This window comes from Lactuca serriola, chromosome 5 (genome assembly GCF_051521515.1).
Source record: "Lactuca serriola cultivar US96UC23 chromosome 5, Lser_US96UC23_V15, whole genome shotgun sequence".
Classification (NCBI taxonomy): domain Eukaryota; kingdom Viridiplantae; phylum Streptophyta; class Magnoliopsida; order Asterales; family Asteraceae; genus Lactuca; species Lactuca serriola.
Window position 1 is genome coordinate 127,182,958 of NC_136412.1, and position 72,089 is coordinate 127,255,046.

The 72,089-nt window shown below is 37.9% G+C and overlaps 4 protein-coding genes across 9 annotated transcripts; 1 reads left to right on the forward strand and 3 right to left on the reverse strand.

Moving 5' to 3' along the window:
- Positions 1-12,656: 12,656 nt before the first annotated feature.
- LOC145052953 (ATP-dependent caseinolytic (Clp) protease/crotonase family protein) lies at positions 12,657-15,971 on the forward strand. The gene is made up of 14 exons (XM_079000892.1): positions 12,657-12,979; positions 13,078-13,158; positions 13,428-13,496; positions 13,576-13,639; positions 13,771-13,850; positions 13,925-14,008; positions 14,085-14,169; positions 14,275-14,360; positions 14,448-14,569; positions 14,863-14,923; positions 15,048-15,140; positions 15,228-15,329; positions 15,420-15,461; positions 15,543-15,971. The coding sequence occupies exons 1-14, from the start codon at positions 12,857-12,859 to the stop codon at positions 15,660-15,662; spliced, it is 1,212 nt and encodes a 403-aa protein (XP_078857018.1). The 5' UTR covers positions 12,657-12,856; the 3' UTR covers positions 15,663-15,971.
- A 1,081-nt stretch (positions 15,972-17,052) lies between these two features.
- LOC145052954 (mediator of RNA polymerase II transcription subunit 15a-like) lies at positions 17,053-22,743 on the reverse strand. Of its 2 annotated transcripts, XM_079000894.1 has the most exons (15): positions 22,548-22,743; positions 21,927-22,078; positions 21,504-21,615; positions 21,200-21,299; positions 21,069-21,121; positions 20,864-20,938; positions 20,178-20,529; positions 20,003-20,055; positions 19,813-19,887; positions 19,151-19,591; positions 18,689-19,057; positions 18,331-18,612; positions 17,619-17,783; positions 17,438-17,526; positions 17,053-17,341 (listed from the first exon to the last, which is right to left on the reverse strand). In XM_079000894.1, exons 2-15 carry the CDS (start codon positions 22,049-22,051, stop codon positions 17,131-17,133), a joined length of 2,502 nt encoding a protein of 833 aa, XP_078857020.1. In that variant the 5' UTR covers positions 22,052-22,078; positions 22,548-22,743; the 3' UTR covers positions 17,053-17,130. The 2 variants fall into 2 exon arrangements, with proteins under 2 accessions (XP_078857020.1, XP_078857019.1); XM_079000893.1 differs by having other exon boundaries at positions 18,689-19,591.
- A 27,356-nt stretch (positions 22,744-50,099) lies between these two features.
- Positions 50,100-55,941, reverse strand: LOC145052955 (mediator of RNA polymerase II transcription subunit 15a-like). 5 transcript variants are annotated; one of them, XM_079000896.1, is made up of 13 exons: positions 55,793-55,940; positions 55,593-55,680; positions 54,918-55,066; positions 54,709-54,820; positions 54,502-54,622; positions 53,159-54,421; positions 53,010-53,080; positions 52,849-52,923; positions 51,558-52,754; positions 51,136-51,486; positions 50,810-51,010; positions 50,638-50,726; positions 50,100-50,556 (listed from the first exon to the last, which is right to left on the reverse strand). In XM_079000896.1, exons 3-13 carry the CDS (start codon positions 55,037-55,039, stop codon positions 50,346-50,348), a joined length of 3,813 nt encoding a protein of 1,270 aa, XP_078857022.1. In that variant the 5' UTR covers positions 55,040-55,066; positions 55,593-55,680; positions 55,793-55,940; the 3' UTR covers positions 50,100-50,345. The 5 variants fall into 5 exon arrangements, with proteins under 5 accessions (XP_078857022.1, XP_078857023.1, XP_078857025.1 ...); XM_079000897.1 differs by having other exon boundaries at positions 55,643-55,941; XM_079000899.1 differs by having other exon boundaries at positions 53,010-53,071; positions 55,593-55,941.
- Positions 55,942-60,981: 5,040 nt separating this feature from the next.
- LOC145049789 (uncharacterized) lies at positions 60,982-61,896 on the reverse strand. Its single transcript, XM_078998147.1, has 2 exons — positions 61,603-61,896; positions 60,982-61,497 (listed from the first exon to the last, which is right to left on the reverse strand). The coding sequence occupies exons 1-2, from the start codon at positions 61,894-61,896 to the stop codon at positions 60,982-60,984; spliced, it is 810 nt and encodes a 269-aa protein (XP_078854273.1).
- Positions 61,897-72,089: the final 10,193 nt, after the last annotated feature.

Consider the following 72,089-nt stretch of genomic DNA (forward strand, 5'->3'; position numbering starts at 1 on the left):
GTACGTTCCTTCTCGATAACTCTTATGCTTGTATCCTCTTCGATAGTGGAGCAAAAAGAAGTTTCGTAAACCAAAACTTTAAGCACTTACTTAAACAATCCTCACAACCACTAAAAGAAACATTCGTTGTAGAAATGGCTAATGGAAAGACAGAGAGCTCTAACGAAATTTACGTAGGTTGCACTTTCACACTAGATAATCATACTTTCCCAATCGACCTCACACCAGTGTCGATCAAGAGTTTCGATGTCATTGTGGGCATGGACTGGTTGAGTCTCTGTCGCGCCGATATCTTGTACTTCGACAAGACCATTCGTTTAAATCTACCGCAGAACGAAACTCTGTTAATCTACAGAGACAAACCCAGTACGAGCCTTCGCATCATCTCGAGTATTCAAGCCCAAAAGTACCTGCGTAAGGAATATCACGCATTCCTTGCTCACGTTGTTGATACGAGCCAGAAAATGAAAGATCTCAAAGACTTTCCCATAGTGTGCGACTTTCCTAACATCTTTCCCGAGGAGCTACCGGGTTTACCCCTGCAACGTCAAGTCGAATTCAGGATCGACTTAATTCTAGGAGCTACCCCTATAGCCAAATCTCCTTATCGCCTAGCACCTGCTAAGATGCAAGAACTATCCAGCCAACTTAACGAGCTGCTTAGCAAGGGCTTTATAAGACCGAGTTTCTCACCTTGGGGAGCGCCGGTATTGTTCGTAAAGAAGAAAGACGGATCGTTCCGTATGTGCATCAATTATAGGGAACTCAACAAACTGACGATTAAAAATCGCTACCCTCTCCCTTGTATAGACGACCTCTTTGACCAACTGCAAGGGGCGAGTTACTTCTCCAAGATTGATTTAAGGTCCGGATACCATCAGTTACGAGTACTCGAGGAGGATGTTCCAAAAACCGCTTTCCAAACTCGCTACGGGCACTATGAGTTTGTAGTGATGCCCTTCGGACTGACCAACGCGCCCGCAGTATTCATGGACTTAATGAATAGAGTGTGCCATCCTTATTTGGATCAATTTGTCATCGTCTTCATTGATGACATACTGGTTTACTCTCGAAGTGAGGATGAGCATAGCGAGCATCTACGATGCGTCCTAGAAATCCTCCGATCAGAGAAGCTATATGCGAAATTTTCTAAGTGCGAATTTTGGATTCGAAAGGTAGAGTTCCTAGGACACATAGTTAGTGAAGAAGGAATCCACGTGGACCCATCCAATATTAAAGCTATTGAGAACTGGTCAGCACCAAAGACGCCTACAGAAATTCGTCAGTTTCTAGGTCTCGCGGGATACTATCGCAGGTTCATTCAGAATTTCTCCCGAATCGCAAAACCTCTTACAACATTAACCCAGAAGGGTGTGACTTTTGACTGGAGAGAGAAACAAGAGAAGGCATTCCAAACTCTGAAACGATCCTTATGCACTGCGCCGATACTATCCCTTCCTGAGGGAAACGATGATTTTGTGGTTTACTGCGATGCGTCCAATCAGGGGCTCAGTTGTGTTCTAATGCAAAAAGGTAAGGTCATCGCCTACGCTTCAAGACAGCTGAAGACGCATGAAGTCAACTACACGACACACGATCTTGAATTAGGAGCGGTTGTATTCGCTCTGAAGATCTGGAGACATTATCTGTACGGTACGAAGAGCACGATATACACCGACCACAAAAGCCTCCAACACATACTTAACCAGAAAGAGCTCAATATGAGACAACGGCGGTGGGTTGAACTACTCAATGATTACGAATGTGAAATTCGATATCACCCGGGTAAAGCCAATGTAGTAGCAGACGCTCTGAGTCGGAAGGAATATTCTGACTGAAAGGTTAAATCACTGACAATGACTATCCATTCTCACTTATCCACACAAATCTGTGAAGCCCAGATAGAAGCCCTGAAACCAGAAAATGTCATAAACGAAACTTTGAGAGGAATGGATAAGAATCTTGAGACTCGAGGAGACGGAGTTTATTGCTTCATGGACCGGATCTGGACCACAAAGTTCGGTGGTTACAGAGAGGTGGTCATGAACGAAGCTCACAAAACCAAGTACTCCATTCATCCAGGTTCGGACAAGATGTACCTTGATCTTAAAAAGTTATATTGGTGGCCGAACATGAAAGCCGAAATCGCTACCTTCGTGAGTAAGTGTCTGACGTGTGCCAAGGTAAAGATCGAATACCAGAAACCCTCGGGTCTGCTCCAACAACCCGAGATACCTGAGTGGAAATGGGAGATGATTTCTATGGATTTCATTTCCAAGTTACCCAAATCTCCGAGTGGGTACGACACCATTTGGTTAATTGTCGATCGACTGACGAAATCCGCCCATTTCCTGCCAATCAAAGAAACTTTCAAGATGGAAAAGCTTACACGAATCTACATCCAAGAGATTGTTTGACTACATGGTGTTCCTATATCTATTATCTCCGATAGAGATAGTAGGTTCACTTCAAGATTTTGGCAATCGCTGCAAAACACCCTAGGAACGAGGTTGGACATGAGTACAGCTTACCATCCGCAGACCGACGGACAAAGTGAAAGGACCATCCAAACTCTGGAAGATATTCTACGAGCCTGTGTGATCGACTTTGGAAAGGCGTGGGATACCCACTTACCTCTAGTTGAGTTTTCTTACAACAACAGTTACCACACGAGCATCAAGGCAGCCCCATTTGAAGCCCTCTACGGCCGAAAATGCAGATCCCCTCTGTGCTAGGCTGAGGTGGATGACACTCAATTAGCTAAAGGAAGAATACCTGACAGTACTCTCACAGGTCCAGAGATCATTCTAGAAACGACCGAGAAGATCGTTCAGATTCGTGAAAGATTAAAGGCCGCCAGAGACCAACAGAAAAGCTATGCAGACAAACGAAGAAAACCCTTGGAGTTCCAAGTGGGAGACCGAGTCCTTCTGAAAGTCTCACCCTGGAAAGGCATAATTCACTTTGGAAAGCGTGGAAAGCTAAATCCAAGATACATAGGGCCTTTCGAGATTCTCGCTAGAATCGGCCCTATGGCCTACAAACTCAACCTACCCCGCGAACTTAGTAACATACACCCTACATTTCACGTTTCAAACTTGAAAAAGTGTCTATCCGATGAGACTCTCGTACTCCCACTCGATGAGATCGAGATAAACTAGAGCCTCAATTTCATGGAAAAACCGATGGAGATTATGGATCGAGAGGTCAAACGAACGAAACAAAGCCGCATCCCTATAGTGAAGGTTCGTTAGAATGCCAAACGAGGACCGGAGTTCACTTGGGAGCGTGAAGATCAAATGAAAAGTAAATACCCCCACCTTTTTACTTAGTTAATTGTAATAACTTAACTACTTGAACTCTAAATTTCGGGACGAAATTTCCCTAACGGGGGAAGAATGTGACAACCCGACACCTTTACATTGTGAAATTGATCCATATATCTATAATCCATGTGAAATTAGCATATTTTAATAATAAATTGAGTCCGCGCTAGTGCTTTAGGCTTAATATATCATAGATATGGACTTTAGGAAGGATTAGGAAGGGTGTTGCATTACAAAATCCAGCCAAAAACACCAAGAGAGGTGTGTGCGGCCGCACACTAGTGTGTGCGGCCAAGCCAGCCGCACACCCAGCAGCAAACCCGTCCAGCCTCACACTCGACCCTATATAAAGTGGAGGACTCCCTTCCATTCACTTTTGGATGCATCCTTTCTCTCTTTATACCTTCTCTCTCTAGAGAACCACCCAAGAACACCTAGGAGGCCTCCAAAACGTGAAGAACACCATCAATTAGCTTATCATAGAGGTAAAACACTTGAATCCAAGCCTTAAACTCATAATGTTCTTCATCCTATGAAGGAGTACGGCCGCACACCTGCATCAGGTGGCCACACACACTCATAATACCCTCCAAAGTGAGAGTAAGGCCACACACTCAACATCTGGGACTCAAGCAAGGAGTGTACGACCGCACACCCCTGTGTACGGCCGCACACACACCCTGTATGATCGCACACTCTAGTGTGCAGCCTCAGTCACAAGTCTGGCCGCATACCCCAGCCGCACACTCACTCTTATGGCCATACACACACCCTAATACCCATATTTGGCCTTAAACTTACATAGATCATTGAGTATATAATACAGGACACTTAGCCCTAGTGATTCCAAGCCCTTATGAGAGATTTCCCTTCATGTTTAGTCATGAAACACCTTAACTCTAACTTATATATGCGTCATCATATAATTAATAGGGACTACTCGTGTTCAGAGCATCCGTTGAGACTCGACACTAATACGAATCGCATACTCGAACCCTACCTTCAACAGTGAGTTCATACCCCTTGACTAACCTTTCAATTGTTTTTAACTACTTTTATGGGGGGAGTACAAGTTGAATTCGATACATTTGCAGTATCGATCATACATGATTAAGACTTGCTATTAAAAAGGATTTTCTATAATATCTTGCCAGTAAAGTTATTTCAAATGTTTATTAACCTTATTTTCAAAAACCAACTGTCTCGAAATTGATTTTCATTGTTTTCAAACCTTAAATTATTTCCAAATCAGGTCTACTCCAATATATATTTATATATGTAAGTATTGGAGGACTTAGAACTGATAACTGGCCTTATTTCCTGTTCTTGTTTGATTGTGGACTTAGGGTGTTAGGTTATCTGTCCGACCGTTGTTTAATACTTAGTTATATAACTTGTATATTTGTGTTAGACATAAAAGTTTTCACTCTAGTTCGATGCTTCTACATAACGAAGACACTCAGTCAAGTACTCAATTTAACTATAATAGGTATAGTTAACAACTACCACTCATTTCTGATATTATTATGATACACACTATGATCAGTACAATTACAAGAATATATGTACAATATACGATATGAAGAGAACACTATACACTATACTAAGGAAAACTAATCATTACAAGAAGAAATACTATAAACTACATCAAGAGAACAGTACAAAGTATACTAATAGAATACTATACACCATACGAAAGAAAATACTACAACAGGGTGTGATGCACTATCTCTCTATACGACCTATCGATATGCGATCGTCGGATAATTATCGCCTCCTGGAGGGAGAGCGACCACTACGTGTATAGATCTATACGGGACGGATATCTTCCTCCATCCTGATTGCTAGCTACAGTCCGAGCCTCTTAGGCCCAAGGATGACAAACTCTACTACACTATTGGTGACCTAGAGGGTCAGCCACTACATTACTATCACTCAATATGGTTACATACGAGCTCACATTCAATTAAACACACATCCCGAGGTATGTACACGATTAATACTATCCTAAGTTCACATTCGCTAATACATTTAACCGGCAGGGATACTGCTGGGGTAAAACTATGTTATTTCTCTACAATGAACAAGTAGAAAACTGTATTTTTCTCATTTCTGATACATTCATAAGAAAACTAATTATCATTTCAAAGAAACGAATTTACAAATCACTAAGTCTTGGTGGAAGACTACTTTTGCTGAAAAACATGGGATTTTCTAGGGATCAAATCATCTACAAACCTTGTTAATAAATGGAATACTATACGATTTGTATACATCTTTATACAAACAATGACACTAAATACTTATGAACTCACCAGCTTTATGCTGATACTCGTTTTCAAAATAACTTGTATTCTCAGGTCAAAAATCAACAGGTACTGGTGCGGTTTTTGGGAAGATGGAGCACATATAAGATTCATCTTTTATTTTGTTCATACTTTTGATGTCTACTTAAATGTACAGAACACACATGTATTAAAATTTACATATTAATGTAATGAATGTTGTTGCTTGTTTTTACTATTATGCATTTTTATGATACTGAACATGAAGTCCTCCACCCCAGAACGTATTCCGCCGTTATCGGTTTTGGGGTGTGACAAATACCCTTCTGGTTGACGAGATGTCCAAGGAACCTCACCTCGCGCAACTAGAACTCGCATTTGGAGAACTTTGCGTATAGTCTCTCCCTCCTCAAGATCTCTAGCACCTCTCTCAGGTGCTCCTCATGCTACTCCTGAGTCTTGGAATACACCAAGATATCATCTATGAATACTATCACAGACCGATCTAGCATCGGCCTGCACACGCGGTTCATGAGATCCATGAACGCGGCTGGAGCGTTGGTGAGCCCAAACGGTATCACCATGAACTTATAATGACCATATCGGGTCCTGAAAGCAGTCTTCTGCACATCCTCGCCTCTGAATCGCATCTGATGATACCCGGAGCGTAAATCAACCTTGGAAAACCAAGACGCTCCCTGCAGCTGATCAAACAAATCATCTATCCTCAGAAGTGGGTAACGGTTCTTCACCGTTACCTTATTTAGCTCCCGGTAATCTATACACATACGGTGCGACCCGTCCTTTTTCTTCACAAACAAAATCGGTGAACCCCAAGGCGAACTGCTCAGCCTGATAAAACCCTTGTCTAGCAGCTCTTGCAGCTGCGTAGATAACTCCTGCATCTCTAGGGGAGCCAACCGATACGGTGCTTTGGCTATCGGAGCCGCACCAGGAATCAGGTCAATCCTAAACTCGACCTGCCTCTCGGGAGGTATTCCAGGCAATTCCTCTGGAAATCCATTCGGGTAGTCTCGCACTACCGGAACATCATCAACCATCATCTTGCCCTTCTCCCGAACATCTATAACATAGGCAACATAACCGACGCAACCCTGCTGGAAATAGTGCCTCGCCCTCGCCGCTGAACACAAAACTGGTCCATGCTGTGGTCTCTCACCCTGAATCACTAACTCTCCCCCACTGGGAGTGCGAACCCTCACCAACTGCATATCACAATCTATCACCACCCCATTGGGGCTCAGCCAATCCATGCCCACTATGACTTTATTCCCTCGCAAGGGAATAGGGACCAAGTCCACCAGAAACTGCTCATCGAACAAGCTAACTACTGCATCAGACCGAGATCAGGAAACTACTACTAATTAAATGGGTTGGCATTATGACCTTAGACCCGTTCCTATTGGAAGAAAACTCACCTTGTGATGCTGACTGCTGAATTCCCGAATGAGAAATCCCTGACTGCTGCTCCGGCTGCTTCCCAGCTATAATGGGAAATAAAATACTAAATCAGAATAGGGATTCCTCTATGGGTAAAATGACCATTTTAACCCTACTATAGTGTGGGACACAAACATGGCCCAAATCCTTAATTCCTTCTAAGTCTATCTATGGCCCCACCATAGGCCCACTAATGGCCCAATTTGCTATATTGGGCCTAGAACCCTTTTATTAGGCCCTACTCAAGCCCAATACTAAATCCTTGGTCCTTAGCAACTGAATTCTGATGGGCCATAAAGGCCCAAGGACCCCAAGCCTGAAACCCAGCCTACACCGAGGCCCAACACTCGAAGCCCAAATTGGTAGCGTACGCGGGGCATACACCAAGGTACGCTGAGCGTACCGACTGCTGGCTTGTACGCCCAACGTACAACTCTGTTAAGCCAACATCTCATTAAGTGCTTAATAATCCGATCCAAAAGCTACAAATCCAGATCCTAAGCTTATTCCATGACTTATGCCATAAAGTTGCTTACTTGATGGCTTACAAGTCTCATAAAGGCTCAAACTTCCACAAATAACATTCTACTTCCATAAAACTAACTAGAGCTCATGCATGGTTCCATATAAGCCACAAAGATCGAAACTTTACTGCTATGGGGACTCTTGAGCTTCAAGGATAGCAATTCCAAGCTCCAAAAACGAAGTTGCAATATAAAGGTCCTTCCTTTGGACCTAAAAGGTCCAAACTTCCAAAAACTCCTAGATCTAAACTTATAAGAGGAAAGTTGGAAGCTTTATACCTCTTTTGAATGCCAAATAAAGGAAATGATCCCAGATCTATGAGCTCAAGGTGCTCAAGTTCTTCTTCTTCCATCTCTCTTCTTCTCCTTCTTTATAAAAATAAGCTTAAAGATCAAACACACACAAACAAGGAGCAAAGGGGATGAACTAGGGTTTCTCTGGAGTGAATGATAAGTGAGGAGGCCAAATGGGAGGCTATAATGGGGTTTAAATATGCCTTAACCCCTAAAATTAGGGTTTGCCACCTGGTCACGTACGCTGGGCGTACCATAAGGTACGTTGCGTGTACGCTCAGCCTCCCCACACTTCATTTAATCAGTACGCCCAGTGTACAAGGGGGGTTAGCCCTGCGTACGGCTTATGGGCTGCTTACACTTCGGCCCAAAAAGAGGTCCACTCTCAATAACAATTCAACTATAGCCCACTAAATAAACTGAAGAATTAAATAAATTTATACCTCAGAAACGATCGTTACACTTTTGCACCCAAGGAAGGCCCCATGCAACAAAAGAGCCATTTTAGAGCCTTTTTGGCTCAAAAGTCCCATGCATGCACGTAAAGTTCGTAACTTTACGTGCTAGATAGAGCTTAGGGGCTTGGATCTATCATTTGGACAAGTGTTGTACATCAAAAATCGAGGATTTAGGGTGTGGACGTTATCGACTCGGCGAGTCCGTTCTTGGGACTTGACGAGTCCAAGGCTTTGAGTCTCATATCTGTTGAGGATAAAAAGAACTCAATTGGGTGTTAGAAGGGTGGTAGTAGGACAGAAGGAGTGACCCAACACATTGGACTTAGTTTTAGACATGGAGTTCATGGGACTCGACGAGTGCTAGAACAGACTTGGCGAGTCCAAGGCAATCTTCTTATGTTTGAAGATGAACTTGACGAGTTGTTCATACAACTCGACGAGTCAAGGTCGGGACTTGTTCATCAGATGAAGGTGAACTCGACGAGTTGTTCATATAACTCGGCGAGTCGGATGAAGGTTCATTGATGTTTGTAAAGAAGGGGAACTCATCGAGTTGTTGCCAAACTCGACGAGTTGAGTCATGGATAAGGACGAGTAAAGGGTAGGGACTCGACGAGTTGACGGCCCAACTCGACGAGTCGGTTCAACTGGAAGTTGACTTTGACTTGGACTTGGTTAGGGGTAAAACAGTCAATTTACCCTAAGAGTAGATATCAGATTCCGACTGAGTGTTTTGTGGGGATTATAGCCGGAGGATTTCCGGAGCAGCAGCAGACAGAGGTTTCTCGTGCAGATTTTCAGCAGCTACTCGTACGAGGTGAGTTACCTTCCATTAGGGGTAGGTCTAAGGCCACAATGCTGGCCCACCAAAGAGGAATAAGTAGGAGATGATTGTCTTTGTGATAATTATCTTGGTCTGGTTATGTACCTTGGTTATGAGATTTATCTGTATGATATGTTATGTGTATAGTAGGGATCGGTTTCCCTGACAGCAGTCCATAGGACCGAAGGGTAGGTTTGTACCCAGATATGCCTGACTGTATGTTATATCTTGATGTTGCATGCTAGTGATAGGGGTGGAATAGTCCCCAGTTACCGGTTGAAAGATATCGATGATGATTACCGGTTGAAAGATACCGATGATGATTATCGGTTGAAAGATACCGATGACGATTACCTGTTGAAAGATACCAATGGAAGTTACCGGTTGAAAGATACCGATGATATTGTATGGTATGTAGTATGATGGGGGAACTCACTAAGCATTGTGCTTACGGTTTATATTTTGGTTTCAAGTACCTCTTCATCTAAGGGGGAAGGAGCCGGTGGCGTAGCATCACATCACACACACACACACATGATTCCACATCGGATTTTCTGGGATTGCACTCTAATTTTCATTATTTTGATGTCGTGATTTGGGACACAATATTATGATTTTGTAATGTGTGGCTTTATTGACAATGTTATGGTAAAATGTTTTAAAAATTATTAATTCAAAAATGAAATTTTCGGACTTAAATTTTGGGATGTTACATATGAGTTGAAATAGACTTGGAGGTGAAATAGACCCGGTACAGCCTTGTGTTGACATATGAGTTGAAATAGACTTGGGGGTGAAATAGACCCGGTACAACGTTGAAATAGACTCTGATTGAAATAGACCCGATACAACCTTGTGCTGACAATTATATATATATATATATATATATATATATATATATATATATATATATATGGTAGCAGTATTCTAAGGAACTCACCAAGCTTTATGTTTACGGTTTTGTGGTTTAAACATTTTCAGGTACTTCCAGTTTTGAAAAGAAGAGTCTGGCTTGATCACACTTGATATTTGCATAATTAGACATATGTTTAGCATATATTTTTATTCATTTTTAGCTAATTATATGCATAATATGGACAGAAGGTGCTTAATAATGCTTAAATTATGTTTTCAGTCCAAGAGACAACTTTGGAGCAAAAAGGAGCAATTAGAGACCAAAGGATGAAGAAAAAGGAAGTATAATACATCTACTCGGCGAGTCCACGCTTATACTCGGCGAGTTCGTGAGAAGATTCCCGAAGAAAAGTCAAAAATCCTTGTCGTACACGGATTCCATGCAGCTACTCGGCGAGTCGACGACCTACTCACCGAGTACCCCCTGTTTTGTGATAACTATAAATAGAGCCTCTTAATCCGGATTAAAGACTTTTCTGGCTTCCTTGGAGAGAGAGCAACAACTGAAGAAACCTTTGAAGACCTGAAGAACCCTAGTCTTTGATCTTTTGAAGCTTGGAAGCGAATTAGGTTATATTTTCCACGTAATCTCAGATTGCATGATGTTTAGTTTAATTGATTTCGTTTTTAAGCTTGTTTATCTTGTAATCATGAGCTAAAACTCGGATAGCTTCTGTTTAGGAAGAACCTAATTACTCATATGGTTTAATTGATATTTTAGTTAATTGTTTATTGGTGATTTCATTAAATTAAGTTTGTTAAAGAACCTTATGTATTGATTACATCTATTTTCTGTTAGTTGGAAGACAATTAAGCTGCATGAACATCTCTTAATTGTTAACCTCATATGTTTATGTGATTACTTTATCATATTACTAGGAATAATGAACATGAAATTAGAACTAATAAGAGAATATGTAAATTAATGTGTAAACTTGTTTGAGAAACCACAAACAAGAGGTTAATTGAATCACCTACTTGATTAACCAATTACAAATCTTATTTAATCCAAATAATTGAACCAGGGAATTAATTAGTTTAAACAATTGGCCACTATGTGAATTAATTAATTATCTAAGGTTTAGCATTAGTGAATATGAACCTAACCACTATAGTTGGTAGCCAATAACAATTAACATATTATTTGACTATAAAAACAACCATAGGAGTGAATTGGTTAGACCTAAACAAAAGCTCTTTATTAAAATTTGGTGAATTTTTACTTGATAATTCTTAGTTAAAACTAGTGTTAGGTGTTAGTTTAAGTTGCTAGTCTTGTAAAACTAGAGAAAAAACCTTTACTCTTATTATTTGCTTAGCTAAAATTAGTTATTAGTTTAATTTCCGTTCCCTGAGTTCGACACTCTACTTACTCATCTATACCACTTAAAGACAGGTTCACTGCCTTTGTGTGCTAAATTTATAACTAAAAAGTAGGATTAAAACCAGTGCATTAAACACACATCAACACTTATCCCCTAAAGATTTATTCTGTAATGATTATTTATGATTTTACTCTGATGTTTTAAGAATACTTATTATTCTAATTGTCTTTTGAGATAATGTATGAATGGTTTTGACTTATTTAAAATAAAATTTTTACTCGGTATTTTTGGCACGTTACACGATGCTTAAAGAATTATGGTTGTTGCATCTAGAAGACGATGTGTTTCTGTAAGTGTGGATGAAGAAGACGAGTTTTCAAACATGGCCACTCCATGCTTGTGAATTTTGATTTTAAGGAAGACAGAGAGATGAACTAAGTGTTATGTTATGGACTGGGAGATTTTTGTAGGACCTTCTTGTACTCTGTAGCCTTTACGAAACATATTGTAAAAAAGCAAAGATTTATTAAAGGAAAAATGCTACTGTGTGGTTACTCGGGTTGACGACGCTTAACATCGCTTGCTCTCCCATTTAAAAACTCATCAGGTAGCGGCAATTGTCATGTTTCATTGTCGTCGTTACCCAATAACCCGCTTCAATCTCAGTCACTTTCTCCCTCTAACTACTTCTATTTATATTCTCACAGGGGAAGAACAAACACAGTCGCATGAGGTTTTCAAGATGAGATCGAATGGGTACCCAACGAGATTCAATTGACAAATTCTCAAAGAGGATCGAATGGGTATCGAAAAAAAGACTTTGTGGGGAGGTTGGTGTCGTAGGAGGGGAGGATTAGAACAAATGAGGGTGTCGCCAAAGAAGGATGTGTAAAGACAAAGAAGAGGCATGGTGTGAAGGAGACTACTAAATGACAATGTCTATATGTCGACACGTGACCCCAAAAAATATATAAAAGTTTAATGTAAAATGTCACATCATCAAAATAACCGACTCTTCCTTCCTGCATGAAATCATGGTATAGTTTGACAGAAAAACTTAATATGAATGACCTCTTTTGTAAAAATAAAAAATTAAGCACAAAACGTAGTTATGTGTTTTTCCTTCGTTTTATAGATTTGTTGGGCTAAAGCATGATGGCCTCTCTCTCTATGCTCGGCCCAAGATGTTAATATGGCCGTAGCATGGGAGAAATAGGTGTTTGGTATTATCTTTAACCTCGAACCTCCACTGTGTAATAGTGTAATTTGGTGGGTGCTAATTTCTATTTGCTATTGCTAAGCTGAGATCCTGAAAGGGGATGGCCCAATTGGAATAAGGTTTTGTTTCAGTGAGTGAATCGATTTCTATTCTATTCTCTGAGCTCTCGACTCTTGTTCACGAACACCACCCACGAAAGACAAGAAACCACTCAGGGTTTTAGAAGATGCAGCGATTCAAATCTTTATCAGCACTCAGACGTTCGTTTCAGAGGCAGTCTCACAATTGCTACTCCACCATTTCTGCTCAACGCGACAACTACCCTCAACACCACCGTTTTGAAGAAGATGTATCTCTCTCCCTCTCTTGCTATTTCAACTTTTTAATTCTCATTTTAACTTACACTTGTTGTATTTCTGCAATGATTTTTTTTTTGTGCAATTACAGGTTTTAGTGGAAGGAAGAGCTTTCTCGAGAGCTGCCATACTCAATAGACCATCTCAACTCAATGCTATTACTACATCTATGGTTTCATCCTCTTTCTCTTTCCTTTTCCTTCCTTCCAAGCAAAAATTTAGGATCATAGAGTAGAGTCGTGGCAAACTTTTGGGCATTTTTCTAGCTTTTGTTGGAACATTGTAAGAACTGCATTCCTATCATTTGCTAAGTACTTGTTACATTGCCGATTGAGAACCTTGATCCATATATGAATCCTATGTGTTGCCTTGTTCTCAATGATTTTTTTTTTCACTGAGCAATGTTTAGATGCTCTAACATTGTTCAAATTTTGAATGTAGGCTGGTCGATTACAAAGACTTTATGAGTCATGGGAGGATAACTCACAAATTGGATTTGTCATGATGAAGGTATTCCATGTTTCACTGAAATTTTTTCCTTCTTTATGTTAGGGTTTGTATCTCTAAATGTCATTTGGATTTCTTGAAGGGTAGTGGTAGGGCATTTTGTTCTGGTGCAGACATGGTAACCATCTATCGATTACTTCAAGAAGGTGTGCAGCAATCTTTAATCTTCTTTTACATTTTCAAATGTTTAATATTATTTGTGCAATTGCAAAGCAGCAAGGCTATAGAGATGAAGTTATTAGTTTTCTTGCTAACTTGCTACTTGTATTATAAACAGGCAATGTTACTGAGTGCAAAGAACTTTTCAGGACATTGTATCAGTTTATATACCTTTTAGGAACATACTTAAAGCCAAATGTGAGTATTCAACTTTCTTCTTCTCTCTCTCTTTCTTCTGACTATTTGACCATTGAGTATTGATGATTTAACAGTTGGCTATCTTGGATGGTATCACAATGGGTGGTGGTGCAGGAATTGCTGTTCCTGGAATGTTTAGGATTGCAACTGACAAAACGGTGTGCATTGCTACCTCTCTTAAATTAAATTATTGACTCATTTACCCTTGAATAAACCTCACGAAATAAATTGCAGGTTTTTGCAACTCCTGAAGTTCAAATGGGATTCCATCCAGATGCAGGGGCTTCGTTTTATCTTTCTCGTCTCCCTGGTTATTTAGGTTGCAATCCAACTCTTAATTCATTATTTTTTATTTCCAAGAATAAAATATTCTTAATCCTTGGGAATTTTAAATCCTAACTCTGTTTTTGTTGTGTTTTTGTAGGTGAATTCTTGGCTTTGACTGGAGAAAAGCTGAATGGAGCTGAACTTGTTGCATGTGGCATTGCTACACATTATTCACTAAGTGGGGTATGTAGTTTCAGCTAATTTTTTACATTTGTTAGGAGACTTGAATAAGAATATGATGATTTGTAATTTATTTATTCATTCTTACAGAAACTTGCATGGATTGAAGAACGCCTTGGTCAACTCATGACAGATGACCCTTCTGTCATATCAGATTCTCTTGCTCAATATGGTGATCTTGTTTATGTAGATAAAACCAGTGTTCTTCACAAGTAATGTTCTATTAATTCCACTCTCCATCTGCCATTTCTCTTTTACTTGAAACATGGTTTGCATGATTCGTGTTAGTTGCATAAATTGGCAAAAAAAAAAAAAAAAAAAAAAAAAAAAAAAAAAAGTGAAACATTGTTGCGTAAATTAGTAAAAAACAACAATGAAACATTGTTGCATAAGTAATACATATTTAACCCTTTTGAATTATGTAAGATTAAAGTGGCAGCTTGTATTACACTCATAATTTAATCATTACTAAATTATTAATTTAACCTTTGATTGGAGTTTTCAGGATCGAAAGAATTGATAAATATTTTTGTCATGACACTGTTGAGGAAATTGTGGATGCTTTAGTAAGTTCTCCCTCCTTCCCTTTAAGTGCCATCATTTTCTCAAATGTTTTTTAAATATCATTTATCATTTATCATTAATAAAAAAAGAAACAGAAGTGGCATAACATGTATGATTATTATGCAGAAAGAAGCAGAGTCGCATGATGAATTATGTTCCACAGCCTTAAAGAAACTGAAGGAAGCCTCTCCTTTGAGCTTAAAGATCACTTTGCAATCTGTGAGTGACCTAATCAAAATCAACCTTTTTTTTTTTGGGTAGATTTTCTTTTAAATTAAAATGTGGTGAAATAAATAATAAATGCAGATAAGGGAAGGAAGATTCCAGCCTCTTGATCAGTGTTTGGGTCGTGAATATCGGACATCTTTGCATTGCATCTCCAAACAGGTTTCTGGAGACTTCTCTGAGGTATGTATGAGTATGACTTAATGGACTTAATCCCCCCTTAAGCTTTTTGATAACTTAATAGAGAAAGTCTTTCTCTCATTCATTGTGTAGGGAATTCGTGCGAGATTAGTTGATAAAGATTTTGCACCCAAGGTACCCTTTTGTGTTCTTTAAGTATTAACACCCCTTGTGAAATATGATTTTAAAAATTTTCTTTTTTCTTGGATTTGACAGTGGGATATTCCAAATTTGGAAGCGGTGACCAAGGACATGGTGGACTCCTATTTTGCACCACTTCCTACTTCCGAGCCTGAACTAAACTTGCCCACAGCCTTGAGAGAGCCTTTCATGTGAACTTTCTAGGTTTATCAGAGGAATGACAATTATGCCCTTCACACCATAAAAAGTCCATTTTTGGCAAAAGTTTCGAGCTTTTAGTTGTGTTGATTTTGGTTTGTTAGATTGCCAAGTATTATTGACGTGTGATTTAGATATTAGTTTAATTTACGTGAAGTATGATTGATTACACAGTTAGAAACCAAGGAATGCAAGTTTTACTATGCTAAAGTTGGTAAAGTCAATGTTTTTGGCTTTCAATTGCAAAAAGAAAATGAAAGACGAGATTTGGTTTTTTGAATAATACATGAAAATTTTAGATGTGTATGTTTTGAGTTAATGTTCAATGCATGTGTTTGCATTTGCATGGTCATGACCTTGACAATGCCTTCTACCATCAAATCATGGGAGAAAATCCGAGAAATGGATTTTAAGATATGTTTTCGCAAAATAGCTAGTTAGTTTTTTGGCAAAGTTAATTGTAAGCATTTGAGATATAAAAAGTTTCATAAAAAGCATGCAAATAAAAGACAGTAATTGTAAAGACAATCTAGTAATTTTGTTACAATTGGCAAGAGCTTTTCTTTACACATGTTACCTGAAATAGTTTTTCAATCAAGAGCTTCTGTTCTAAAATAAACTTTAAGCTTCGTGTGCTCTCAAACTAAGGGTTATTATTTTTTTTTAGTTCAAGTTTTTTTAAAGCTAAAAACTCTTAAGATCTCTGGACATACCCTGAGATCAGCATCACTTAAATTGTAGTTGTGTTCCACCTAAAAATGTGGAACGGGGACACATTTTAGATTTATCATCCGTACAAAAGATGTAAATTCTCTTTTTCATTGAAAATAATTTTAAAAAGCTCTCATGCAATCTTATCAAGTCTTATCACATGTAACAAACAAACACTGACATTCTGTCAAAACGATATATTAAGTTCTACAAAAGTTTCAATACTGAACACATCAATCCTTGGGCCTCATTCATTACTTAAGATAGGGCATTGCAAAACATAACATTTTTGTACTATATTTTGACAAATTTAAACTTCAATTTCATCAAATTACCCAAAAAAGCAAAACAATACTTGATAGTTGATGGAACTTGCCCTCAATCACTTGTTTGCACAAAATACATAAATACCCTTCTCATCCTCCTGATCAAAGTAGTCCTAAAAGTTTGTCTGGCCTTATAGCAAGTAATGTAATGATTACCAGACATGATCACTTTGAAGAGAGCTATTCCAATCTTATAGAATGTGATAAAACTGTTACAAATCTTATAACAAAAAGGGAACAATATATACATATGCGAAGGCAAAGAAATCAATATAGATTCATAGTTTTTTTTTTCTTATATACGCACGCAAGCATAACCTTATAAGCCAAATTAAGTGTAGACAGAGACAATCAAACAAACAGCATTAGTAGTCTTTGCAACAATAATTACAGTTTTAGCTTCAAAGAGCAATTAGTATACATACTAGTTAGTTTACCACACTTAAGCAGTTCTCCCATGTACCATATTTAGAGCTGACGGTACCACCACCAGTTTGCTGAGCATACTCAGAGATAACAGCACGTGCACAAATATCCCAAGTCCTTGCAATTTCTTTAAGTGACATCGGTTGTGACAGGCTTCTTAGAGACATACTGAACCTTGATTTCGCCTTCACTGATAGATCCTCATACTCATTGCTGCAATCACAAAGGACAAATACGTAATTAACTCTTTCTACCAATATAAGCAATGTATTTTTTTCATTACCCTAATTAAAATAAATCTGTTATTACCTGATTTCGATGGGAAACTTATCCAAGAGTATCGGGGAACAATTCGGATAATTTGCAGGAACGAGCAATCGTAGAGGTTGAATAGGTGACTGTTATGAGATTCAACAAAACAATTTTTAGATAATTAAATAAAAAAGATTAAAGAAAAAAAAGTAGGTTGCTATTATGAGACAATGCGCACCATTTGGGCAGAAGCATATTGGGACTTTAAGTTGGAACCGAGAGCTACTGCATTGAACGAGCATTTAACCACGGTTCCGTCAACATCCTCCACGCTAATATCCACCGCAGTGTCTATGAGTCCCCGGTTTATCTCTTTTATTTCATCCAAAAGGGAGTGGTTTGTCTGTAACATTACAGAAGATGAAATTTTAGGGTTAGATGCGAGAAATTGCAACAAACTTTTATTATAGCATGCTACTTTGATTTCTTCGTATTACAACATTGTACTTTGAAAAATCTGTGCAGCTATAGAAATGTCATTAAAATACAAACTGTTTTTCACTGCTATAATTCGGTTTGATTTTTCAAAGTATAATACTAAAACTGGGTAGATTTTCTAAAGTACAATGCTTTCATAAAAAAATAAAAAATGAAACAAGAATGCCATAAGTATACAATACTACACAAAAACAAAAGTAAATTGCTATTCCGTGCACTTATCCCTCTACCTTTTACATCAATGGTTTTCTGTCTACTAAATCCTGGCTTCCTCAAAGTTAAAAAACCGCCATAGATGCCAACTTACTATTTATGTCACAAATCAAGTTGATATGGACTGAGAAAGATGGGATTCACCACATTTAATTCCATTCTTCCATTTTTTTTATTAAAAGACCAAAATACCCTCATTGTATATGCATCAAGCAGAAAGTGGGAAAAAAAATTAGTACCTCAATCCGTGGCCTTTTGACTGCAACATTGAAAGGCATTGCAGTTGTAAAGCATTTCATCTTCTTCCTGATGGGATTGGAAGTGGAAGTGGAAGTGGTTCCATCTTGAGTGGCAAAAGATGTTTCTTGAAGATGAGATTTTGTCATGGCAACCAAATCCTCACCAACTGCAGCTTTTGATCTGTTACCTGGTGCTGATCCTGTAATCCTATCAATCATACTCACAACCGAACCAATGTCACTAACAGAAGCAGTCAATGCATTCGATGAAATTGATTTCACCTGTCAACCAAACAATTACAGAATAGTTTTACAGTCTCTCAAAAACATTACATATTTTTGCAGTTTACAAACTTACCACTTTGAGTAACCTCTCAATAGGCTGTTCTGCAGCACTAGACTTAGCAATCGAACCATTCCCATCTGGACTAGTAAACTCAGCCGATATGCCAGGTGTCCCAATAGCAAGAGATTGACTAGTCAACACTGCCTGCCCATGTCCAATGTTGGAGTTGGCAGATTGCATAGTTTTAAACATATTTTGTCCCTCAATCTGTGGGGACCCACCACCTGGAATTAACTGAGTTGAAAACAGACTGCCACCTGGCATCATTTGTTCTTGTCTGAGTTTCATATCACCACCACCATCATGAAGCTGAGTCGTCTGGTTAACTTGGTTTCCTTCTGGTTGTCTGAACTGCTGCTGTTGTTTCTGAAGGAACTGTTGCTGCATTTGGCGATTTTGAAATTGCTTCAGTTGTTGGCTTCGAAGAAGCTGTTGTTGTTGTTGTTGTTTAATATGAAGCATGATTGTGTTCACCTGTAGGGTACCTATTGCCCCATCAGACACCATTGGATTTATGTTCACTTGTTGGGCCCCACTCCCACTCACCGAGTCAAGTATTGAACTCATCCCTGTCTGTTGAGAATTTGAAGTTGAACCCCCAGATAGAGAAGTTTGCTGTAGATTGACTGTTTGCATTTGGGAAGTCATTGGGTTTTCGTGTGTTTGTTGTGATTGTGATTGTGATTGCATATGTGGTGGTTGTGGTTGTTGTTGTTGTGTGGGGGCAGGTTTCCGGTGATTTGAGGTGATGATATGGACGATTTGCTTCTCATAAATACTAAGTTTGTCTTTATAGCTGACTAAAATGTTGTGCTTTTGGATTTGTAAGAATGCCATGAAACGTTCCAACATGTTTTTGAATATTCTCAGCTTCTCAAGTTGCTCGTTCTTTGGCTGCTGAGGAAGAGAATCGTGCTGGACAACAAAGTTTTTTGTTAAATGCAAGAAATAGCAATGTACTTTTACTGATTGATTTATTAGAGCAATGTCAATGAAATATAAAGCAATTTTCACTGATATAATTGGAGTAAATTTTCAAAGTATAATGTCCTAAATTAGGTCCCTTAACAAGTGAAAAGCACAATGGGACTACAACAAAACCATAAAGATATGTATATGAGCCACTACTAACTTACCTGTAGCAATTTGCTAAGAATTTTATGGTGCATGTCATTCAAATCTGGTAGATACAGATCCTTCATAGCTTTTATCTGTAATCAAAATAAAAACAAATTTCGAGTAACTGAAAATTACACTACAGATGCAAATCCCTCATAGATTTATCTGATCTGAATTCTAAAAGATATGTAATCTCATATACAATACCTTTTGATACACTTCCTCCTGCCAATCTCCATCATTTTCATTTCCCGTCTGAGCTGTCCAATATAACAATGCAACAAAAAATTTAAAATCTGCATACTATTAGCTCATTGCAATTTGCAACAAACAAACAAGTTTTTTTTTTTTTTTTTTTTTTAAAAAAGTGGCTGAAGGATACCTATCCCATTATGTGACACCAAAGGATTTATGTTTACTTGTTGGGCAGCAGTCCCATTCACTGAATTTTGCTGTAGAGAACCATTCATACTGATATTTTGTTGCACAGAATGCATATGTGGTGGTGGAGGAAGTGGTTGTGGTGGTGGCTGCTGAGTGGCGGCAGGTTTCCGGAGGTTTGAGGTGATGATATGGATGATCTGCTTCTCGTAAGTACTCAGTTTGTCTTTATAGTTGACTAAAATGTTGTGCTTTTGGATTTGTAAGAATGCCATGAAACGCTCCAACATGTTTTTGAATGCTTTCAGCTTCTCAAGTTGCTCATTATTTGATTGCTGAGGAAGAGAATCATGCTGGAAAACAGTGTCTTTCGTCAAATTAAAATACAAAAAAGATTGTCTTTAAAAGTTAAGTGCTTTTATTGATTTGTTTATCGTATAGCATTGATCCTACTTTCATTTCATAAAATAGGTCTCAGGTTCAATCCTATCCATATGGGTGAGGTATAGTGGTATACCCTTTTTTTTACTTTCAGTTTTTCCTATTATAGCATTATACTTTAAAAAATATACCCAATGAGAAGAAAAATAAACATACAATTATATAATAAAGTAGATTTTTCAAAGAGCCTAAATAACACTGTTTATCACCACCATGTAGCAAAAATAAGGGGGGTATGGAACTTACCTGCTGCAATTTGCAAACAAGTTTCTGGTGCATGTCATTCAAATCTTGTAGATAAAGATCCTTCATAATTTTTATCTGAAATCACAAGGAATATAGAAAAGATTTGGTTACTTGTAGAGATTTTATGTTGTAAACAATCATGATGCAAACTGTGATATCAGATACTTCCCCTTTCTTGAATGAATTGTAATTTCGTATACTGTACCTTTTCGTAAACTTCCTCTTGCCAGTCTTCACCATTTGTGGAATCTAATGATGCTACAAAAGAGTTATAAATTTCTTTATCATTGGAATGTAAGTGAATACATTATATAATGCAAAGTCTATAAAAAATACCTGGATCTGAGTTGTTTACACTATTAGCATCTGGCATGGGATTTTGTGATCTGGTTTCGATAGTCAATATCTTGAAACATGTCTTCCGCATATAATCAGACTGCAAACCAAATGAGTTACATGATTTAGATTGCAAAGTACCTTACAACATATGGCAAACATGATTTCACTTCAATGGAAGTATTTATTTATTTAATAAATACTTCCATCTTGACATAATGACTCCTGTAAAATCTTCATTACACTAAGCAAAAGCAAAAACTACAAAAATAAAGAACATCAACAAATAGAAAATACAACAAACCTGACTTGTTGCAGTGGCATAAATCTTCTCTTCAAAACTCACAGCTACTTTCCTAAGCTCCTGTAGCCCCTCATCTCCAGAGACCTGAAGGTGCATCTTCATGGCATCCAATCTATGTAAAATTAGCATTTTTCAGTCAAAAGATGAAAGTATTAACAAGATATTTCAGGTTAAAATCATGATTTTGGGAATCAAAAGAAGGTATATATAACCAGCCACGTCAAGCAATGTAAGTGAGATTGCTATTTTTTGGATAATCCAACTAATATGAGACTATATTTCTACACATAAGGCTACACTATTAACAACAAATTCCCAACAGCTAACATCATCATAGTTAATGTAAGACTTTAATCAGGTTAGCGTAATCAGATTCTTAAAACACAGAATCATGAAATTTAATAGAAGGATGTAAATACACACATCCTGTTCACCATCCTTTCCCTTAAATCTGCTTGCAGTTGAGCCCTCCAATCACTAGATTCCATAGAGGAGTCACCAACATCGCCACTTCCATCCTCAATATGCCTCCAATTACTTGTATCCATTTCCTATTTGATAATTGATTTCCACTCCTAAAACAGAAGTATATTTGCAACAGTCAGAAATGATTTAACAATAATGAGAAAAATCATAAAAGAAGCGCTCCTTCGTATTAACATTAGAACCTAGAAGCATGATATACATAATTTGCATGATACTAATTAAAGAAACACTATTCACGAGAAAATCATTCAAATAAGGGTAATTAAGCAATATAATATGTGTTTTATAACATAGAAGACATCAAAATTGGGAGGTGAGCATATGATTGAAAATTGCAGTAAGAAATACGTAGAGGTTTCGAATTCAGCAATCTACAACTAGTAAGCTTGAAGTTCCTGAATGATTTTGCAAAAAGAGTGTCAGCAATTAAAGAGTTGGAATTAGGGTTTTGGTACGCAGTGCATATGTGATCGTTCTTTCTCCCTCTCTATCTGAAAATGATAAATCCAAAACAATTGAAAAGTAAACGATCGAGTATAAGGAAGAGAATGAACTAACTTGCGGGTGATCGGGTGTTAGGAAGAGTCAAATCGCATTAGGTTACCGGTGACGGAGACGTGAAAGATGATCGATCCTACTTCAACGAGAGACAGTGAACGCAAAAAGAAGTCGTAGACGTAGCAGTTGCAAACTATGGCTTACAATTTACATGGAAATGGAAATGGAAATGGAAATGATGTAGAAGAGCTCAAAACGCGGAGACAACTTTTTCTCATTAATATAGTTACACGATCAAATTTACTTTTACCGCCCACAGTTCAGATATAAGATGATTGATTCCTTGCGACTTGTGTCACGTGGCTATGGTAATCTTAAAAACCAGAGCTTTTATAAAATAATAAAAACAAATTTTTTTCTTCTTTCAATCTGAATTTTTATTTTCTTTTTGTCCAACTCATACAAAATGTTCTACATTTTATCCAATCATATTATAGAGAAGAACTTAATTGTTGGTTACGTGATTTTAGAATCGCTTTTGACAGGACCGGTCTATTGATTTTTAATGCCCAGGGCGAGATTCTAAACTAATGCTTTTATTTATTTAAAAAATAGTAAAAATGAAATAAATTTTACAATCAAACCAAAACAAGGTTATACAAACAAAAATATACATAAAATTCATCTAAAACAATGTCTCCTTGCATTTTTTGAAGCAAAAACATCTATTATTTTATCATAATCAACACTTCGTAGGAATTGACTTTCAATACTCAAAATTGTTAATCCATTTAATCTTTCTTGAGTCATGGTAATTTGAAGATATGACTTCAATAACTTCAATTTCGAAAAACTTCTTTCCGCGGAAGCAACTGTGACCGGTACCGTCAACAAAATCTTATATGCCACCAACACATTGGGAAACATGTCCATCTCCTTTGCAAACTCCATAATTTGAATATGCCACCAACACATTGGGAAACATGTCATTATTTTCATGATCATTAGAATTTTCAATAGGTTCATTAGAAGTTTCAATTGGACCTTTAGAATTATCAACAAAATCATTAGTTTCAACATCATTAGTATTTTCATCATTATTTTCATTTCTAACAAAATACTTATTTAAAGATCCTTGTAATTTATTAGTAAGATCCTGTTCTTTTCGTTTTCGTTTCCTATTTTGAACACCAGATGGTTGTTTTCTAGGAAACATATTTAAACTTCACAACAAAAATTAAAAATCAAAAAGATGTAGTAATAACAAAGAAGGATACAACCTGAGATTAGTAATCCGTGAGATTAGCAATCCAGATCCACAACCTGAAGTTAACAATGTATCCACAACCTAAACAAAAAAATAGTATCTTTTAGATTTTCAGAAATTAAATTAACATATTATTCAGAAATCAAAAACACAATCAGATTATTCAAAAATTAGAATTTAAAAAAATCAACAGATTATATTCATCCAATTATTCAGAATTCTGAATTAACATCTCAACAAAATCAAAATCAGAATTCATATCGCATCTCAGAAAAATCAAAAACAGAATTCATATATATCGCAATGTACATATCACTATATCAGATTCAACAATATACATACTATATCAGATTCAACAATAGACATATACATAACTTATCAGCTTTACAGATTATATAAAAACAATCAAAATCAAAAACTTAACTTGATCATAATTTCATAAAGCAAGAGCAATAGAAGAAAAAGAAAGAAAAAAATTACCTGTAAAATTAATGAGGCCTAGTGTAATCCAGTTTCCTTAACACTGTAAGTCTGCTATCTTGGATCGGATGAGTTGAATGGAAAGTTCACTTCTCGCTATATAAAAAATTGAAATTTCAAAAACTTACTGGATTAGGACTTAGGAGTTATGCAAGAAATTTTCAATTAGGTTATGTAAGAAATTTGAAAGATTAGAAAAAACTTACTGGATTGATTAGGCGTTAGTGATGGGTTTTAGGCATAAGAACAATCCTATGTGCTCATACAAACCCTAATGCTTGGATCTAGGTTTCTCTATTGTACATGCTTTGAATCCAAGACTAATAAACTTAGATCTAACATATCATAAACTGAATTAGGGTTTATAGAATTACCTTTGATTGTTATATAGCAATAACAATCAAATCCTTGCTTGAATTGGCTTCAAAAGCTTAGTGCCTCAAATGCTGCACCTCTAATGGAGTCACAAACACCTTATGCAACTTGGATGAAGAAGAGAAGAGAGGGGAGGCACCAAAAACGGCTGGAAACCCTAGAGAATCAGTTGTCCACGTTTTTGGAGCCTGAGGGGTCCTTTATATACTTGTGTGGGCTGCTAGGGTTTCAGTCAAAACCCTAATGGACAGCTTAAACTCTAAGCAGCCCATGGAACCTTCTGGATAAGGCCATGGACGAAAATATGATGGGCTTCCATCATAATTTCGTTCACCCCTTGTTCCTTTAGCATTCCTTAGCCCAATAACTCAATTATCCAATAATTGCAGTCCAGTCCCCTGAATTTAATTAATCTCTTTTAGCCACAAAATTAATTAACAATTAATTCTTGACTAATATTAATTAAACAATATGATTTCTCCTTTAATATATTATTCTCATAATATATTAATAAATCATATTTAAACTTTTCTCTCCTTAAATCATCCTACATATTGCTATGGTGAAGGCAACCCAAAAGGACCATGCTCATAATCGGGTCAAGTACATACCAAAATAGTTATGGACTTAGACACTAATCCAACAGTCTCCCACTTGGATAAGTCTAATAACTATTTTCCGTATGACTTCAGAACCTAATCAGCAATCGTAGCTTTCAAAAGCCGCTGTCAACTCTGATCTTATCAAATAGCATGTCCTCTAGATAAGGGATTATATACTCCTCCATTCTCAAGATATCGTATAGACAAAAGACATGAATTTCAATCATTCTCTCTATACTGTTTTCCGACTTCCGATTTATGACGACTGACAACAGACTATAATTGAACACATCAACTTAGTCCCGGCTTGGCCAAGCGCTTAAGTGTCATCACTAAATCATCGAGAGGCCCACAGATATCGCTTTTATCCTACTTTGGGTAAAAGGAATGGATAAACTTCGACTCATATGCTCGCTTGCATTTACTGATCGAATCACACACAACAATAAGTTTTATAACACCAAGTTACTGGTGCGTTTACTTATTATCAATGTGTAACCGACCAACAAATAACAACTCACACGTCTCGGTTTCAAGAATATACAATATTATCGTCTCACTAATCACTCGTGATAAAACCATGAAGTGATCCAAGTGAGCGTGGGTTTAATCCAATACTCTAATCTTATCAAAGCACTCATGAACTCTGCAGCAAACTTGTGCTATGTCTAAACACTTCAGACAATCTACAGACAGATTCATGACAGTCTTTATTCATACCTACCCCCAACGTATAATCGACTGTGGATGTTTGAATAACCTAGTTATTTTGGAAGTCAAATCATGCAAACTGAAACATAACAATAATACTTAATCCTATATGGCCCCAAACTTGTGAGAGTAAATAAAACATTTCTATTTAACCACCATATTGATTACTCATTATTATCATTTAATGTTTCGGATAGTCAACTCATTACTTGAATTACAACAACAATTGTCCCATGCTCTAAGCATGCACACCTTGTTTCCTATGGTCCATGCTTTGTGAAATAGAACAATTGAAAGCTTTTCCAATGATTCTCATTTCATAATTCCTCAATCCCCATTGTTAGTGTAAGAACACAAGGTTCTTGCCACTACTAGAATATGCTAGATTCTAACATTTTACGCAACGATCCTTTCGTAAAGTCATAACACAAAAGTCACCAAAACTTGGCTAATGAAATTACAAAGTACTTCCTTAGAAATTGTTACAAGACAATTCCATAGATGTGAAGTCTCACATTCAAAGTACATTCCTTTGAACATCCTTCTTGCATAAAAATTTCTAATCTAGGCATAGACTCTCAATATCCAACTCTCAATATGGAAATATTTCCACATTTGCCATATGACAACTCATCCTTAATAGAATCTTATCTATTCATAATAATGTCGATATGGTCCATCCAATACCATACTCCCAACTACTCACAAGCAACCAATCTTCAGCGAACTTTGGATCGTCCTTTGATAGTTGTTTAATTATTTTAGTCAAAACCAATTCTAGTCCTTTTTTCCCTCTTAATGCGCTAGACATTTGGAAAAATTTTAGAATGGTAAATATTATAGCATTTACAATCGATCCTATACCCGAAGCGTATGGGACACGATGCATAATGTCTTACATAAAGATATGATACTTTACCAATCTTTTGCCATAATATTTTATGTGTCATGTTCTCACAATTCGAACTATGAAGAGGGATGCTGTAATCATAATCGAATTTTAAGAACACACAATGTATCCTTTGACTGAAAATGTTAAAATTTCTCAATCTAAGCTTTAGATTTTGAAATGCAGTATAATATTCTTTCCCTTAATTATATCAAAACAACTTTTCAACCCATGCAACTTTGCAAATTGAATCTTTGTTTTTCTATAATTAATATTGCTAACTTGCAATACTTGCCATAATAATCATACAATCATAACACTTATGCTCCCACTATCATGATGATTATCATATAAGCACAACACTTATGCTCCCACTAGCCTTGACATGTATTCAGAAAACAAATGAACTTCCAGAAAACAATGCCTATTGAATTTCTGAAATTCATATTTCTAATACCAGATGCTTCGATAAGCCTTTATCTAAGCTTCTTAAACTTATACACCTTTGCCTTAGATAGCTCATATGTGTGTTTAAACAATCTAGAACTTATGTTACTAAGTTCCAAATGTTCAAACTAATTGCCAGATCTCACAATTCGAACTATGGAAAGGGATGCCGTAACCATAATCGAATGTGAGAATACAATTTTCACAATCGCTATCTTCTTAAAACCTCTCTTAGTGGAAGTATTTCCTCACAGTCATTTTCATGAAGGAGGGAATCTTATGATACTTAGATTTTATGGTGTATGAGTTCCTATCCATGTGAATTTGCCAAAACCAAAGTTTGTGACAAATCCAAGCTCATATGGACTGAACTTTTTTTATTTAATCTTGATTTCTACCTTATGGTAACACGAGTGCCCACCATGTCTTCCAAGTAGTTTAGTAATTTGTCCTTACATATCAATGTACTTTCCATCGACTAAGGCTCTAGTATGCATTCAAATGAGAACTCATAGAACTCACATACACAATTAACTCAATTGGAATGACATAGAAACAAAATAATGTCTGCACGATAGGTTGTAAACCTCAAGTCGTGTGCTAATGATGATCGATAAGGTTTATTCTTGATTTGTTCTTGAAACCTTTCAAGACCATTAAGACTCCCACTGACTCTTTGACATATAAGATTCTCTTGTCAAGAAACATTTCTTGACAAAGCAAATATTCAAGAGTTAGTGTAGTTCTTATCAAGACAAAACACTTCACATAATTGGTCCTAGTTGGTCTTTGTCTTATCCAAGACAGCACAACTTACCAATTTCAAATGTGAAAGAATAAGAAAACTTTTCCAAGTTCCACATTTGATGAGTGTTATAAACCTACTTAAGACTTTTCACTCAATGTCACAATCTTGACTCTAAGACTTGATATTGGAACGAAGTATGATTGACTTATTGATTTAACCATTTCTACAATACTTGATTCCTCTTCTCAGACATGCAAATGCACTAAGACTCACTTAGAGGATCAATTGAGATATGGTTCTTAATCATTAAGACTTCATCATAAAACACAATAAAAGGTACTCTCCCTTCTTCTTAGAATGGAGAAACTTTTATCTTTCTGCCTTCTTGATTCTTCTTATTCGTTCTGCTATTGATTGAAACTATTTCAGTTAACTCAGAATTATACTCAATCTTATAAGTATAACCATATTTACTAAACTTTAGTAAATCATGACGAATATCTTTGTCACTCTTGTGGTAGACTTGATCAACGTACGACCTAGTGTACTCGATCTCCTAGTCCTTTAATTGACACTTTTCCAAAGAATTAGTCTAAGTTTCCCAAATGTAAAAGTTTTTCATTCATCATGCAATACACATTGCATGATTCCAAGTTTCTGTCCACTTGAAACTTGGGCGATGAGAAACTCTCCCTATTTGGTAAACTTTTGACATTTCCACAAATAACATAATTAAGAATCAAATCCATTTTGCTAATGGTAGAAGTACATAAACATCAATTTTCCATATATTTCATTGCAAGGATAAACAAATAAGATAAAAACCAAAATTTATTTTATTCATAAAACAGCGGAAAACATGTCCTTACAATGCAAAATTCAAATGAAAAACTATGTAATCATATACTCCTAACAAATCTATCATAACTTCCTAAGCTCAAAATCTGATCTTCGAATCCATGCGATCGAAATCCATTTCTTCGTGATCAGACTCATCTTGCTCTTCCATTAGACTTCCTCTCTTTTCTCTAATCCTGCAAAACATGCAAATGTAATCTTATCACATTATGAATAAAGAATAGGAATTTAAATGGAGTGAGATAGTGGATTTTATACCTGAAGTAGAGCCATACTTATCGACTCTCCCATCTCTTAGATTCTTCAGGTCCTTTCGGCAGCTTCGTATCCATTGTCCCTTTCCTTGGTGATGGGATTAAAACAACTTTTAATCTATAAAGATCGATTAGATCTTGAACAAGTATATAAATATGAAACAGCAAAAACGCAATAATATGAACAAAACAGCTTGAATCAAACGTGTCGAATGATTAAATAAAATCCTCAGAAGAGCTCGATTAAGAACATCAACTGTAGAGGATTAGAAGATTACAAGTATGAAAGAAAAATCTTGTACGCTGTATCAATCGCTATTACGACTATCTCTGCAATCTTAACCTAATATGCATGCAAGCATTAACTTAAATACTATACATAAAAAGGCTCACGGTTGGACAGGCCCAAACCGGAGAATATAAGGCTAATCTAACGAGCCCAAAAGACGCAACATCAATTAAAACTTCAGCTCTATAATCTCCCCCTTTGCGTCAATTTGGAGCGAGACCTTCACTTTTTACTTGGGCCGGCAGCTGAAGCTGGTACCTTCTTCTTCACGGTGCTAAACAGACACTTGGTTATGAAAAGGATGGTCTGTCTAAACCGGATGTACCAATTTATCATATCATTGAAGTACTTGATGTCATCAGCCGAATTGTCCTTACACCGCTTGATAATCGACAAGACGTGTTCCAAGCAAGTCGTGGTGTAAAGGTGCTTGTCTGCTAAAGCGAAGAGACATTTCTGTCCTTCGGCTCTGGTGAACATCACTGAGTTTCGCCTCGGATCTATCTTACCCATTTGCATTGTGTTTAGATCACTGGCCGATCCCACTGGTGCTACTTTCGGTTTCTTCTTGAAAACAGTGGCGACCTCCTGATCCATTTGGGCAACCTCCATGATGTAGCAAGCCAACATCCTTTTGACATGGTCTAAGATGGGACCATATTCGGCTTCATTTGTCAGCAGGATATTGTACAAGACTATCCAGTCATGAGGATTCAGATTCGGCAGATCCGCCAGGGTGATGATGTGGGCAGTTCTTGCAGATCCTCGGATAAGCTTGAACTTGACGTTTGTAAATCTCCCCACGGCAAAAGGCTTCAGCACTCGAACATTAACAATCTTCTGGGCGCTCCATGTGAGGTATTGAGGGCGAGCGGCCTCCAGGTAGAAGTCAATAAGCTCCCTGTCAAGCTCATCGTTCGGATGCGGGACTTCAAAAATGTTAGAGAAGACGTGGAAGATGAACGCCTTTCGAGTCAGCGGCATATCGAACTGCGAATCGATAGTGTTGTTGCAATCGAACGATATCACCGGCTCGAGCCATAGAATGCTTGGAGTCTCTATAGCCTCTTTTATCATGCGATCCCTGGTCCAGGCAGGGAAGAGCAACTTTCGGCTCTCAAGGAGATCGTGGGCTTCTTTTTGCTTTCGTTCGGCTTCTTCAGCCTCACGCGCCACACGACTGGCATCATCTTCAGCATTGCGACTGTTCTTTCTTTTTAACATGTCAGCAATGGTCTCCTTGTCTTCATCTTCATCTTCATCTCCTCCCTCTGCTATGTTTTTGCCCTTGTTCTTCACACCCGAACCCGAGGCATGACCAGTTGGGGGTGGTTCGGTTGTGTGAGTAGCTTTGGAGGAAGGAGGTGGTTTCGATCCTTTCTTCTCATCTCCCCCTTGTTTCGGAATGGACACGAAACTCGGTAGGCCTTCAATTTTGCTTAAAAGGTCCATGGCCGGGGAGAGCTTTTCAGCGAGGGTGCGCCTCACCGAATGATTAAGGATGGGGTCATGTGCTTCCAGGATGTTGGATAGAGCTGCGTGGACATCCGAAACACACGATTTTATGACTTCCCTCTCGGATCAAAGAGCTTCCAATTGTTGTTGAGAGTTGGAAAGCTGCGTGCTCTTGACCTTTAGGGCAGTTGTTTTACTCGCCAAAACGTCCATCAGAGAGTTCTCTGCCGCAAGATCCTCTTGTAGCTTTGCCAGACGGGCATCGATGGAGGCACGGAGTGCCGAGTTGTCGTCGCTGATATTTTGTCTGAGGGTAGCGAACAAGGTCAACTCCGTCGAGACGAACTTGGCCAATTGCTGAACAATCGGTTCCAGAGTTGTCTTTGTGGCGTCGGCGCTTGCCTGCAAAGATTTTAACAGGACAGTAGCGTCGGAGAATAGTTTATCGACTTTTTCGGTCGCAGCCTCACAGGCTCGGGTGGAAGCGTCTATCGCAGCAGTTGCTGAGGCCACTGAATCATGTTGAGCCCTGGAGAAGGCATCAACTATCTTCTGAAGAGCAGCTTCAGACAAAGATGACTGTTGGTTAGAAGAGGAGGCGAGAAGTTGATCAACCTTCTTGTTAAGCTCACGAAGATGCTTCTTTGTCACTGGAGCATCATCCTCCTCATCACTCTGAACTTGAAACGGACTATAGTAGACCGAATCAAAGTTCATGTGATCACCACCAAGGTATTGATCACCGCCATCGGAGGCGTCTTCGGGTGATTGAGGTGGTGGTGAAGCTGGGGGTGTTACGGGTTTTGTTGGTTCAGGTTGAGTGGGTGGGGGGTTAGTTTCGGGTGGTGGTTGTGTATGGGCAGGTTCGGTTTGTGGAGGTTCGGTTACTGGAGGGGTTTCGGTAACTGGGGGTGTTTCAGTTGATGTGGTGAATATGGGTGGAGGTATAGGAAATGAGGTTGGGGGAATGGTGGGGTTTATGGTGGGAATGGAAATAGGAATTGTTGGAGGAGGTGAAGGAACAGGCGATTGATGAAGTTCCATCTCTGGGGTTGGGGACCGAGGTGGTGTATTGCCTCGTTGAGGAGATTCGTCTCCTTGTGATCCTTCAGAGTCCGAACTCCCACCTTCGGATTCGCTCGAAGAGGAGGGAATAACGAGCTTTCGCTTCTGTTGGGTCTTCCTCCTTTTCGGTTGTGGGGATGAAGCAGCCTTCGGTTGTTTGCGCTTTTTGGGAGAAGGTCCCTTTGGAGCTTTGGACACTTGCTTCCCTTTGTCACCCTTTTTGCCCCTGGCCGCCGGTTTATCGGCATCATGAATCGATCGCAGCATGTCCGGTGTCAGTTCCCTCGGACCAGTTGGCCTAAACTCTTTGATCGTTCTGATCAGTCTGCTATCGGCGGGCACATCGGCATACATCGACTCCGGGATAGAGCCAATGAATGAGAATTTTGATGCATCGGATACGATGATCTTCTTGGTATGAAACGTACCAATAGAAGACATCGATGCACCATCGGCAGTTGGAACATTAAACTTGTCTATGGCCCATCTTGTGATCAAGATCCAGAACCGGGCCAGCGACACCTCGGAGTGTCGGGAAAAAGAAGAGAGGCTTTGAATCAGTTGTTGCCAAAGGACAAACCCATAGTCCAGGTTTATCCCGTTGTATACCCCATACATAATCGACAGGAAAAGACGACTGGCATCGTCAGATCCTGAGCTCCTCTCTGACAGTCCCTTGAAGAGAACTGTAAATAACCATTCCACTGGGGCGGTAGGCAGGACTTCTTAAATTTGGGCACGGAGGTGAGAACCTCTGTGTAGCCCATGTTGTAAAACATGTTGAACAGCATCCCAATCGGAATCGTCTCCGGATGAACTCGTGATGGGTCAGCAGCAAACCCTAACATAGTGCAGAAACGGGGGCGAGAAATCGAGGTCTTGTGTTCTGCAAGCTGGAAAAATACCCTGTCAACGGCTTTGTCGTAGTAAGCCGTCGCGTAGACCTGCGATAGAGCCACCATTGGTACAGTTTCAATTCTGGATAGAGCCGGTGCAAGCTGGGAGTACTTGAGGCACTCTATGACCGGCGACATGTAGGAGTCGTACGCCAGTGGGTTGAGATCAATGACCAGACATTGCTGAGGACGGATGGGGAGGATCTGAGAAGTAGCATGAACGGAAGAAGATTCAGCCATTGTTGCAGGTTGGATAAGATGATGAACAGTAGACGGTTTATGAGTTTTTGCTCTTGAGAAATTTCGGAGGCAGTAAAGAGGTAAAAGGTTTTGTGGACTGCCTTTTATAGTGAGGGATTGGAGAGAGAAAGATCGTTTCATATCTTCTAGGCGATGATCACGTAGGAGAGAGATTGTCAGAATCCTAGGATCATGCTACCCAACAAGCGCCGTTTCAGAAGAAAATCGCTTCAAATCCGCACGCGCCATTAATTACTAAAGATATGACGCTCGAATTTCGCACACGCGTCCATAAGTGTCAGTAAAAAGCGCGGCCGTTTCAAATTCACACGCGCCTGTCTTTTACCGTCGTGTGAATTTCTATCTTTTGAACTCCTGCCGCGTCAGCAACCTTTTCGTCTTATCCGTTTTTAAACGACATCTTTTGAATTAAACCCCCACGTGGATTATTGCTGACCACAACTTCATTATTAACCAACCAAAATTGATCCAGCCTGTAAAATAATTAGTAACGGAATTTTTGAAAATCAAGGATTTTCGTGCAAAGAGTGTAAAAGAAAAAGAAATAAAGCAACTCTTTTAAGGATATTCTGTGATGTCAATAATGACACGAAACTGATGATCCCGGGCACGAATCTCTTCCTTCAAGGTCAAGAGAGACCTCAAAGTGTTAGTGTGGAATCCCGTTGAATTACGATCAAACATTTATTAATAAATGTTGAAAGGCTTCTTTTAATAAGGCTAAATAAGGGTGGTTTCGCTTTGATTCATCAATTCTATTCTTGAAATAAGAAAGAAAGTGAACAAAGTACTTGTGAGACCGGTGTAGTCTGTTGAACAAGTAGGTAGGAATGTATTTTATATTGGCTTTGATTAATATGAAATCTCATATGAAAATTTAAAACTGGATTCCTTGGGAAGAAATGTTATGGTGTGTAACAATTTCATGGGAATCACTCAAAAGAAAGGTTGAGATTTCATGAGGGTACATTCGTCAATTCCTTGGTGAAATCTTGATCAAATTAATTGTTCACCGTCAATTCTTTGGTGTTGAATTTTGGGTTTCACTCAGCTCGTAGTGGCACGAAACTAAGATCATAAACACAGATGTTGTGTAACCATAAACCTCAGTGGTAGTTGCTGAGAGTCTCAAGGGTTACATTGATGAAACGAATGTAATGGAGAAGTGTAATGGGGATGGTGTAAGAAAACATAGTACCTCTGCTGCGAACAAAAAGGACCAAGCAGGAAACTCTTAACTCATGTGAGAAAAGAGTGAGGTAGCTCACGATCAGAATAAATATGTTAGCCTTATTGGGAAGACAAGGTTTGTGTATACCAGGTCATGAAGGCTATTATTCAACATCTTATGAGGCTTGGGACACATACAGCAGCATGCTTATAGGGACACTCAAGTAAGTCATTAAATATATCCCCATAAACAAATAAGAACACAGAAAAAATATTTTTGGAGTTTTGATATGTTAATAAAAATAAAAATAAGATAAGATAAAAAAAAATTAAAAGGGTTAAAAGTAAAAAAAATACGAGAGAAAAAAAACTTTGAAAAAAATGAAAAACCGAACCCGAACGTTCGGGTGGTTTCGGTTGGGAAAAAGTTGAAAAACCGAACCCGAGCGTTCGGTTGGTTTCGGTTCAGGAAAATTTTGAAAAACCGAACCCGAACCTTCGGTTGGTTTCGGTTCAACAAAATTTTGGAAAACCGAACCCGAACCTTCGGTTGGTTTCGGTTCAACAAAATTTTGGAAAACCGAACCCGAACCTTCTGGAGGTTTCGGTTCAACAAAATTTTGGAAAACCGAACCCGAACCTTCTGGAGGTTTCGGTTTTGGAAAATTTTGAGAAACCAAGAAGTTTAGATATGCAATTTGGAAAAACTTTTTACACAAAGAAAAACAAATTTTGTACAAAGAAAATATACAACTCATAAAGACTACCTTTGAAGTAATGAGCAAGTCAGATGTTTGAACCGAACCCGAACGTTCGGTTGGTTTCGCTTCTTACGTTTGAGTATGAGAGGTAGTGTGAGGTACTGACTCTGATTCCATCATACCTAGCCCTTGCAATATTTTGTTAAATGATGCTTCAGGAAGAGCTTTGGTAAAGACGTCAGCCAGTTGATCAGTGGTTCTTACAAAGTGAACTTCGACATTTCCATCTTCCACATGATCTTTGATGAAGTGATACCTCAGTGCTATGTGTTTGGTTTTAGATTGTTGCACTGGGTTATGACAGATCCTAATTGCACTTTCAGAGTCACAATATAGTGGGATCTTCTTCATATTGAGTCCATAGTCTCGAAGTTGACTCTGGATCCAAATCACTTGGGATGTACAGGATGCAGCGGCAATGTATTCCGCTTCGGCAGTAGACAGCGACACACACGTTTGTTTCTTGGATTGCCAGCTGACCAACTTCCCATCAAGAAATTGACAGCCACCAGTTGTGCTTTTACGGTCGAGTCCACATCCTCCAAGGTCAGCATCAGAGTAGGCTTGAACGAAGAAGCCTGAATTGGATGGATACCATATACCTAAGGAGGTGGTTCGCTTGAGATAGCGTAGGATGTTCTTTACTGCCAGCATATGAGGTTCGCGTGGGTTAGCCTGAAATCGAGCACAATAACACACAGAAAACATGATGTCAGGCCTGCTAGCAGTTAAATACATCAGTGAGCCTATCATTTGACGATAGAGCGTGATATCGACAGCCGGTTTATCTAGTGAAGGGGTGAGCTTGGTGCCGAATGCCATTGGGACTTTTACTTTTGAGTCTCCCATCATTCCAAACTTCGCTAGGAGAGTCTTCGTGTAAGCTTCCTGATTGATAAAGATGCCTTCGGGTCCCTGTCTTATATTTAAACCAAGGAAAAAATTAATAGGACCCATTGAGCTCATTTCAAACTTAGTCTCCATCAACTTTCTGAATTCAGCTGTTAAGCTGGGATTCGTAGAGCCAAAGATGATGTCATCGACATAAATTTGAACTATCATAAGGTGGTTACCTTCCTTTTTGCGAAAGAAGGTTGGGTCAACCGAACCTTGTTTGAATTTAGACATCTTTAAAAATTTTGTAAGCGTTTCATACCAGGCTCTCGGAGCTTGTTTGAGGCCGTACACAGCTTTATCCAGAATATAGCAATGATTAGGGTACTTTTCGTTCACGAACCCAGGAGGTTGCTCCACATACACAGTTTCTTCGAGTTCTCCATTGAGAAATGCACATTTAACGTCCATTTGGAAAACCTCAAAGTTTTTGTGAGCAGCATAGGCCAGAAATATTCGAACAAATTCTAGCCTAGCTACTGGAGCGAATGTCTCTTCATAATCTATCCCTTCCTCCTGACAGTATCCTTTGACCACCAGACGAGCCTTGTTCCTTATAACATTACCTTCCTTATCCATTTTGTTCCTGAAAACCCATTTGAGACCAACAACCGAAGCATCCGGAGGAGTTGGAATGAGGCGCCAGACTTTGTTCCTTTCAAACTCGTTCAGTTCATCTTGCATTGCTTGAACCCAATCAGAGTGATCGAGGGCAGTGTTCACTGTCTTCGGTTCAACTTTAGATACGAATGAGTTAAACATACAAAACTCAACCTTAGAAAATAAAGATGTCTGTTTTGCCTTCAGTTGAGATCGGGTTAGAACCTTTTCAGATACATCACCAACTACTTGAGAGATAGGATGATCTCTGGTCCATTTGGTAAGAGGAGGGTAATTCGGATCAAAGGTTGGGTCTAGTTCAGCGTCTACCATTTCTTCTGGCTCAGATTGGCTATCGAAATCAAGCGTCATATCATCATGCTCCCCCTCAATTGATGAGTCTTGAAAAACATGAGGTTCAGGGGTTTCTTGTGGTACTGGAATTTCAAACGTTGAAGCACCTTCGTTTGGAGGGGCATCTTTGGTTGGTGAAGGACCTTCGGTTGAAGATGTAGAGTTTGGCTCCCCCTGGACTTGAGAACTTGGCTCCCCCTCGACTGAAGCATTGATAGATGGAGATTCATCAGTGGGCGATTCTCCTTCATGCATTCTTCTTGCAGCATCTTCGACAATCTGCTTCATACGATCAACTTTGTTGTCAGCTGCATTCGCTTCTGAGAGAGAAGCTTTTTCCGGTTCGTCAAAGAGTTCCATAAACTTCTCGTATAAATTGGCGATCGAGACTGTGACTTGGCCAGTTTGAGGAAAGATTTCCCCGGCAGTGTCTTCTATGGTCTGTAGCTTCTTGACATAGCTATCGTCAAAGGTCACATAGTATGTCTCTTCAATCCTCCTTGAACGTTTGTTTAGGACCCTGTACGCCTTGGATGTGAGTGAGTAACCCAGAAAGATTCCCTCGTCGGCTTTGACATCAAACTTGTTGCGGTGTTCTTTAGAGTTAAAGATGAAACACCTTGAGCCAAACACGTGGAAAAATTTCACATTGGGCTTCCTGTTGTTTAATATCTCATATGGTGTGATCGTGAATCGCTTGTTGAGATAGGACCTGTTTTGTGTATAACAAGCAGCAGAAATAGCTTCAGCCCAAAAACAAAGAGGTAAGGAAGCGAAACTTAACATAGTTTGGGCAGCTTCACACAGAGATCGGTTTCGTCTTTCGACTATTCCATTCTGCTGTGGTGTGTAGGGAGCTGAGAAATTGTGACTAATTCCCTTTTCTGCAAGAAACTCTTCAAACTCCCTGTTCTTGAATTCGAGACCATTGTCGCTCCTGATGTTACGAACGACTTTCTTGAGCTGGACTTCAATTTGCTTGATAAACACTTTCAGCTTTTGAGACGCTTCAGATTTGAGCTTTAGAAAGAACACCCATGTAAATCGTGAAAAGTCATCAACGATAACAAGAATATACTTGCTACCACCGATGCTTTCGATAGATGAAGGACCACACAAATCGATATGAAGCAATTCGAGTGGTTCAACAACTTTTGAGTTGATTACAGATGGGTGACTTTGACGACTCTGCTTTCCCATTTCGCATGCAGCACACAAATGCTCTCTGTCGAACTTGAGCAATGGAAGACCCCTAACATGACCTCCAGTGACAAGTCGGTTGATATCTTTGAAATTGAGATGAGAGAGTCTTCTGTGCCACAACCAGCTTTCGTCGGATTGAGCTTTTGATAACAAACAAATGGCTGGGTTTCCTTTGATGGGTTTCAAGTTTAGAGGAAACATTTCACCCTTTCGCTCTGACTTTAGAATCACTTTCTTTGTCTTTTTCTCTATGATTTCAGAACCTTCATCATCAAATGAAACTTTGAGACCTGTACCTCCAACAAGCTAAGATACACTGATGAGGTTGTGCTGGAGTCCTTCCACATAAGCCACCTTCCTTATTGTAAAGTCACCATTCGTTATCATCCCATATCCCTTTATGGTGCCGAAAGAGTTATTTCCAAACTTAACGTTGCCACCATTTGCAAGAGATCTGTATTCCCTGAGCTCCTCTTTCCTCCCTGTCATGTGACGCGAGCAGCCACTATCGATGTACCATTCTTCGTCAAACTGCTCGTCACTTATAACCTGCAAAAGTTAAGCAGATTTAGGAACCCAAAGTTTCTTGGGTCCATGTGAGATTTTCATGGGAACGGGAATAGTAAGAGAGATGTCAACCAAATATGTTCGTTTCATTAGAGTTGTTTCATCTTTCTTTTTAATGGTAAAGACTTTTATTTTGTTAGTATTAGATGTGTTCGTTTCGGACTGTGGTTTGGATTCATCGACCTTCTGCTTTCCCTTCTGTTCAGCTGATGAATGAGGTTTTTGAGGAGAAGCGGGATTAGCTTTAGAGCGAGATGAAGATGAATTGGTGGAAGTAGAAGAATTAGATGTACGAGAAGAGTTAGAATGAGAGGTTTTGGATGGATAAGACTTCCTGGTTGGTGATTCTTGGTGACTCTTTTGCTTTTGATCATTGGGGGGACTGACCTTAGAGTCTTGTTCTCCTTTGACTTCAGAGTCGAACCTCTGCGTTCGGTTGGAGTTATTCTTGGAACCGAACCTTTGGTTTCGGTTGAAGTCCTTTTCAGAACCGAACCTTTGCCTTCGGTTGGTATCTTCTTGTGAACCGAACCTTGGCTTTCGGTTGATGTCCTTTTCAGAACCGAACCTTTGCCTTCGGTTGGTATTTTCTTGTGAACCGAACCTTGGCTTTCGGTTGATGGAATTTTCAGGCTTTCTTACAGGATTGTTTTCATACCTCAGATTCTTGTCTTTGTGTGAGTAGTATGCATTCTGGGAGTGCCAGAATTGTTTCCTCTCAGAAAGATTTTTCCTGTATCTCAGGTTCCTTTCTATCTTCTTATCCCTCATCTGCTTAGGTTGATGATGAACGTTCGCTTTCGTTTTTGTTGTCACCTTGGCTGGTTCCTTTTGAACTTCAGGCGTTTTGTTTTGAGCCGAGGGAGCAGAGGGAATGTCCGAAGAAGATTCAGTTTGCACTGAGGAAGTGGAAGGAATATCTGATGAGGTTTCATTGAAATTGTCTGGTTTGTTCAAAGGTTCAGGGATGTATCTTCCTCTGCTCATCCAGGTGGTTCTTTCAGACAAACCAACGGTTTCGTTTGCATTATCAATAGGAGCTTCCCAGAAGTACTCATCACAACCATCAGCATTGTCTTCGTTCACAATAGCTGTAAGTTCGGCTGTTTGATGTTCGGTTACTCCAGTCACCTTGTATACTTGATTCGGAGTGGTCCTGACTTTTTGATACACAACTGCTTTTTCTACTAATTTCGGGGACTTTTGTTGGGACAATCTAGCGAATTCCACAGAATTTTCAGAAATAAGATTTTTGTGGTTTTCAGTTTCCCTTTTAACAAATTCTGAGCAGTCAACCGTATCCTCTACAGAAATTTCACTCATGTTTTCGTCCTCGTTAAGCTCAGATACATTTTCAACATCGATTTTATTTTCTGAGCTTACGTTGGCGTTTAGAGAATCAAATTTTTGCATGGTTTCGGTTCTCAGTTTAAGTCTGTCATTTTCGTCCAAAAGATTTTTGAGCATGTCCTTGTGGTCTTTGGATTTGATGAAGGACTCAATTTTGTCCAGTCCATACATATAGGTTGGGTTGACATCATCAGACGATATCACACTCTCACAATTGTAGGCTTCGGCATCGATTTCATCCTCCTTAAACTCTAGGAAGGGCAAAATCATGCGGTGGATCTTTTGGCCTATTTCACAGTCTAAGTGGAGTTGAGTAATATTGGAATATAAGCGTTTAGCAATTAAACAAAAAACATTTCGTTGTTTTAACAATTTCAAATTGTCTCTCTGTAAATAAATGTTTTCGTCTTTAACTTTAACTAATTCCGACTCTTTTAACTCAATCCACATTCGCCGTTCCTCACTCTTCGACGCCACCCTGCTTAATTGATCAGTCAGGTTAGAATTGGTGACTCGAGTTTGAGTTAAGCTACTATCTAAATGAGAAATTCTTGTATTAACATTTTTTAGTTCTTTCTCATACAAGGATGGTGGTACTTTAGATGAAATAAAAACAGATTGTACCTTCTTTATCAGTTCATCGAGCTCATTGAACTGCTGGCTGAGTGGTTTGGCCGTAAAGCACATATCCTCATGTACCTTCGGTCCATCGCTTCCTCCATCGGTGTTGTATCCCCTCATTTGTGATACGTCAGTCACCAGGAAGCATTTTCCTCCACTGCTTCCCTCCTTCGCCACATACGCCTTTCCATGGGTAGGCTTCCTCACTTCTTCATCTTCTGAGTCAGTAGACCAAACTTCTGTGCTACCGAACTCATCGTCATTAACCGAACCCTGCACAATAAGAGCATTAATAGAAGGGTTAGTTGTAGACTTCTTCTTTTTCAACTCATCCAATCTCTTCTGCAGCACGGCTTCCTCATCCTTTCCATCATCCTTTTCAGCCATCTTCTTAAGAACACAGTCCTTTGCATAGTGGTTCTTGCCACCACAGTAGAAACAGCTTACTCCGGAATCGCCATCTGCCTTCGGTTCCTTCTTGGGCTCCTCAGCCTTCGGTTCATTGTTCACTTTTTCTGAGCTGTAACTCCCCTGCCAGTTTCGGTTTTTGTTGCTGGGGAATCTCTTCTTTATGAACCTCTTAGGATTGGACACCATCATGGCATAATCCTCAGATGTGAGGTCATATTCCTCCAAGTTAAGCTCTTCATCCTCCATCACAACTTTACTTTTAGATAGAAGGGCCAACGAAACAAGACTGGAAACAACGTTCTTCTCTTGTACCACAATCTTCTCTTGAGACTTTAGAATACCCACCAGTTTTGCCAAAGAGTATGATTTAAACTGCTCATGGGCTTTGACTGTGGAAACCACTGCTCTCCACTCAGACCTTAGTCCGTTCAAGAAAGTAACCTTCTGTTCGATAAGCTTTCTTTCAATATCATGTTTGATCATCTTGCTGAGAAGATGATTGAAGCGATCAAACGTCTGGGTCACTGTTTCTTCGGCCCCTTGCCTGAATTCTCCAAACTCAGATAGAAGCAAGGTTTGGATAGAATGTTCAAGATCTTCGTCTGTGGAATACAGTTCGCGAAGTCTATCCCATACTTCCTTCGCCGTAGTGCATGAGCTGACCAGTCTGAATGTGTCCGACTGAAGGGCGAATCTGATCAACCTTAATGCCTTAATATTACACTGGAATTTGTCTTTCTCGTCTTGTGCAATATCCTTCACGTCCTTAAGCAGATCGTTGTACTCTTTTTGTGTCTTGATGATTCTGGATGTAGCAGAATGAGAAAACGGTCCATTGATGATGGCTTCCCATATGAGATAACCATTGTCCTCCGATCCAATCACGTAATCTTCAAAATGATGCGCCCATACTTCATAGTCATGGGTGTATAAGATTGGGATCTTTGTCGTCGAACCGATGCTGTTGGAAATATTAATGGGGTTTGATTGCGTCGCGTCCATTATGATCGTAAAAACCTGTTCAAAGATCAGACTTGTAATAAAGCAGATTAGGGCAAAACAATAAATACTAAGATACGTCAATTAAGATGACGGCTCAATAAATATCGATGATTGCGGAAAACCCTAATGAAAATCTTTTTCACAGAAAAGATGTGTATCGATTACACAGCCTCCTCCTCTGATACCAATTGATGGGATTAAAACAACTTTTAATCTATAAAGATCGATTAGATCTTGAACAAGTATATAAATATGAAACAGCAAAAACGCAATAATATGAACAAAACAGCTTGAATCAAACGTGTCGAATGATTAAATAAAATCCTCAGAAGAGCTCGATTAAGAACATCAACTGTAGAGGATTAGAAGATTACAAGTATGAAAGAAAAATCTTGTACGCTGTATCAATCGCTATTACGACTATCTCTGCAATCTTAACCTAATATGCATGCAAGCATTAACTTAAATACTATACATAAAAAGGCTCACGGTTGGACAGGCCCAAACCGGAGAATATAAGGCTAATCTAACGAGCCCAAAAGACGCAACATCAATTAAAACTTCAGCTCTACACTTGGCAGCTGGAACATGTGGTGTCCATGGAAGCATGGTTGGTTGAGTTATCAGACAAATATGCTCCATTACTTCGCCAAATCATTTCTGATTCGGCAGCAATAAGCATATAAGTCAAGTCAATGAGGGTTGCGTCAAGTTTCATCATATGATACTCTCTAATGAACTTATCATATGATTCAGGGAGTGACTGACGAACCCAGTCCATAGCCAACTTATTTGAGATAAACGCACCCAACATAATCAACCTATCAATGTGTGATTTCATCCCTAGGATGTGAGCACACACGGGTTTGCCATCTTGATGTTCCATTTCCAACAGGGATTCGGTGATCTTGAACCTTTCAAGTCTTCGATCATTAGGGCTAGGGAGAACAACGGGAGGAAGAGGAGGAAGTGAAATCAAGCTGGTCCACAGTAATCCTTCACTTTGACTCAAGCTTTCACTTTCATTTGGAACACTTTTTCCTTGGGATTCGGGAATACCACGGTTAGAGTTAGACATCTACAAAACGGGAGAAAATTCAAGTTAAGTTGATTGAGTCCTTAATAAAACACCCAAATGAGTTAATAAGGCTAGGATCCAACACAATATCCTACACCCTAGAAAAGGGATGCCGTAATCTAGTTGCAGAATATTTGAAGGTAGGTAAATGACGAATTACCAATTTCCACCATGAAAAACGAAAAGGAAGATTAAGTTTTAAATGAATTGAAACTCCTAGATCTTTTGAGATTCATTGAAATTTTCAATGGCATGTTTAATCTCGATTATGCCCTACTATTTGTGACTGGGATGCCGAGGATCACAAACAAGGTGTGAATAACCATACGAATCACGTGGTGCACCCAATGCTACAATCACCTAATCAATGTGCCGGTTAGCCACACACGCTCCATTGATCTATGAAAAACATCGAGTCACCCTTCGCTACCAATGTCATCCCCAAATTAGTGTGTCGGTTAACCACACACGCTCCACTAACGTTTGACAGGGGTACGAAGTGTAATTCTATGGATTAGCATACAATTTCACATTTTTTCTAAAGTAACTATGATTTGGGAATTTGAAAAAGCATTTAGTTACTTTGTACTTCATTATACTTATAATGGAAGGTTTCTGTCCTATCCTACCCGTTCGGCTAACGACCCTCCACTAGTCAAGAGTGCGGTGGGTAAGAGTGGATACCCATTCAATCGCCATTTTATAGGCAATTTCCTTAAACACCCCTTATAGACCAGCTTCGTGAATGAGGCCTACTAACGGTAAGACTGACTGTTTACTCATACATATATATAATATTAGACTTTTAATGTTATATATAGTATAGGGTGTATTTTACACTTTTAAAACACTAGGTGGTTTAATTTAGTAAAATTATGCTTTTAATTTAATTAAATATAAACCAAAACTTTATGGGTTTATTAAATCACTTTTAATTATACACTTTAATTAATTAATAAAACCATAAGGGTGTGATTTGAACTTTTCAAAATACTAGGGTTTTAGAATTTAACATTTCAAAATTAACCTTTTAATTAACTTTTAAATTCCAAAAAAACTTGAGGGCAAGTTTTGAAACATTTCAAAACATAAGGGATCAAATAACAAATAATTCAAATTAAACAATTAATTTCACAATTATCTATATTTGACCTAATCTTATTTTAGTCATTAGATAATTACCAAATAATTTGAAATAATCCATATTTATCATATAAACAAACTATTATTTAAAAGATTTGAAATTATCTATTGTTTTGGCAAGGATAATCACTAATTTAAGATAAAAATCGGATTTTAACTTCAAAAAACGAATTAGGTATCAAATCCAAGTCAAAACAGCAGCAAAAACCCGAAATTCCCTCTGTCTGACCCCTGGACTCGCCGAGTCAGGGACAGACTAGCCGAGTTCCTCCACTGACTCGCCGAGTCAGGTCGGGCAGAGGCCAAAAAACGTTTTTTCAGTAAATAAAGCAGTTAAGCATCACATACAACTGAAACCAATCAAGGCTCTGATACCACTGATGGGTTTTAGGCATAAGAACAATCCTATGTGCTCATACAAACCCTAATGCTTGGATCTAGGTTTCTCTATTGTACATGCTTTGAATCCAAGACTAATAAACTTAAATCTAACATATCATAAACTGAATTAGGGTTTATAGAATTACCTTTGATTGTTATATAGCAATAACAATCAAATCCTTGCTTGAATTGGCTTCAAAAGCTTAGTGCCTCAAATGTTGCACCTCTAATGGAGTCACAAACACCTTATGCAACTTGGATGAAGAAGAGAAGAGAGGGGAGGCACCAAAAACGGCTGGAAACCCTAGAGAATAAGTTGTCCACTTTTTTGGAGCCTGAGGGGTCCTTTATATACTTGTGTGGGCTGCTAGGGTTTCAGTCAAAACCCTAATGGACAGCTTAAACTCTAAGCAGCCCATGGAACCTTCTGGATAAGGCCATGGACGAAAATATGATGGGCTTCCATCATAATTTCGTTCACCCCTTGTTTCTTTAGCATTCCTTAGCCCAATAACTCAATTATCCAATAATTGCAGTCCAGTCCCCTGAATTTAATTAATCTCTTTTAGCCACAAAATTAATTAACAATTAATTCTTGACTAATATTAATTAAACAATATGATTTCTCCTTTAATATATTATTCTCATAATATATTAATAAATCATATTTAAACCTTTCTCTCCTTAAATCATCCTACATATTGCTATGGTGAAGGCAACCCAAAAGGACCATGCTCATAATCGGGTCAAGTACATACCAAAATAGTTATGGACTTAGACACTAATCCAACAGTTAGGACCTTAGGGCTTATGAGGACGAATTCATCACAGGGCCGGTTCATCAATAGCTCTGTATACACCTTTGAATAGAGGACGATTCAGGAAACTAGAAAGAAAGAATCAAAGAAAGAAGTAGACGATGGCGATTGGCGAGAGAGAGAGACAGGGCAGTATGCGAATGCGATGGCCAATGGCGATAGCCGATAGACTAAAAGTCTAAATATTGATTTCAAACTGTAATCGTCCATGTCCATCTCCATTCTCAAGAAAGGATGCCTCGTGTTCTTCATCTTCAATTACTGGATGTTTAGATCGAAGAGTCGGATAGCGTGTACTAGGTCTCCAAGAATCCGCTCCAAGAATCCGCTGCCCTCTTAAGCCTTGAACCGGTTGGATTTTGCTGGACTAATCTTCATGGCCCAAATATACCTATAAGAGACTTTGAAAAATTGTTGCCCCATTATAAATTGATGCCCTGGGCCATTGCCCAGCTCGCCCTGGGCTTGGGCCGGCTCTGGCTTTTGAAAGTTGTTCTATAAAGATGGACGGAGTCAATGCAGATTGGCTTCGGGCTCAAGGTCAGGGGCGGACGCAGAATTTCACAGTAGGGGTGTCACGGGAAAGTCAGGGGTTGCACGATAATAAAATAAATTTTTCAAAAAAATTCGAAAAATTTTCCACTGCGTCCGGAAAAGTTAGGAGTTGCCGATGCCACTAGTGACCCACCCTAAATCTGCCCCTGCTCAATGTGGTACCGCGATACCACGGATAACACTACCTGTTAAAAACCAAGATTCACATGGTATTCAACTCATTGATTCACACGGTATTCAACTCATTGCTCGCTCTCTCTCTCTCTCACAACCATAATATAACAAACTACCGATGCACCAAACGATTAACCAATTTCAGCTATCTAAGAAGCTTCACAATTCCACTATTCACAATGCATTCTGAAAACCCAATTCTAATATTCTACTCCCTGAAGCATCAAATTATATGATGTTTAACGCGAAGATTGAAGAATCTGAATAATCCAGTGATGAACCCAACCCTTAAAGCCAAAATGAAGAATCAAGCGAGGAACCCCGACCCATCCCCAACAGCTCACAACGCATAGAAAGCCAAAAAAAATGGACCGAAAAAAAGGGGGTTGGCGAAGGCTTATATCAACATTTTGGAAAACTATGACCGAAGAATTTAACAAATATTTGAGCCTTTTTGGGAAAGAGCTCTAAAACACTTCAACCAAGGAGATTTAGATTGATATAAGCATCAAATGAACTCCAAATGGAAGGATTTATAGGCAAAAGTTACCAAAATTTAATTGCATCTACAACCAAAAAATCTGTAACACCTGGATCCCGAGGTACTTTATATTATTTTCAGTTTTGGCATTTTTAAGGTTTGTCATGGCATGGTAGAGAGGTGCCACGATGTGGCAAGTCTAGCTTAGTTCGCGTATTTCATTTAAGTCGTCACGGCGTAGCAGTATAGGCCACGACGTGGCAGCTGGCAAGTGGCGAACCCTATTTTCTGGGTTTTGCTCCCTTATTAAAGGAATGAGTCCTTTTGGTGTTCTTTGAAGGAAGAAAGAAGAAGAAGTGGGCTAAGATTCAGCAAGCTAGTCGTCATCCTTTGTGTTGGCACTCTTCTGGACCTTTGTAAGTGTCCAAGACTTGATTTTTATCATGATAGGTTGTTAGATCTTATGTTTTGTCCCTAAATCTTCATGTTCTTGTGGGTTGGAGTGATGGGATCTCACAAAGTTTGCAACTTTATGAATCTATGGGACATTTGACATGATTGTTGGTTTGGATATGGTTTCTAGTTGGGTTTTGATCCATGCATGATTTCCATGGAAAAACCCTTATTTTGACTTACTATGGCTTCAAGTCATGCATTGGACATGCATGTCTATAAAGCAACAACTTTTGTGTTGGTTTTGATAATAGAAACTGATCTGGAGTAAATGAGTTATGGACTTTTCGGAATAAGTGTTTAATAGGGAAAGTCATGTCTTATTTAGCCTATTTGAAATATAGGGTTTGAGATTTTGACCTTTTGAGTGGTCTTAACAGATAAACTTTGAAACTTTATCCTTCTAGACCTGGTTTCGGACCAGATATGAGCTTTGGAGCTCTTAGGATCGCAAAAAGCAACCTAACCCATTAAGCTGCTGAAAACCTAGTGCCCACAGCGTGACAATAGGTCGCCACGGCGTGACGGTGGGTAAAATCATGACAGACTGTTACTAGAGGGCCACAACATGGCCATAGGTGGCCACGACGTGGCGGCTGACTAAAGTCTACATTGACCGTAGACTTTTGACTTGAGTTGAGTTTTTGTCAGTCACCTAGTTTGGAGGAAGAGCTAAGGGTTTATCTGGTTTAACTGAATAGATGGTGCATTTTTTGTCGGTAAGAGCGGTAGTAGTTGAGCATTTTCTGTGAGGTGAGTCTTCTCACCATGCTGGTGGGTCAAAGGTACCAATACCGGCCTACTGATTTGTATATGTAGTATGTATGTGTTTATATGACTATTATTGATATGAATGTATGTTATATGCATGGAGCCAATTCGAGCTCAGAGTCATTATGGACTCAGGGTTGATACAGACTCAACACAGCTACATGTTGTTTCATGGAGTCATTAAGGACTTGGGGTTGATACGAACCCGGGAGTTGACACAGACTCGACACAGCCACATGATGGTATATTTGTTCATGTGTATGATGCATGTGGTATTTTGGGGAAGCTCACTAAGCTTTGTGCTTACAATTTATGTTTATAGTTTCAAGTATTTCCGGTACGAAAGAGAAGGGCCCAACATGATGGCACATCTGCCTTATGTTTCTGCACTTATGATTACTGTTATTTTGATGTTTTGGATAATTTGTATCATGGTTATTTCTGAGACATGATGTATGGAATTAATGAATTTAAAAATGAAACATTTTATCACTGTTTTGGGATGTTACAAAATGAATTTATGTGCGAGTGGAAGATTTGAGGTCAATATTTTAAAGTCGAAACAAAGTGAGTATCGCAAGCTCTATAAATTGAAAGCTTTTCCAAAAGATGAATTTATGTGCGAGTGAAAGATTTGTCATTGTCCATTCCATAAACCAAAAAACAATTAATTGTGTAGGTTGGGGGATGGTAGGGATGGAAGTGGGAGAAGGAATAAAAGTTGATGTGGTAATGAGTTGACATGTGGGTTAGGATGGTGAGAAGGATTGACTCCCACCATCATAAGATGGGTATATTTACATATTATGTATCTCCTATTTTACTAAATGATTTGTAGCATAGTTGTATTAGATGTTATGTTGGTGGAAATGTGTCATAGGGTTCAAGTAATGCATGGGACAAAAGTGTTGCAAAAAATATTCAAACCATAAATTGAAACCATATTATTGAATCACCAAGATATAAAAAAAATGCATACATTTATTATGTCTTCTTCTTGATGCATAACTTAGAAGACAAAACAGAACATATGTGTCATGACCTTCCTCACAAAGACCCCTTAGTTTTCTTCAACTAATCTTGTTGATGGGGAAGGGGGTCCAAGTTGTCATAGAAATTGATATTGTTGGGACCAACCACATTTATACCCAAAAGATTAGAGTACCCATTAAACTCTAAGACTGATTCGTATGGTTCCAAGCATTTACGTTGCCAGGTAAGCATCAATATTCTTCTTCTCTCCATCATTTTTTGGGGGGTGGTGTTCCAAGCATTTAATGTTGTTATAAGGTCAAGAAAGAAGAAAAACAAAGGAAGAAAGAGAGAAGAAGGGTGCGCTGAGCCAAGTTACAAAGAAAACAAGTTTTAACATAACAAGCAACAAGAAGCATGAATGGTGTTCCTCCAGCCATAATAGCATTGTGGTGGTGTCACGTTGTCTCCTCCACGCACAGCCTAATAATGTCATACTTATGATATTTAATTGTAAATTCTGGAATAACTTAGTAACCTCACAGATGTATATAGTGACCACACTTATGGTTAGTAATTTACAATATATCTAACTTTATTAAAACTCGAAGCCTGAAAATGTATTGCAAAAGTTTTAGGCGCATTGCTATTCCTTTTAACTTTATTTCCTTAAAAACAATCTGGTCCATCTTATCAATAACTATAGAACCAAAACAACTTTGATTATACATTTATAAGAAGACTAAACCACTATAATCACCATACTTACACAACCAATGATATAAGATCAACTGCGGATGAAAACAACATACAACATAACCTATACATGTCTATTTTCAACTAGTCCAACTATATAGCCTTAAGTAAGATCTACTTTATGCTAACATAAATAATGCAAGGACTTGACTTCAAGACTGATAAAAATGGTACTTATGCAACATAGATATTGCAAGGACTTCAAGACAATGATAATATATCATTGATTTTATTCTGCAAAATATCATCACACGATGCATGGATATAAAGTCGACTAAAATCGACTTTTTTCTGTTGAATATCGTAAGACAATGTATGGATATAAAACAACTAGTAAGTTCTAGTCCACAGTTTCCATTCCATCATATTTCGTCTGTTTCTATATAATATAATGATTAACATAACATGAGAACTTTGAAGAGAACAATCACAACTTTTTATAGAATGTGACAAAAATGCAACAGTTTTAGTAACATAAAAAGGCGCACTTTACCACCCACTTGAAAAAGAAACTAAAATAAAATTGCAACCTCTAACCCTCCTAAACATAAGCAACGTTTAGTTTGATATATATACTACTTACAATTTCATAAAACCAAAAACTCTACACATCTGGATGATATATTTTTTTTTCTTAAATATTCAACCATAACAAATAAGCAAAAGTAACTGTAGACAGATGCAATCAAACAACATCAGTAGTTTTTTGTAATAATAACACTTTTAGCTTCAAAAGAAATACATTACTAGTTTACTACACTTAAGCAGTTCTCCCATGTACCATATTTAGAGCTGAAAGTACCACCACCAGTTTGCTGAGCATACTCAGAGATAACAGCACGTGCACAAATGTCCCAAGTCCTTGCAATTTCTTTAAGTGACATCGGTTGTGACAGGCTTCTTAGAGATATACTGAACCTTGATTTCGCCTTCACTGATAGATCCTCATATTCCTTGCTGCAATCACAAAGGTCAAATATGTCATTTCACCTTGAAAATAATGCTGTTTTCCCTAACTAAAACAGAATTAGTTATTACCTGATTTCAACTGGAAACTTATCCAAGAGAATTGGAGAACAATTTGGATAATTTGCAGGAACAAGCAATCGTAGAGGTTGAATAGGTGACTATTATGAGATTCAACAAAACAATTTTTAGATAATTAAATTAAAAAAAAAAAAGTAGGTTGCTAATATGAGATAACACTTACCATTTGGGCAGAAGCATATTGGGACTTTAAGTTTGGACCAAGAGCTACTGCACTGAAGGAGCATTTAACCACAGTTCCATCGGCTCCCTCAGAGGCTGTTGAGGCTGCAGCAGGGTCAACATCTTCCGCGCTAATGTCCACCACAGTGTCTATGAGTCCTCGGTTTATCTCCTTTATTTCTTCCAAAAGGGCATGGTTCGTCTGTAACATTACAGAAGATGAAATATCAGGGTTACATAGCAACCAACTTTCATTGATTTGTTTTCTTCTCATTACAACATTGTAGTTTGAAAAATCTATCATTACTTGTTTAATAAAAAGAGTACCTCAATGCGGGGCCTTTTGATTGCAGAAGATGCAGTTGAATCAAGTTCTGAAGTGTCAGCACAAGTCAACTGTTTGAAGCTATCATTCACACTTCCAGCAGATGAAACAACATTTAAAGGCATTGCACTTGTGAACCTTTTCATCTTTCTAATGGCATTGGGATTTGTTCCCTCTTGAGTGACAAGAGTTCTTGCTTGAAGCCGACATTTTGTCATGGCAACCAAATCCTCACCAACTGCAGCTCTTGATCCATTACCTGGTGCTGATCCTGCAATCCTATCAATCATACTCACCACTGAACCAATGTCATCAACAGATGAGCTCAATGCATTCGATGAAATTGATTTCACCTGTCAACCAAAACTTTTACTAGTTAAATGGTGAAATTTATTTTATAACTTTTTGCAATTTACAAACTTACCACTTTGAGTAATCTGTCAAGAGGCTGTTCTGCAGCACTAGACTTCCCGGACCCAATCGAAGCCACAACACCATTTCCATCTGGACTAGTAAACTCAGCAAGCAAAGGGGAAGCCGAAATGCCAGGTGTCCCAATGGAAAGATTTTGACTAGTCAACACTGCCCCACTTAACTGCCCATGTCCATGTCCAATGTTTCCACCATTGGTCAAAGATGACACACCGACACCACTCATTAACTCCCCTGGTAGAGGAGAAGCTCCAGGTGTCGAAGGTGAAGGAACAGTAAAAGGCGAGTTAGCAGGTTTAAACATATTCTGTCCATCAATCTGTGGAGATGCGTGTTGAGAAATTTGTGGGGACCCGCCACCTGGGATTAACTGAGGTGAAAACGGACTGCCACCTGGCTTCATTTGCTGGTGGTACCCCGCCCGCTGTCCCGCCACCTGTTGAAAAGTCCCCGGTTTCACACCGCCCATTTGCTGTTGTTGTTGTTGTTGTTGTCTGAGTTTGATATCACCACCAGTATCATGAAGCTGAGTCATCTGGTTAACTTGAGTCCCCTGTTGTCTGAATTGCTGCTGTTGTTGTTGTTGCATGAGTTGTTGTTTCTGAAGGAATTGTTGCTGCATTTGGCGATTTTGAAATTGCTTCAGTTGTTGGCTTTGAAGAAGCTGTTCTTGTTGTTTAATATGAAGCATGTTTGGGTTCGGCTGTAGGGTACCCATGGGATTCATGTTCATTTGTTGGGACCCACTCCCACTCATACTTTGACCAGGGTCAAGACTAGAAGTGGGCTGCATTGAATTCATCATAGTTTGTTGAGGATTTGAACCCCCGGTTAGAGAAGACATGGGATTTCCATTTTGCTGTGAGTTTCCCTGTAAGTTGACCGGATTGACCGTTTGCATTTGGGAACTCATTGGGTTTTCATGTGTTTGTTGTGATTGTGATTGCATATGTGGTGGAGGAAGTTGTTGTTGTTGTTGTGGTTGTTGTTGTGTGGGGGCGGGTTTCCGGCGATTTGAGGTGATGACATGGACAATCTGCTTCTCATAAGTACTCAGTTTGTCTTTATAATTGGCTAAAATGTTGTGCTTTTGGATCTGTAAGAATGCCATGAAACGTTCCAACATGTTTTTGAATACTTTTAGCTTCTCAAGTTGCTCGTTCTTCGGTTGCTGAGGAAGAGAATCATGCTGGACAACAAAGTTTTTGTTAAATGCAAGAAATAGCAATGTACTTTTACATATTTATTTATTGGAGTTTGAAAAAAATCAAGTAATTACTTACCTGCTGTAATTTTCCAAGAATTTTCTGGTGCATGTCATTTAAATCTAGTAGATACAGATCCTTCATAGCTTTTATCTGTAATCCCAAAAAATATAACTTCAGGTTCTATAGCCTATTCTGACAACTCACTGGAGTATCTGTAATTTCATCATATACATCACCTTTTGATAGACTTCCTCTTGCCAATCTCCACCATTTGCATTACCCGTCTGAGCTGTCGAATCTAATGATGCTACAAATAATTTACAAGATTAGCATCACGAAATACGATAATATATTTTAAAACAATCACATGTAATAAAAACATTACTTGATGAAGCCTCTTGCATAGGTCTCTGTTGTTGGAAAAGCTGTTTCTGTTGATCAATTACATTCTGCTGCTGAAATCCACCTGCTGTTGGAAGCCTTTGTTGCATATTCCCCTGCATCATATTTGGCTGTTGTTGCATACCCACGCCTACCTGGCCTGACTGTGCTTGCATATGTGGCATCACCTGCTGCTGTAACTGTGGCTGAGACTGTTGAACTTGATTTGGCAATAAACTCCCTGAATTTTGCTGATTCTGTTGTTGAACTTGAACAGGAATCTTGGATTGCATCATGTGTTGTTGCATTCCAGAGTTACCAGATTGAGTTCCAAGCAACTGCTGTTGACCACCTGATTGACTACTTTGACCAATATGTTGCTGTTGCATACCAGAAAGATTGTTATGTTGACCAATCAGATGCTGTTGTGGCTTATTTTGTTGACCTAACATCCTCTGTTGCTGTTGCATGTCTGAATAGGTATTCTGTTGTCCCATGAGCTGGTTTTGTTGCATGTTTGTAGCATTCGGTTGTTGCCCCATTGGATTTGACTGTGTTGGTTGTACTTGCTGCTGTGTTGGTTGTACTTGTACTTGTACTTGCTGCTGTCTTTGTTGTCTTAGAGCTGATTGTTGATGGTTCATTAAAGGCTGACTAGATTGTGGTACAACTGACTGTTGATTTTGAACCGATTGCATCATTGTTGGTTGCATGACAGATGGCTGCAACAAATTCTGTTGCTGTTGTTGTTGCTGAATTTGTTGCATTGGTGCAATATTGCCTTGCTGAACTTGGAGCTTCTTATTTGCCATTTGTTGTAACTGTTGTTGATAAAGATAATGAGAGTTTTGAGTTGGTTGTTGTTGTTGTTGTTGCTGCTGCTGCTGCTGTTGTTGTTGTTGTTGTTGTTGTTGTTGAGGAGCAAGTTGTTGTTGTTGTTGTCTTCCTTGTATTTGTCTTTGATTTGCAAAATTATTGGGGCCCATTGTATTTCCTACAGAATTTTGTTGAACTTGAACCCCTGACATATTTTGAATGTTCTGCAAGCTTGGATTTTGGCTGGAAACATTTGAAATTGTAGATTGTGCTAAGCCAGTGCCAGGTGGCATTGCAGCTGACAAGCTAGAAGAACCTTGGATTCCAGATGAACCGAGGTTATTGTGCATGGTTTGTGACAAAAGTTGTTGGTTTTGTTGAGGATGATTAGAGGGGACAGGAATAGGAAGTGGTTGACCTTGGCTGTTGACTTGCTGCATGACTTGAGAGCCTGTTTAACAAACAAAGAGCATTAGGAAAAAGTGAAGAAGAAGAAGAAGAAGAAGAAGACTATAGTCTATTTAGAAATACCTGGATCTGAGGGGTTTACACTATTAGCACCAGAGTTTGACTGCATAGCATCTGGCATAGGATTTTGTGATCTGGTTTCCATAGTCAACATCTTCAAGGATATCTTCCGCAAGTAATCAGACTGCAAACCAAATTAAATGAAAATTTAAGGTCACAAAGTACCTTAGAACATGTGTGGAACATCATATCATGGAAAAGACAACAAACCTGACTTGTTGCAGCAGTATAAATCTTCTCTTCAAATCTCACAGCTATTTTCTTAAGTTCCTGTAGCCCTTCATGTCCAGAGAAGGGAAGATGTCTCTTCAAGGTATCCATTCTATGTAATCATAACATGGATCAGAGATAAGATTACTACTATATATGGAACATAAAATATGTAAATATAAGAGAATGATGTGTATATGTATACACACATTTTGTTCACAATCCTTTGTCGTGAGTCTGCTTGCAGTTGAGCCCTCCAATCACCAGATTCCATAGAGGAGTCACCAACACCACCACTTGCACTCTGACCAGCCCTCCAATTACTATCCATCTCTTATTTGATTATTGATTTTCAGCCCTAAAATACAACAATATTTGCAACTATCAGAGAAGATTTAGAAAAATTAGAAAGGTACTTAGTTTCCAAATATGAAGCACCCATACAAGGGTTAAGTAAAGGTTTGAGTGTTGTGCACACAATAAGTTCAGGTGTCTGGATGCGCACAGGATGTGCACCCATTAAGTAGAATTAGAAAGAAATGGATGCATACATCTATGTATATAGTGTGCCACACATATTTTTGAAAATTTCAAATCCATCCATCAGGTAAGCTGTGGGACAGATTTAATTCCAAATTTCCATGGTTCCTAGGCTTTAAGCTTCAAAATTGATGCGCAGCATCCCACGAGTTCTTAGGTTTTCAAATCAAACAAAATAGTAAAAAATCGGTGTTGTATTTACAACAAAAGCATATCGATTTTGCAATTGATTACTACTAAATTTAACATCGGCACACCCAATTACTAGTTCTATGATAGTGGCAAGGTTAAAGTTCCTGTTTGATTGAGTAAAAAGAGGGCCGGCAATTATATAGCGTACATACTTGAGAGATGCCTAATTCTTAGAATTAGGGTTTTGTTACCCAGCACACACCAAGCAAATGGACGTAGTCGTTCTTTCTTCCTCTCTATCCGAAAATCATAATCCAACAATTTTCAAAAGTAAACGATCCAGTATAAGGAAGAAATTGAACCAATTTGCGTGTAGTTGGATGCAAGGAACAGTCAACTTGCAAAAGGTTACCGTGAAATGGTCGCCGGTGATGGAGACGTGGAAGATGATCCCTACACCGACGGGAGGGTGAACACAAAATGGATCGAGACAAGAAATTGAATTTTGGCATAAAAGTTTGAACACCGCTCACAACTCACAAGGCTTGCAATAATGATTAATGGAGTCCATGACGAACATATATATACACCTGTGCATCTGGGTTTAACTTATAGAAAATGACCAAACTAGCGTGTTTTTTTTATAAGGTTTTACCAAAATAGTCATAAAAATAATAAACAAAATTGGTTTGCTTAAAATTGTCATTTTGATCTAAAAAAGTTTGGATTAGTACTAGAGGTTTAAACTTTTCATTTTGTTGCGGGTTTGATCCGATTTGCTTTAAACTTTTTTATAAAGACGATTTTACCCTTGCTTTTTGCTTTTTTTTTTAGTTTTTTATTTATTTAAATATTTTTCTGATTAAAAGAAAAATTAAAAAAAAAACAAATCTCTCTCTCTCTCTCTCTCTCTCTCTCTCTCTCCCCCCTTTTGAAGAAAATATCTCATCTAGGTGTCTTTCCAATCTCGTTTTCATTTTGGTTTTTCTAAATCATAACTCAATGGAAATCAATTGTGGGTTTTTTTTTCAAGGGTAACTTAAGAATTAGATTCCTAAATTCGAATCAAAAACTAAAATTGTGTATTCGTGTTTCTGGAAATCAATTTAAGAGTGTGTGTGCGTGTTCTAAATTTCTGGAAATCGATTATTAGGTGTTCATCCCTCATCTTCATATGGAAATCGATTATGTGTAATTGGATCTATGCTTCGATGGTTGTTTACAGGAATAAAAAAGATGAAAGAAAGTTAGATTACTATATATGAAGAGGAGGAGGGGTTTCAGATCGACAGATCAGAAGAAGGATTTCAGACTTCACTGGCTCAGATCTGTTCTTGTCTGAGGAGGAGATCGGAGACATGAGCTCACGACTGAAGACTATCGTCAAAGAGATGAGGTAGAGAAGCATATTTCGATTCAGGGTTTTTTCCTCTGTCATTTCGTCTTCAGATCATCGTCTATGTGTTTAGATAAAGAGCCCAAGAACCCACGAACTCGATCTGATTTCGTCTTCATGATTTCGTTTTTTTCTTTCTCCCTTATTCGATCTGCCCTCTATTTCGTCTTCTGATACCTTGGTATTGGAGGAGTGGAGGGTGTGGTTGGGGTGGGTTTTTCGGTGACACTGAAAATCGAGCCACATATGGTGAAGATGAACTGAGAAAGGTGTGGTGTTGATCCTGACAGTGATGAAGAACACAAATAGATATGAAAACAGATGGAGAAGACGAACATATCTGAAAACAGATGGAGAAGACTAACCTTAGATATTATTTCTCATTCTCTTTTCTCCATCTCCATTGAGAATTGACATGTTCAAAAATTTGTTCTAGGTGTTTTTTTTTGTTCATCTGGATAATTTTCAAGAAGAATATGGGTAATTGGAGAGAGAGAGAGAGAGAGAGTGAGAGTGAGAGTGATTTATTTTTATTTTTTTTAAATCTGAAAATCAGAATCACAAAAAACAATTAAGAAAAAAAAAAGAAAATCATATTAACATGGGCAAATCCGTCCTTTTGAAAAAATCAGAATAGAATGGACTAAACAAGCAACAAAATGAAAAGTTTGGACCTGTGGTGCTAGTCCAAACTTTTTTGGACCAAAGTGGCAATTTTGAGCAAACCACAAGGACCATTTGTGCAGTTTTGTCAAAATAAAAAGATTACCAAATTATCAACTATATTCTACAGACTCAAAAATACGGTTGACATGTTAAATATGTTATTTTTTCGTAGAAATTAAAATGACATCGTTTTGGTCATCGTTGACTCCAAAATATGGATTGTTGACTGTGAAAAGGAATAATGACTTGAGAGGGTAACATACTATTGCTTCTGATCACATTTGGTCCCTAAACTTTTTTTCGTGCTCTAATAGCCATTTAACTTGTTGATTCGTGTAAATTTTCCCCCTACGACTGCTTTTTGCCGATTGCAATGGATAGGACCAGCCCAATATATGGGCTGCTTGGGCAAAGGTCCGGGGCAGCAAGGAAAAAGGGGCATAATTTTAGCCCAATCTATTATAGGTAAAATCATCCCATTAATGATTAAACTGGTGTTGAATTGTTAGATTATCTGTTCCCATCGACGATTCTTTAATCGAGGCAGGAAAGCAAAGGCACGAAAACTAAAATCACCAATTCGATGCATTGAAAAGCGAAGATGCAATAATAACGATGTAGAAGACGATGAGTTTCCTATCGATATATGTATCTAACCTCCTGATTCTTCAATACATCTATACATCCCAGTCTCTCACATTCCAATCATATTTGGTATTTTAGTAGACCAAGCATTCAATTTCTAAAACTATAAGACGATATCTCTCTAATTCTCTCGTTAATTCTTAATTTTGGTCTTGATTTGGCGATTTCTATATTCTATTTGTATACCATCCATGGACGATAGTCGATGCACTCCCCGATTTAATCTGTTTTGTTACCCATACGATTCCTTAATAGTTGATACTTTTTCCCATTTAATCGATTTCTGGATACAGGTTGTGAATTAATCCTGATTTTTAAGTTGCTACAACGATGCTACTGACTTTTTAGTTTGAAAAGTGAAGAGTGAAGACAAGAGTTCAAGACTTCGGAATTGGAGTTCAAAGTTTGCTTTATGCTTCTAGAGGTATTTTTCTATTTGATTAAAAGTCGTATTTTATCTTTCTAACCTTCTCTCTAGTTAATCTGTGTTATCTTTTATCTAATCTCTAAAGTTCGAATTTTATTTGAATGTTGGAGGTATTTTTATGTGTTTTGATTTCTGATTTTATAGAGGCATGGAGTTCATCTGTTCATGTCTTTGACTTCATATTTGTTATCTCATTCAAGTTTACTTTTATCTCTGAGTATGCCTAGATTCTTTGAGACTTAGAGTTCGAATTATAAGAATTTATTATTTCATGGCCGCTTGGTAACTGATTAATAAATATTTATGACTGTTTTTTATTTGATTAGTTTGATGTTTTAAGTATTAAGTTTTGTATTTCTGTTTTGAAGATTCTGAATGACAAAAATAGTTAAAGTAATTTGTTTGAATGTGTTGTGATTTTGAAGCCTGTTGTACCTGACGATTTGGATGTTTGGAGTTCAGAACTACCTCTATACTTCTATAAACCATTCAACTTTTTTGGTTATTTTAGTTTTCATTATTTTAGACATCACTAAAATAGTGTATCTACTATTTCTTCTCTAATATAGTGTTAAATGAACTTGATTAACATATAAGTATTATCGACTTTGTTATTGTAGATAGTGTGAGGTAGATTTTCAATTGATGAAAATGTAGTATATTTACCATTGAAGGGTATAAATGTAATGTTGTATTAATATAGAATTTAATTAATTAAAAAAAATCGGTGTTTATGCTTAATAATTTTTTGTTATATAAACGTTTTTTGCATCGTTCGATACAAACATATGGGCATCATTTCTTCATCTCGCCCAGGGTATGAAAAACAAATGGACCGGCCCTAGCAATGAATTGATCGGTTATACGTGTCAGTTTGATCCTACATGACATGTAGGGCTAATGTTATTAAAAGAGGGTTGTATATGGTTCTTTTATTGTGCCTAATACCTCGATGGCTTCCTCTTACAGCTTCTCATCATCTATCAATCGATCAAGCAAGAATTCAACAGTGAACGATCCAAAAACTTGTGATTGTGGGTTCCCTGCACGTATTCTAACGTCAACAACACCAAAGAATTCAGGGAGGCATTTCATGGTATGCAATGAGGTAAGCTATTTCACTTGAATCTTCTCCCTTTTTCTGATTCTTTTTTCCTAATTTGAAATCTCATTATGAGTTATTTGTGTTGAAGGGTAAATGCAAATATTGGAAATAGTTGGATGTAGAACCTGTACAAATGCCTCTAATGGAAGTGGTGGAAGGAATGAAAGCTGAATTAGTAGCATTGAAGACCGAAGTAGAGAAGGTGAAAGAAGACATGGAACAAATGAAGAAGGAAAAGTACTCTGATGCCATTGCAATGAAGGAAAAAATATATAAGTTTACCATAGGATTTCTTTTTTTGATCATCGTGTATATGATGAAATGATGTATTGAAAGATGTTGTTTGAATGGAATGAAGGCATTATCTTAACTTCTTGTTGGAATGGAATGAAGTAATTTTGATTGGAAGGGAATCACAAAGTAGTAATCTTGACCGGAATGGAATCACAAAGAAGTAATTTTGACTGGAATTAGAAAGAAGTAATTTTGACTGGAATCACAATGTAGTAATTTTGACTGGAATGGAATCACAAAGTAGCATACATATAACAATGAATACATATATGTTCATGTTCAAAAGATTGATTTGAGAGAAAATGATGATTGAAAAGAAACTTCTTCTTATTTCTCATCTGAACTACTTAACTATTACATATATGTACAATTAATAACATTACACATCAAGACGTCTAACTAACTTGTAACAGACTAAAAAGTAGAAAATGACGAAACTACCCTTGGTAGTTAAAACTGATTAACTGTCATATTAGCTAAGCTAACAATATATGATTCCATTCTTTGACTGTAATGGAATCACTGAGACAACAATGCATACAAATAACAAGAAAGTAATTGAATACGGTGGTTGGATTCATTGAAATACTTCATCAATATTCGAAATTAAATAAAGGGCAAGTAGTTGTCTGCATACACAAAAGATTCCTACTAGGGACCACAAAAGAAGGGCCACCATGTGCCCACACACCCAAAAGAAAATCATAAATAAAACATAGTACTTTGTCTGTACATCACAACTTGATAACAAAAGATGTGCCCACCCACTACCTACACACTAACTTAATCAAGGATTGCAGGGTTCTCTGCACTGCTCCCAACCCCAAGTATGTTCCTCCTCAATTCCATTTTGACAATCCTTTCAAAAATTGCCTCTATCCACTTCTACCAATTGGGGCCCTTCTTGGGACAGGCCTTGCAGCTGCTGGTGGTGGTGGTTGTGGAGGTGGTTGGGATGGTGGTGATGGTGGTGGAGGTGGTTGGGTTGCTACTGGTGGTGGTGGTTAACTTGGTCCTGCTCCACTACTCCTGGAGGAACTTGGTGCTGCAAAAAAAATGAAGTCTCAATTACTTATCAAAAGTATGTATTATGTTCAGATGATTGGGACATTTACATGATGTATTTGTTTGCTGCTTAGATGGACACTTTTTCTTATTATGGCCTGATTCCTTGCAAATACTACACCTTATCAGGGCTCCCCTTCTTGTCACAGAATGTCTAACTGGGCCACTCAACTCTCTCTCCATTGCATCCCTCTGCATTTTCACTAATGGCCTACCAGGTAATCTTCTTCTTTCGGGAGGTAAAGGCCTTTGATAAGGAACTTTTGACCACATATCACTACCATTGAGAGGGTTAATGCTATAATTGTAGCATTTTAGATAAGCCTCTTTACTATATGATTGGGACACATATGTTTCTGCATGTTTATTCAAGGAATAGATTGCAGGTACTCCATGTAAGCATGGTATCCCTGTAAGTTTCCATATTCTATATGCACAAGTCTTTGCAAGTAGATCCACTCCATATGCTGCATCATTGAACCTAACTTCATACTTTTGATAACCACAAGGAGTAACCCCCTACAATCTATATAAGGCAATAATGACTACAAATTAATAGCTAATCACACAAACTAATAAAAACCATTTGTTGAATTGTAAAACTACATGTTACCTCTGTTTAACCTTCAAGTATTGTATAAGCTTCCTAATACTTAGACAGATAGTCAAATCCCATTCGTTTCCTTCTACTCTTTTACTATATATCCTCTCCATCACAAATATCATAATCTCCTCTAGCATAGTGATGATTGGTTTCCTTCTAGCATGCCTAATAGCATAATTAAAACTCTCACTCACCCCATTCCCAACCGCATCACAATCTCTTCCCTCTTTAAAAAATGCCTTAGACCATGTAGTAGGATCTCTGTCTATAAGGTAGTCATATGCTTGAGTATCTAGAGATTTGATCTTTTCCATTACATGTTTGAACTTCTGTTTAGTACTAGCTTTGACAGGCCTCCAAAAAAAGCTTCCTGAAATGTTGACCAGTAAACCTTTTAGCAAAATTAGCCACAATGTTGATGGGTTTTAGCCATAAGAACATCCTATGTGCTCATACAAACCCTAATGCTTGGATCTAGGTTTCTTTATTGTACATGCAATTTATCCAAGACTATAAACCCTAGATCTAGCATATGATAATCAATATAACATATAATTAGGGTTTAGATCATACCTTGATTGTTATGTAGCAATAACAATCACAAATCCTCCTTGTAATGACTTTAGAAAGCTTAGAGTCACAAATGTCACTCCTCTAATGGTTCACAAACACCAAGAGCAAGAGGATGAAGAAGAGAAGAGAAGGAACTCTCAAAAACGTGTGGAAACCCTAGATTTTCAGTTCACCACGTTTTTGGAGCATAAGGACTCTATATATAGTGAGGCTATTAGGATTATCTAACAAGGAAACCCTAATTTGGATGCTTAAGCCCTAAGCAACCCATGGACTCCTTTCCTTAAGGCCTTGGACGATTTCCAAATGGGTTTCCCCATAGAATTCGTCCATCCTTATAATATAAGGCAATCCATAGCCCAATTGCAATTATCTTATAATTACAATTCCAGTCCCTTAAGTTTAATTAATCTCTTTTAGTCACAAACTTAATTCTTATTAATTCTTGACTAATATTAATTAAACAATATGATTTCTCCTTTAATATATTATTCCCATAATATATTAATAAATCATATTTATCCTTTCTCTCTCCATAATTCATCCTATCAAGTTGCTTTGGTGAAGGCAACCCAAAAGGACCATGCACCATCGGGTCAAGTACATACCAAAATAGTTATGGACTTAGACACTAATCCAACAGTCTCCTACTTGGATAAGTCTAATAACTATTCTACGTATGACTTCAGATCCTGATCTGCAATCATAGCTTTCCAAAGCCGCTGTCAACTCTGATCCTATCAGATACGCGTGTCCTTTAGATAAGGGATCATATATTCCTCCATTCTAGATATCCTATAAGACATGATTTCAAATCATTCTTTCTGTACTATTTCTCGACTTCCGATTTATGACGATTGACTAATTGAACAAATCAAATTAGCCCTAGCCCGATCGAGCATTTATGTTTGTCATCACTAAATCATCGAGGGGGCCAAAGATATTGCTTTTATCCTACTTTGGATAAAAGGAACGGATAAACTTTGATTCAATGCTCGCTTGCACTCACTCACTGAATTACACACAACAATATGTTTTATGACACCAAGTTACTGGTGCGTTTACATATTATCAATGTGCAACCGATTTGCAAGATACAACTCACACATCTCGGTTTCAAGAATATAAGATATTATCGTCTTACCAATCACTTGTGATACAATTCATGGAGTGATCCAAGTGAGCGTGGGTTTAATCCAATGCTCAAATCATATTCATAAGCACTCATGAACGTTGCAGCAAACATTTGCTTATGTCTAGTACTCTTTAGATAATCCACACACCAATTCATGACAGTCTTCATTCATACCTACTTCCAACATATGAACAACTGTGGCCCGTTCGAATAATTTGACTGTTCTAAACCAATTAAATTATTCAGGAAGTCAAAACATGCAAAGTGAAACACAAGGATAATACTAATCCCATATGGCCTCAAACCTTTGAGTATAAATAAAACACCTTTATTTATCACCATATCGATTACTCATTATTTGTTGTTTCGGGTAATCAACTTCTTACTTGAATTATTACACTTGTCCCATGCTCTTATCATGCACACAATGTTTACTTATGGTTCTTACTTTGTGAAATAGATCAAATGAACACATTTCCAATCATACTCATTTCACAACTCCAAATCCTTTTTCATAAGTGAAAGAATATCAAATTCTTGCCACTTATAGAATATGTTAGATTCTAACATCTTATGCAATGATCCTTTTCGTAATGTCATATCACAAAAAGTCACAAAGACTATTGCCAACAATATTACAAAGTCCTCTATCGGAGATTGTTACAATACAATTCCTTAGATATGATGTCTCTCACTCAAAGTACATTCCTTTGAACATCCTTTGCATAAAAGTTTCTAATCTAGATATAGATTTTCAATATTCAATTCCTAATATGGACACGTTTCCATATTTGCCATATGGCGACTCATTCTTAATAGAATCTTATCTATTCATAATAATGTCGATATGGTCCATTCAATACTATACTTCCAACTACTCACAAGCGACCAATCCTCGGCGAACTTTGGATTGTCCTTTGATAGTTGTTTAATTATCTTAGTCAAAACCGATTCTTGTCCTTTTTCCCTCTAAATGCGCTAGACATTTGGAAAATTTTAGAATGATCAAATATTATAGCATTTGCAATCGATCCTATACCCGAAGCGTATGGACACGATGCACAATGTCTTACATGAAGATTTAATACTTTATCAATCTTCTTCCATAATATTTTACGTGCTACGTTCTCATAATTCGAAATATGAAGAGGAATGTCGTAATCATAATCGAAATTTAAGAACGTACTATGTATCCTTTGACTAAATTTATTAAAATTTCTCAATCTAAGCTTTAGATTTTGAAACGAAGTACAATATTCTCTCCCTTAATTATAGCAAAACAACTTTACATCCTTACTACTTTGCAAAGTATAACTCTTGTTTTCTATAATTAATATTGCTAACTTGCAATACTGGCCTTAATAATCATACAATCATAACATTTATGCTCCCACTATCATAATTATTATTATAAACATAACACTTATGCTCCCACTAGCTTTGATATGTATTTAGAAAACAACTTACCTTACAGAAAAACAATACCTATTGAATTTCTTAAGTTCATGTTTCTAATACTTAATGCTTTGATAATCCTTTATCAAGGCTTCTTAATCTCACACACCTTTATCCAAGATAGCTCATATGTGTCTTAAACAATTAAGACTAATCTCCAAATCTCACAATTCGAATCATGGAGAGGGATACCGTAACCATAATCAAATTTGAGAATGCAATTTTACAATTGCTATCTTCTTAAAATCTCTCTTAGTGAAAGCATTTTCTCATAGTCATTTTCATGAAGGAAAAAAACTTATGACACTTAGATTTTAATGGCGTATGTGTTCCAATCCATGTGAATTTGTCAAAACCAAGGTTTACGACTCATATGGACCGAACTTTCTTAATCTTGATTTTTTGCCTTATGGTAGCACAGTTGCCCACCATGTCTTCCAAGTAGTTAAGCAGCTCACCTTTTCCTATCAATGTACTTTTCATTGATCAAGGTGCCTGCCTTTTATGCGTTCAAATGAGAACTCATAGAACTCATATGTATAATTAACTTAATTGGAATCGCATAGAAACAAAATAGTGTCAACACGATAGGTTGTAAACCTCAACTTGTGTGCTAGTGATGATTGATAAGGTTTATTTTGATTTGTTCTTGAAACCTTTCAAGACCATTAAGACTCCCACTGACTCCTTGACATATAAGATTCTCTTGTCAATAAACATTTCTTGACAAACAAATATTCAAGAGTTAGTGTAGTTTTTATCAAAACACTTCATAAATTGGTCCTTAGTTGGTCTTTGTCTTATCCAAGACATCACAACTTTCCACATTTGATGAATGTTATAAACCTTCTTAATACTTATCACTCAATGTCACAATCTTAACTCTAAGACTTGTTTTGGAATGAAGTATGATTGACTTCTTGATTTAACCATTTCTTCAATTCTTGATTCCTCTTCTTAGACATACAATTGTACTAAGACTTACTTAGAGGATCAATTGAGATATGGTTCTTAATCATTAAGACCTATCATGAAGCCTAAAAGGTACTCTCCCTTCTTCTTAGAATAGAGAAACTTTTATCTTTCTGCCTACTTGATTCTTCTTGTTCGTTCTGCTATTGATTTAAACATTTTCAATCAATTTAGAAGTATAATCATATTTACTAAACCTTTAGTAAATCATGATGAATATCTTGGTTACTCTTATGGTGGACTTGATCAACACGCAACTTTGTGTACTTGATCTCCTAGTCCTTCACTTGACACTTTGTCAATGAATTAGTCTAATTTCCAAATATGAAATTTCTCATTCATCGAGCAACCAAGTTGCATGATTCCAAGTTTCTTTCCAATTGAAACTTGGGTGATGAGAAACTCTCCTTATTTGGTAAACTTTTGAAATTTCCATAATTAAGAATCAAATCCATTATTGCTAATAACAGAAACATTCAAACATCAATTTTTCATGCACGCCATTGCAAGGATAAATAAATAATATAAAGTCAAAATTTATTTTATTGCGGAAAAATTTTGTCTTTACAATGCAATTCATTGAAAAACTATGCTAATATATATTTCTTAGCAATCTAATTCTAACTCTAAGTAGTAGCTCAAGAATCTAATCTTCAAGTAATGCGATCAAAATCCATTTCTTCACGGTTAGATTTTGCTCACTTCTTCCCTTAAGCTTCCTCTCCTTTCTTCGATCCTACAAAACATCAATTGTAATCTTATCACATTATGTATTAAGAATCTAGAATAGGAGCTTAAAAGAGTTAGTCAATGGATTTTACCTAAAGTAGAGCCATACGTTTTGACTCTCCCGTCTCTTAGATCTCTTAGGTAAATAGGGCAGCTTCGTCTCCAATGCCCCTTCTCTTGGCAATAATAGCAAATTAACTCTTTTGGAACAGGACATGGAACTACTTCAGACATTTCCTTTCTCTTATGATCAAACTTTTTGATCATAGCATGTCTTTCGCTGCCATTGTCTATATCCATAGAGGTCTTGAAGGCAGATTCACCAATCAACTTTGCTTTTCTATTGCGCAAAACCATTGCTGATTCAGCAGCAATAAGCATATAGGTGAGATCTATAAGAGTCACGTCGCTGTTCATCATATAGTACTCTCTCACGAACTCACTATATGAGTTAGGAAGTGACTGAAGAACCCAATCAACAGCCATCTCCTAACAGACAACGGATCCCAACATTCTTAACCTATCAATGTGTGACTTCATCCCTACGACATGTGCACACACCGACTTTCCCTCTTCATGTTTACTTGCCAAAAGGGCTTGAGTGAGCTTGAATTTTCAAGCCTTCGAACTTGTGGGTTAGGGAGAATATTTGGAGGAGGTGGAGGAAGTGAAGCATGATTTCTTGTTCCTCGATCGAATCGTGGAATATCATCTTCATGTGGAAATCTTGTTCCACGGGATTTGGGAAGACCATAGTTGTTGTACTTTGACATCTACAAAACGGGAGAAAACAAATTCAAGTTAGTTGATTGATTGAGTCCTTAGTAAATCACCCAAATGAGATACTAAGGCTAGGACCCAACACAATATGCTACAACCTAGAAAAGGGATGTCGTAATCTAGTTGCAGAATATTTGAAGGTAAGTGAATGACAATTCACTAATTTCCACCACGAAAAACGAAAAAGAAATTTAAGTTTTAAATTTATGAAAACTCCTAGATCCTTTGAGATTCATTGAACATTTCAATGGCATGTTTAAATCTGAATATGCCCCTCTTGTTTGTGATTGGGATGCCGAGGATCACAAAGCGGGTGTGAATAACAATGCAAACTTACATGGTGCCCTCACATGTTACAGTCACCTATTCGATGTGTCGGTAAACCACACACGCTCCACCGAACTATGACAAACATTGAGTCACCCTTTGCTACCTTTTCTTAGAACCATTTAGTGTGCCGGTAAACCACACACGCTCCACTAACGTCTTCGCAAGGGCACAAAGTGTAATTTCATGGAATTGCATCAATTCACTTTTGCCTAAGTAACTAAGACTGGGAATTTGTAAAACATTTAGTTACTTTTATACTTCATTATACTTATAATGGAAGGTTTTGTCCTATCCTACCCGTTCGGATAACGATCCTCCAATAGTCAAGAGTGCGGTGGGTAAGAGTGGATACCCATTCAATCGCCATTTTATAGGCAATTTCCTTAAACACCCCTTATAGACCAGCTTCGTGAATGAGGCCTACTAACGGTAAGACTGACTTTTACTCATACATATATATATATATATATATATATATATATATAATGTTAGACTTTTAATGTTATATATAGTATAGGGTGTATTTTACACTTTTAAAATACTAGGTGGTCAAATTTAACGATTATACTTTTAATTCAATTAAATATAAACCAAAACTTTTATGGATTTATTAAACCTCTTTTAATTATACACCTTAATTAATTAATAAAATCATAAGGGTGTGATATGAACTTTTCAAAACACTACTAGGGTTTTAGAATTTAACATTCCTAGATTAAACGTTTAATCAAAATTTAAATTCCAAAACTTGAGGACAAGTTTTGAAACATTTCAAAAACTTAGGACAAGTCTTGATGCGTTAAACGCTAAATTTAAAGATGCTGAATTTGACTTTAAGAAATTTGATGTGTCAAGTGAGATAGTTGAGTCAATGATAGAAAAACAATTAAAGTGGAAAGATAAACAAGGTGAGGGTCTAGGGTATCATAGTGTTCCACCTCCTTTCAATGATACTATACCCCGCCTTCTGAAACCAAAGAGATAGAGACGTTTGCACAATATGGCCAGCCCCCTGTAACCGCCTCAATCAAGACTGAACAGTCCGGCCCAACTGAGAGTACTAATATGAACAATACTAATGTTTCTACTTCATGTGCAGATAAAGTAACAATGCAAGACGGGTTCGAGCATAACAAAAATAATTCTAGTTCTGCTGAAAATGCTTAAAAAACTTGTGATGATAATAATCCTACTGTTGAAAAATTCAAGCCACGAAAATTTGTTAAACAGTCTAATAAGTTTGCATGTGCTTGTGGAAGTTCTTCGAAAGAAAATTCATTTGGACAAAAAACAAACTTGTTTTAACTGTGGGACTTCCAATCACATTGCTAGAAACTGCCCACATCGTTCTTATGTTCCCTACTATGAACAAGATTGGCAGAACATGCCAAGGGGGAGATCTTCCAAAAGAAATCCTTCGAGGTCACGTTCACACAGTGGTGATTGGAATGCTAAAAAGGCATAGAATCAGACTCCCAAGGACAAAAGGGGCATGTTGAACAAGAAGCCTAATTCGAGAGATGGTTCAGCCAAACCAAATTCAGTGAGGTCGAATTCATCTTAATGATTGTCCTATAGCTTACACTTGCGATTCAAGTCTAAATTAAAAGGTAGTTCCATTTCAAAATCAAGTGTTGAAGCACCCATTAGGTTCAACATTAAAATGCTTAAACCTAATTACCAATGGGTTCCCAAATGTCGCATTTCAAAATTGTCCAAAAGTCCTGTAACTTCTTTATGTTCCTTATCTGATAAACAAGATATGTCATGGGAAAGAGTATCTTGTGTAGATAGTAATGGTAAAACCAATTTCAAAATGGACTAGGTTCCCAAAACCAACTAATCCCGCACCCTGTGCCGGAGTAGCTATGGAGGAATATCATCAGACTTCGGTATGTTGGTAGTGGCTGTTCTAGGCACATCATAGGAGACATCTCTCATCTGCATGACATTCAGAATTTTAATGGAGAGCATGTGTCATTTGTGGGAAAAGGAGGAAAGAAAAGATCACACAAATGGGGACAGTATTTAAAAGCGTGATGAATTTTGAATATGTTAACTTCGTTCTAGAATTGAAACATAGAGGTGGCTGAATACATTGTTGCATCTGCTTGCTATTCTCAAGACATCTGGATGCAACTTCAACTGCTGAATTATGGTTTGAATTTTCTTGACACTTCTATCTTCTATGATAATGATGTTGCTATTCAAATTGTTAAAAATCCAATTCAACATTCTAAAACCAAGCACATAGATATTAAAGTTCATTTTATACAATACTCTTTTAAGCGTAAACTTATTCATTTGGAACAAATCCACACTGATAATAATGTGACTGATTCGTTTACAAAACCTTTTGGAAAAGTTTGTTTTGATGTGCTTGTGAGTTTTCTTAAAATGATTCGTTTTAAAGACTAAAAGTTTTATTTTGTACATTTTGTATTTTATTTTTGTTTTCGTTAAATTTGTTCATATTTTTTCTTCTATGCACAAATTTAGGGGGAGAACTAAAACCAAACAAAAATTTAAAAATCCATAAATATGTTTATTTATGTTTTTATTTTTTTTTTCAGAAAAACCACAAATCCAAAAATATTTTTATTGTTTTTGAGCGTATTTTAATTTTTTTCTTAGTGCTGTTAAAAGTTTCTCCCTGGAAAGGGGTTATTCGTTTTGGAAAACGGGGAAAATTGAATCCACGATACATTGGACCATTCGAGATTCTTGCCTGAATCGGTCCAGTGGCGTATAGATTGCAGCTACCTGGTGAGCTCTGCAATGTACACCCTGTATTCCATGTTTCAAATTTGAAAAAGTGTTTATCCGATGAAACCCTCATCATTCCCCTTGAAGAAATAGAAATCAACGAGAATCTCCTGTTCATCGAAGAATCAGTCGAAATCATGGACAGGGAGGTGAAGTGTACTATGCAAAGTCGCATTCCGATTGTGAAGGTACGGTGGAACGCGAAGCGTGGGCTAGAATTCACATGGGAACGCGAAGACCAAATGAAGCAGAAGTACCCTAACCTATTCTCTCATTCTCAAATATAACTTTCAAAAGAATTTCGGGACGAAATTCCCTCTAACCACCATATGATGTCATAACTAGGAATTTTGATACCTTGTAACAACAACAATGATAACAAATGTGAACCAAAAATGTGAAAGCATGTATGATGCTTATTCAGTAACAACGAATCTTCCATCAAACACTTTATACAAGCACTGCAAATAGTCAACAAAGAATTGGAAACCCTAGAAATCCCGGTTTAAGTCCATTTTGGACTAGGATTTCCTTATTGGGCCTAATGGACCAATAAGCTTCCAATTTAACTATCTTGAACATAGAACTCTCAAATGGGCCCTAATTGGACCCATATACATGAAACTTAATATTTTGGGCCTTATAAGCCTAAAATGAACTAGGTTATCTTTAATGGGCCTTATTGGACCACAACAAATTTATATAGCCTTAGTGGATCATAAAAATCATTCCTTGATTTATTTGGGCCGAAAATCACCTAATTGGGCCATAAGATGGACTTAAGAACAAAAACCCCAAATTTTCTTTTCTCATTCTCCTCTTCTTGGCCGAACAACTCAAAATGGAGGAGAATTGACTTCCACTTGCCACCTCACATTTACCCATTGGAAACCTGTAACAACGCAAATTTTCAAACAAAATTTTCATTTCAAAATAAGTTATTTTCATTCAAAACAAGGCATAAACATTTCAAGTGTCATATCAAAAATACAAGTCATCCAAATCCCAAGATCACAAAACATCCTTCAGTGTGTACAGATCACGCCGGCGCCTTACCACGGTCCTCGCTAACACCTGAAACACATACATAACAACTGTAAGCATAAATGCTTAGTGAGTTCCCCAATATACAACTTACGCACATACGCCTTTCCAGGCCCTGACCTTCCGGTTCATGTGTCTCAGGGAATTCCGTCCCTGCTGGGTAAACCTTCCGGCCCTACCCACGCTGACCTTCCGGTCCATAACACAACGCCTTACGGCCCATAACATAATCGCCTTCCGGCCCATAACATATTGCCTTCCGGCCCATGTAAACATACATAGCACGCATAACAATTAACTTACCACATATAACACGCATATCACATATCATATCCGACCTTCCGGTCACACAGTCAAACCCTTCCGGGTACAGTATAGTGAGAAGACTCACCTCGTGAATGTCGAAAGCTAACAAATCCCGAAGTCACTCGTACTCGATCCGCCGAGCTACAATCTCCCTATAACATCATACATCTCTTATTAACACTTTTATCTTCTAAGCTTGATTATCCCTAAGAGGTCAAACATAGGTCAACTCTGGTCAACGGTCAACGGTCAGCTTGACCTGACTCGGCGAGTGCTAGGGCGACTCGGCGAGTCTAGACGTCCTCACCAATTCTCTAAGATCCCCTTTCTACTCGTCGAGTATCCTCCTTGACTCGACGAGTTTCTCCTGGAAGAATCGCGGGGCCACCCCGACTCAACTCGCCGAGTCTGAAGAAC

Coding starts and splice junctions, on each gene's coding strand:
- LOC145052955 (XM_079000897.1), bottom strand. CDS start 55,039: ATGGATAGTAATTGGAGGGCTGGTCAGAGTGCAAGTGGTGGTGTTGGT. Junction 54,821..54,917: donor CAAAGGATTGTGAACAAAAT/GTGTGTATACAT, acceptor ATGATTACATAG/AATGGATACCTTGAAGAGAC. Junction 53,081..53,158: donor TATGCAAGAGGCTTCATCAA/GTAATGTTTTTA, acceptor AATTATTTGTAG/CATCATTAGATTCGACAGCT.
- LOC145049789 (XM_078998147.1), bottom strand. CDS start 61,896: ATGGAAAAGATCAAATCTCTAGATACTCAAGCATATGACTACCTTATA. Junction 61,498..61,602: donor AGCTTATACAATACTTGAAG/GTTAAACAGAGG, acceptor TATAGATTGTAG/GGGGTTACTCCTTGTGGTTA.
- LOC145052954 (XM_079000893.1), bottom strand. CDS start 22,051: ATGGATACAAGTAATTGGAGGCATATTGAGGATGGAAGTGGCGATGTT. Junction 21,616..21,926: donor GAAAGGATGGTGAACAGGAT/GTGTGTATTTAC, acceptor AATTTTACATAG/ATTGGATGCCATGAAGATGC. Junction 20,056..20,177: donor GGTGTCACATAATGGGATAG/GTATCCTTCAGC, acceptor TATATTGGACAG/CTCAGACGGGAAATGAAAAT.
- LOC145052953 (XM_079000892.1), top strand. CDS start 12,857: ATGCAGCGATTCAAATCTTTATCAGCACTCAGACGTTCGTTTCAGAGG. Junction 14,924..15,047: donor AGGAAATTGTGGATGCTTTA/GTAAGTTCTCCC, acceptor ATTATTATGCAG/AAAGAAGCAGAGTCGCATGA. Junction 15,330..15,419: donor TTTCTGGAGACTTCTCTGAG/GTATGTATGAGT, acceptor TTCATTGTGTAG/GGAATTCGTGCGAGATTAGT.